The sequence below is a fragment of the Erythranthe guttata genome, chromosome 8, assembly GCF_056151865.1.
Source record: "Erythranthe guttata isolate IM_541 chromosome 8, IM_541, whole genome shotgun sequence".
Taxonomy (NCBI): domain Eukaryota; kingdom Viridiplantae; phylum Streptophyta; class Magnoliopsida; order Lamiales; family Phrymaceae; genus Erythranthe; species Erythranthe guttata.
Genome location: NC_142540.1, coordinates 22,564,319 through 22,620,816, shown reverse-complemented (window position 1 = coordinate 22,620,816; position 56,498 = coordinate 22,564,319). Strand labels below are relative to the sequence as shown.

Sequence of the window (56,498 nt, the reverse complement as noted above, 5' to 3'; positions counted from 1 at the left end):
ACTTTAGCTCAAACTACTTCCAACCAATTATCATCTCCGTTGTCTGATCTTCATCGAGGTACAAAACATCCCCTCTCTCAATCTTTGTCTTATTCACGCATTTCTCCTTCACATTTTTCTTTCCTTGCAAGCATATCTAGCCACCGTGAGCCCACTAACTATTCTCAAGCAATTCTCGATCCAAAATGGAGAGATGCTATGCAGTCTGAACTTGATGCACTCATTCATAATAATACATGGCAGCTTGTTCCTTTACCTCATGGACATCGGCCGATTGGTTGTAGATGGATCTACAAAATCAAATACAATTCGGATGGATCAATCGAACGATACAAGGCTCGTCTTGTTGCTAAGGGTTATACTCAAATTGAAGGGGTAGACTATTTGGAAACATTTTCCCCTACTGCTAAACTCACACTACTATGCGGTGCCTCCTAGTTGTTGCTTCTTCTCGAAATTGGTTCCTCCATCAAATGGATGTCCAAAATGCGTTCCTTCACGGCGATCTCGATGAAGAAGTTTATATGGACGTTCCCCTTGGACTTCGCCGACAGGGGGAGAATATTGTATGTCGGCTCAATAAACCCATCTACCGTTTAAAACAGGCTTTACGTAATTGGTTTGCCAAATTCTCTTATGCCATTCAAAAGGCCGGATTTGATCAATCAGAAGCTGATTATTCCTTATTCACAAAATCAGAAGGGAACTCATTTACCGCAGTTCTTATTTACGTGGACGACATCATTGTCACCGGAAATAATGAGCAAGTCATTAAGTCTCTCAAGGACTTTCTCCATCGACAATTTCGCATCAAAGATCTTGGTGACTTAAAATATTTCCTAGGAATTGAAGTTTCTCGATCTCATAAAGGAATATTCATTTCTCAAAGGAAATACGCATTAGATGTTTTAAAGGATGTTGGTTTACTAGGATCTCGTCCCCATTCATTTCCGATGGAGGAACATTTGAAGTTAAACTCGGACGAGGGTGATTTACTACATGATCCTACAAAATACCGTAGGCTTGTTGGAAAATTGATTTATCTTATGGTGACGAGGCCTGATATATTGTATTCCGTACAAATTCTAAGTCAATTTATGCAAAGCCCTCGAAAGCCACATTGGGAAGCTGCCCTAAGGATATTGAGATTTCTTAAAGGGAATCCTGGTCAAGGGCTACTCTTTTCATCATCCAATGATCTTACATTAAAAGCCTATTGCGATTCGGATTGGGCAGGGTGTACGATGACTTGACGATCTGTTTCGGGGTATTGTATTTTTTTAGGAAACTCTTTGATTTCATGGAAGTCAAAGAAACAGACAAGTGTGGCACGTTCATCCGCAGAAGCAGAATATCGGGCAATGGCAACGACGTGCTTGGAAATTGCATGGATACGATATATCTTGCAAGACCTGAAGATCATACAAAATCAGCCAGCTACCTTATTTTGTGACAATCAAGCAGCTCTCCACATCGCCAGAAATCCTGTCTTCCACGAACGAACTAAACATATAGAAATCGATTGTCACATTGTTCGAGAAAAACTACGAACTGGCGTCATCTCCACATCCTATGTACCATCACGTTCTCAACTCGCAGATATCTTTACTAAGCCTTTAGGAAGTGAGCAATTCCGCTTCTTAAGAGACAAGTTGGGACTTCATGATATTCACTCGCCAACTTGAGGGGGAGTGTTGGAACAAATCCCACGATTTGTGCCGTGATATGCATATATTAATTGCTGTATATATGCCCTGTAATTAACCTTGATTATAGAATAGAATATTGTGGTCAATATCCTTCCTCGAATAGATTCTCGTATGTATCTATATATTGATCTTTGTGATCACAAAATAAATATACAGAAATCCATTCTTATTATTCTTATTATTCTTATCAGGGAATAAGTAAAATCATATTATTTTTTTCTTTAGCCAAATTTATATTTCCACCCTTCAACAATTACGACGTCTCTCTCTCTCTCTCTCTCTCTCTCTCTCTCTCTCTCTCTCTCTCTCTCTCTCTCTCTCTCTCTCTCTCTCTCTCTCTCTCTCTCTCTCTCTCTCTCTCTCTCTCTCGGGAAATGAAAAACAAAATGTATGAAAAAATCGAGTTCTATGAGAGGGTTTTGAGTAATTGAGTTTATGTTCAAGAATTGAGAGGTTAAAGAAAAGAAAGTTCCCAAAATATTATTCAAGAAAATAGGGTTGCGAGAAGAGTTTATTAATGGAGTTTGGTCATTCCGAATGTACCGTAAGAAACTTCGTAAAGTCAGCTGTGTGGTGGCAATTTACAACGGAGGTCGCCGGTGGTAGACAAAAAATGGTGAAAAAGGCAAGTTCCCACCTACAATTCATATTTAAGTTTTTGGCTCTTCAAAGAATTAATTGCACAAAGGTCTTAAACGTGGAGTATCGATGATCTCAAACTACCATTAGAACCTTTAAAAGTTAACCTTATATTTGTGGTGGTGCTCGACAATCGTTTTTAAAATGGCACGTTCATTTCCGCCTTGAAAACATAGCCGCCATAATAAAGCGAACACTTCAATCTTTAATCTTAAGCATTCCTGGCAGTTGATGGAATCCCACAGTTCATTTATGTATTTCATCGTTAGTGTACTTTCGTCGTCTATTTGGCAACAATGGAATTGCCTAAATTGAGCTTGAGTTGAGCACATACTTGAATTTCCATATTAAGTATGTATGCTGAGAAAAGCTTCGTTTGAATCAGGCCAATGGTAAAATTATATTTATTAACCACATTCTATTATTATTAACAAGTATTTTATGCACAACCATTGGTATATTCTGTTATCCCGTTTTAATGGATGTTGAGATCCGACTTGTTATTATAGCATGAATAAGTTGCTTTCCACACAAATTTCTGACTGTTCCTAGTTCCAATCTGCATCTCCTATATAAAGCATGGGCTAAATATACATATTTTAAGGAAAAAATCGTGTGCTAAGTATACAATTTTTTGTGATTTTCGTTGATGATTCAAAAACAAGTGAAACAAATTTAAAATGAATTGTTCTGAACTACTTATGGATAAACATACTCTATACACTCAAATACTATTAGAGTGTTAGTAAATATTGAAGAAATATTTGAACATTTCAACGATTTATAGGAAAAAGCGTGTTAGTATACAGTTCTAATTTATCATTTTGCTTGATGATTCAAAAATTGGTCAAACAATTTCTGGATGAATTATATCATAACTAATGGATAATACATTTGCGTGTAAACATATATTAATTTTTTTTTTAATATTTTAAAGATTTCTAGGTAAAAAACGTGTGCTATATAGTATACAATTCTTTTATGATTTTACTTGACAATCCGAAAACTAGTGAAATAATTTCTAGATAAACTTTTTCTTCACTACTAATAGATAAACATCTTCTATACTTTATATTTGTATGTTAAAAAGTATTAGAAAAAATGTTGGAACATTTCAGCATGTTTTAGAAAACACTTCGCGGATGCCAAATTATATCTAGAATCAAACTTGGAGTACAAAACATTGATTGCCAAGGCCCTGATATATCAGTCTGGTAATGGAAGTTATTTGAAACTTGCATCAACCAAGATTGGTTGCAAAGAGGTGGAGAGAATGGCCACTTCAGCTAAAGCTTCAATAAGCGAAAATGATAGATCTATGGAAAAGTTGAGCTTGCCAGTGTTTCTTGTTACGGTCCCCGATCGCACCGAGAAAGACAAGTTTTGTTCACTGAATGAACCACATTATTGGAGGATAGACAAGAACGAGGATGGACAAGAACGGTCAAAGGAGCAAGAGTCAAACCATTGCAATCTCATGAGGAAAGAGTTGATGATGCTTATTATTGGCTTAAGTCCAGTAGCGCATGAGAAGACACTTTATGTTGTACCTCAACCTCAATGGCTTAGAGAAGCTTGTGATCCAAAATCATATGACCTATTAGCTAAGTTGGTGATCGCGGTATTGAAGTCAATCCTACTAAAATAGATGCTATTCAAAAGATGCCCGCACCCGTAAACTTGAAAGGGTTGAGAAGTTAACAATGAAATCTTGCATTCATAAGGAGGTTTATAACAAATCTCGCTGGAATATGTCAACCATTCAATCACCTTATGAAGAAAGATGCGCCTTTCGAGTGGGATGAAGGACGTCAAAATGCTTTTAAAAGTATACAGAAGTACTTACTGAATTTTCCCATCTTAGGATCTCCTACACCCGAAGAGCCACTTATATTATACATAGCGGCTCAAGATAGGTCCGTTGGTGCTTTCTTCTGCTTAGTCTCCTAGCTTTCTTTCCCATTACGTTCAATTTCTTGAGTAACTCTTTCTTAGTAGGCTGTCTATCCACAAAACTATCATCATCTGATGAGCCTTCAATATCATCCAGTTCCTCATTTCGAGCATTTGACTCCACATCATCCTCAAAAGACTCCTCAGCCTCAATGTAGTCATCATCGGCCGCTATATTTTCTCCAAATTAATCCTCACTCTTTGTATTTTCTTACTCATCATCAGCACTTGTATTTTCTTGCTCACTAGCCCTTGCACTTTCTTGAACTTCATCAGCTTCAATACTTACTTCACCATTCTGCTCATATAGTACTTCAGGATAAATGATATTTCCATCAATTGCAAGCAATGGCGCTATCCCAAATTCTTCAGTGTGCAATGTAAGATAATTCAACCCTTCATGTACATTCACCATAAATGAAATACCAATGTCACTATCATAACGTTTTAGGTACATTCGAGTGTTTCCTCATGGTACAAGAAGTAGAACCTTACATTCAGCTTTCTACCCCCAAAGTAATGCTAAATCTGGTACAACATATCCATGTTCATGTAGTCTAAACGTACTCTATCAACCTCACTGCTTCTTCCTCCAATATATCTCTATATTGGTTCATGTACAAATGTTCGATCTAACCAAACAACAACTTTTCAAAGTTGTCCATCTGCATTTAAAAAACAAACAAAATGAAATATGTTAAACAAATGTTCAAACTCTTCGACAATCAGAAACCCTAACAAACCACACTAAAAATATCCTAAAGAAACCCTAAAGTAATTTTAAATATAACATTACCCACGTGCTCCCTCAATTTACAGACAACATATGCCTTAAAAATAATAAAATTGGAAAAATGGACCACATACACAAGAAATTTATTTTCCCACTTCTCGTTTTTGTTAACTTATGTGGACTTTTTTCGTACTTTATGCATCTTCTTGGAATATTTGAGTTGTAAGGTATATCTTTCAATTTATTTTTTGGGGATTTGCGGGTTGTGGTCTATTTTCTCTATTTTATTCTTTGTAGGGTATGTACGAAAAAAGTCCACATAAGTTAACAAAAACGAGAAGTGGGAAAATAAATTTCAATTTACCTCGTAAAAAATCAGTAATTGCAGAAATTACTTCAACGGGCTTCTAGCTGTCACCCTTTTCCATTCATCTTCTTCGTATATATATATATATATATATATATATATATATATATATATATATATATATATATATATATATATATATATATATATATATATAATTTTTTTCTGTAGGGGCGGAGGCCCCCCAAGGCATACCTTGGGTCCGCTCCTGTATATGCATAAATGGGTACGTACCTATGTGGTGTTTCACGACACAACACTGGTGGTTTTTGTAGGTTTATTTCAGGATTCATACGACAAAATAGGGATTTGCAGACAAAATGGATTTTTAAGGTTTCAGGTTATAAAAATTTGGGGTGGGTCGCGATTTGGGGGGAAGAGCATTTTTGGGAGTTCAATATATCTTCATTTATTGACATCATTTCACGTCAATCAATGGGTTTTATTTCGATAGGGGGCAACGAGCTGAACAAAACCCACCACAGTAGATGTTGGAACCACGGGTGCACTTTGACGAACGATCACGAAATTGACGGATTGAAACTTCTACTCTATTTGCTCTTTCTTTTCATAGTTGATAATTAGCTGCAACAATATACTTACTATACTGCAGATAAAACAAGGTGAGGCGCGGACTAGGTCGCTCTCTTAAGACGAAATTCACGTCCCCTTCTCTAATGAGGTGCATAAAGGTTCCGATCGTGTCGCGTACGGGATACAACAACCCGCTATCTCTCCGCTGTAACTTCAATGAAACTGCACGTTCAAGTAAAGCAGAAGCTTACATCCGATACACAACAAATGCTCAACATATGTGTATAATAAAGAGGATATATAATCTTTAGAAATATAATTTTCTTTCTCTACTCTCATACCTTTACAAAGCTACAAAAGCCCTTTTATATAGTAAATAATATGACCACCATAAAACCTCTATTTAATATAGAATTAAAGGAAAATATGGAGGTTTTATGAGACAAAATAAAGTATTTATAGCTTTCAAAATATTTCTCTAAGTGACCTCATAAATTGGTCAAAAAAAATTTAATAAAATATTATTTTTATAAAAAAATCCCAACAGTAGACATGGCCACGGGCCCCCGCCCTGGACCCAGACCGGGACCCGAGTTTGCATGGATCGGTTTCGAGTCTTGTTTTTGTGGACCCGAAACCCGACGGGTCGACCCGAGGACCCGGACCCGAGACCCGACCGCCCGAATTTAATATGAAATATAACAAAAAATGCATATGGTTTGAGGCTTGAACTTGGATTTCCCGAGTGGTTTAGTAGAGTGTTAACCATTCGTACAAAACAACTCATTATACTAATCCTAACTATAAACATATAAATATAAATAAAACTGTAAAATGATTATAATAATTATAAACTTGTGTTTAATAAATTATTAATTCTCATATTCACTATTATTAATATTAAAAATCTCCACTAATAACAAATGCATATATATTTAACTTTGAAAAATATAAAAAATTACGGTTCTACCCGTGTAATTTAAAATAAAGATTGAATTTTGAATTTTGAAAATTTGAAAAATCTCTCAATTGTTATTTTCATTTATAAATACCCATAATCCAATCTTCACAACCTTCATTTTATTTAGTTTATGTCTCAAGGTCTTATCTATTTAGTTTATGTCTCAAGGTCTTATCGTTTCATTTTTTCTAAAATTGTTTAGTGTTTAAATTTAACTTTTTTTTTTTTTTTTAAATTTTGAATTTAAAGTTAATCTCAAGTTTTTTCAAGTTTCAATTTACTTTTTTTTTTTTGTTCTTTCTTGTAGTTATTTGGAAATAAAAAAAAAACAAAAAAAAAATGAAATGCCTGTTCGGACCCGAACACGAGTTGGACCCGGGTGGACCCGCCCCCGACCCGACCCGACCCATGGCCATATGTCCACACCACAAGGAGGTTTATGCCAAATGTTTCTAACATAGGGGCTTTTACAGAAATTAGACATTTCATGGGGGCGTGTGTGCAATTAACTCAAAACGAATACTAGAAAAACCCCAGTCCGGAGAGACGAAAACACTCAAATCTCCGTTGCTTCATGAGAATCTCCCCTTGACCAAAGGTAAGAAACTTCTCAATTTCAATTTCAATTTCACGCTATGTGACGAAAAATGCTGTGATTTTGTATCAGGCTTGTGCCTTTTTCTTCCGATTCCTCTTATTTCTGTAATTGAATTTCGGTTTTGTCGGAAAATTAATTTTGAGTTTCTTAAATCAGCAATAAGTTGGATTGAATCCTCTATAGCAAAATTAATCAATTTAATTTCGTGAAAAAAGGGTATTTTTCTTCCTAATTTTAGTTGCTGTTAAAGCTTAATTTTTTCAGCAAGCTGAATGATAGGTTGACCTAAACTGTTCCTTTTATGCTTTTATAAGGGAAAATTCTTGAATTTTTGCAAAGTACTATTGGGCTTGTTTATTTATTTATTTAATTATTTTATTTTTCTTTTCTTATTGTCATTGTTTTATGGTTGGTTTATATGGTGAGTGTGACGATAGATGGGCAGTCGAACGACTCGATCGAGGAAAGGTGAAACGGAGCAGCAAGTGGAAAATCAATCACGCGCCAAGTGGACGGTGTCGTTAACTAAGACGCTTGTGGATTTGATGGTTGAAGAGATTCACAAGGGGAATAAATCGAACAAATCTTTTAGCAAGAAAGGGTGGAAATTCATTTGCGACAACTTCCGCATTCAAACGGGTTACTGGTGGGATAGTGAGCAGTTGAAGAGCCGTTACATTGCCTTACGGAAGCAGTACGTTTGTGTCGCTGTGCTGTTAGATAATCCCGATTTCAAGTGGGATGACGCAACTTGTGAAATCTCTGCCGTGGATGAAGCCGCATGGGAAAGATATATCAAGGTATATATATAATATATATATTTGATTAATATCTATTTTCTGATATTGTGGATATGTTACGAGCATGGTAGTCAAAATCGGGATTTTAAGTAAAATCGGAAGGGAAAATGGTCGGGGTTTTTTACTTGGGCTTCGCTTTTCTTGGAGAAGGAAGCAATCGGGTTTTAGCCCAACAAAGGGAATCCTAGCCTAATTTTGATCCAAATGCAAAAAAAAAAATCCTAGTAAAATCGTAGATTTTAAGCAATTATTAAATCCAATGAGTTTTAGGCTTATGATCGGGGTTTTAATATAGTAGAACCTCGATAAATTAATACTAACCTTGATAAATTAATAGTTTCTCTCGGTCCCGACTCGGTGAAAATGTGTTAAAGTATTAACTCGATAATTTAATAATTCGCTAAATTAATAGAAGTTCCCTAGTCTCGACCGTAGTAATTTATAGAGGTTTAACTGTATGTATGTGTGAGTGAATTTTTCAGTAAATTGAACAAAAAAAAAAACCTAATAAAAAAAGATGGTGAACAGGACCATCCGGATGCTGAGACAGTAAGAAGTATGGGGTGCCCGATATACGAGCAGCTAAGAATAATATTTGGTGAAACGAAAATAAAAGACAACGACGAAGGAATTTCTTCTTCGTTTCCTTGTCCAACGGTAAACGACGTTGTAAAACTTGAGGAGTTTTCACCTTCAGAATCGGACAAGTATAATAATGCCGATTTACCCAGCCGCAAAAGGGGCCGTAAAGGAATTGAAGATGCAATTGCGAGGGGTATAATGGAGATTGCATCTTCTATGAAACTGAGGGCAGAAGCTATAAGCAAGTTCAATAGCGAGTTCTCTATAAGTGATTGTGTTGGTGCGTTGGACGAATTGCAAGGTGTTGACGAACATGTTTACAATGCTGCTTTGGATCTATTCGTTGACCGTAGTGCGAGGGAGACTTTCTTAACTCTAAGTGTCGATAAACGGTTCATCTGGTTGCAAAGGAAGTGTTTATTAGCGGATACTCTTATTATGTAGACTTATCGCAGTTTCTTTGTTGATATCGACTTCTAGGTATTGTTACTTTGTACATAAATCAACCACATTTTTATTTTTATTTTTTTTAGAATAACCAATTGTTATTCTTTTTTTGGAATGAAATTTGTATTTTTTAAATCATGAGGAATTCATTTTCTCCCCCATTTAGATGCTAATGTTTTTGCATATATATTGGAGTAGATTTCATGTGTCTATATTCAATAGTCAACTTTATGGCCCGATGTCAAGACAACATAGCCTGTTGGTAAGCAACTTGCATCTAGGACCATTTGGTCATGGGTTCGAGACAACAGAGGGGAATTGGGGAATATCCTCCTTTGTTAAAAAAAAAAACAAAAAACTTATGGCCCGAGGTGAGGCTTGAAATATTGGAATGGATTTCGGATCTACCCTCAAAGTCGGATAGTCTAATTAGTTTCCGAATATTGCGTCGTGACTGAGTAGGGTATGAAATAGTTTGAGATTTGCGTGAAATACGACTAATCATTGTCTAATTTGATACATTCGGACCGATGATATAAGCTTCGTTGATTTCCATTTTCAAAACCCAGAATGGCTCTTGGATTTACTGGGATTTTGATTAGGCTGAAAAAAATGAACATATGCCGTTTAATGGGTTGAGAATTTAACATGTATTGAAAGGGAAAATTACAGTTTGCATCCCTTAAGTTTGCACCGATTTCACATTTGGTCCCCCATATTCACAAAAAACACATTTGGTCCCTCATGTTTCAATAATTTAATAGTTTTGGTCATTTCCGTTAATTTACCGATAGTCCGTCAATTAAGGATGATAGGCAAACGTTTGGTTCCGTTAGTTTTAACTGAAAATTGACATAATGGACTAAAAATGTCGAATTTTTGAAACATGGAGGATCAAATGTGTTTTTTGTGAACATGAGGGACCAAATGTGAAATCAGTGCAAACTTGAGTCATGAAAACTGTATTTTTCCCTGTATTGAAACAAAACAAGGACAACCTAAAATGTAATCAAATTGCTTATTCTAAAATGAAAAAAGCAAGGACATTTCTTTGAACATAAAGATTTGCATTCTGACATTGGCATAAAGAAAAAATCAACTGACTCGTGATTGTATGTGAATAGATTTATGTGCTAAATACCTATAAGTACATATCGGTAAGTTAATTGAAAGGCTAGATACTTCGATGGGTGGTTATATACGCAGATGCCATTTTGGCGTACATGCATTTTTTTACCATTATCTTTTACCTTTTTACTTTAAGTTTTTACCATTTTACATTTTTTTCTTCCAAATCCTATAATACTTTAAAAACCAAATTTGAACATTCAATTCAAAAAACATTAGATATTCAACATTTTCTGAAATGGATCCAACAAATATAGACACCGAGGTAATGTTTTCATTTTTTATCGAATCTTCAAGTACTCGTGTGATATTACGCGAGTACATGTCATGTGCTCGTGTGATATCACACAAGTACTTGAATTTTTATTTTTTTTCTTGTGGTCGTGTGATTTTGCGCGACCACATGTCATGTGTTCGCGTAAAATCACACGAAGAGACGAATAATTTTTTTATTTTTTTTTCTTTTTTGTTCGTGTTATTTTACGCGAGCACCTTCTCAGTGGTTGTGTGAATATACGCGAGACCTGAGTCGGTGCTCGCGTAAAATCACGCGAGCACTATTTTTTTATTTATTTTTAAATAATATATATTTTGCTTACTTTATTTATTTGAAAACAGTAAGTATACATAAATGTTGATGACGATAAGGAAACATCCGAGTTAAGTATTAGACATAGGTAGATTTGGCGTATTTTTTTTTTTCTTTTTTTATGTTTTTGTATGTTGAACTTTGTTATTGTATTTGGATGTTGAACTTATCTATGGTATTTGGATGTAGAACTTTGATATTGTATTTGGATGTTGAACTTTGTTATTCGGTTTTAAATTTAAATTTTATAACATTAAAAAAAGAAAAATAATAATATTGTATTTGGATGTTGAACAGAGACAGTTTGCTCGCGTGGTGTTCAATGAACCTATACAAGTTTGGCACAAGTTAGAAAACAAATATTACGAACGAATGCTCTATCTAAATTACAAACTAACTTACATCTCGTTCTAACATTTCGTCGAGCAGCTTCCGATAATACTGCAATTTCTGCCTACAACTACAGCGAGAGGTCCACTTTCTGCATTGAGGCTCGAACTCTGTATATGTCGGGGAAACCTCTGGTTGAAAGCATGGAAAATACTCAAATATCCACCTCTGGTTGTACTTTGTCATCGCCGGAGGAATATGCTAAAGGAAGAATTCCGCTTGAGTTTATCCCTAGTTTATTATGGACTTGTATATATATATATATATATATATATATATATATATATATATATATATATATATATATATATATATATATATATATATATATATATATATATATATATATAACAGTGTTCTAAAAATCGGCCGAGGCGGCCGATTAATCGGTTTTTGAGGCGGAGGCGGTCAAAAACCTTTACGATTTTAGTGTAAAGGTTTGAAAAATCGGTTTTTTTGCCTGTGAGGCGGTTTTAGGCGGTCTGAGGCGGTTTGAGGTGGTCCGAGGCGGTCAAACCTTTATGGGGGGTCAAAAGTCGGTGGCAAAAATCAGCCGAAAATCGGTCAAAAACGGTTTTTTTTTTTTTAATAATTCATAATAAAAGTTGGGATTTTAATAAACAAAATATGAGCTTATGTTTTATTTTGTTTATGTTAACTGTTACTGTTAAAGAACTAATGATCTATGTTAGGAATGTTCAAGAATAAATGTAAATTCAAAAAAATTGTTTTTTTATTTATATTTTATAAGAATATTTATGTATTATATGATCTTATTATTATTAAACTTTTATTATTTTATTAAGATATATACATGGTGAAGATACGAGACTATGTTTAAATATCTTTTTATATATGTTTTTAGTATTTATAAATAATATCTAGAAATATATTATATTAAATTTTAAAAACCAATTTATTTCCGATTAATCACCGCCGCACCGATTAATCGTGAGTCGGTCCCTGACCGTCTCCGACCCGATTACCGCTTTTTACATCCTTGATATATATATATATATATATATATATATATATATATATATATATATATATATATATATATATATATGTGCAAGAAATGTAAATCACAAAAAATTCCAAAAGATACATATGATGACCATCAAGCTAACGATTACCCTGATTCTCATAGTAAACATAATCAAAGAAGTGTGCTTCTTCTTCAAGGACAAAAATACAAAGGTAACAACAGTCACAAAAAAAAACTAGAGAGTATCTAAAGCAGAAATCTGATGACCAAACCCTAATCCCCTAAATACTACACCAAACCAGGAGGAATACTTACACACACAAAACCATAATGGTACACCGCATTCCTCGCAAATACCCTAATCGAGCAAGTCCAAAATTCTTCTATACAAAAAAAAAAAAAAAAAAAAATGGACACTCGATAAATAAATACCTATTGAAGTTCAAGGTAATATCATTTTCACGTTGTGAAGATCATCGGTACTTTTGGACTGATTGTGCACCGACTCAAAAGCTTGCGCGCACACATTTGCGAAACCGGTCATCGCTTGAAAAACGTGCGGCAATCCCATCTGCAGATTGTTCATAGTCATAGCCCTCGTCACACTAACCGCTTTTTCGTACTTGGCCTTTTCGTCCTCCGCCTTTGCCCTCAAAGCTTCCACCTTAGCCCTTTTATCTCTAACCGGATCCTTCTTAGTTTCTCCGGAACCTTCCGGAACGAAATACGGCCCGTGCTTATTCTCCAACGATCTCAGCTCCCCCGCCTTCTTGTCAAGATCCTTAAATACCGAATCTGCCCTCCTCTTCTGCTTCTGTTCTTCTGCCTGCTGCATTACAATCGCATGAATCACCGTAAGGAAACTCTTGATTCCTTCGGAGGCGACTTTGTCGGGTGAGTTGTTAATCGCGAGCTGCCATTCTTCGCAGAAGGAGTAAATGGCGGAGTCTTGTTTGGTTTTTCTGATGTTGACTGGATTGTGATTGGTGTTGACCGACGCCACCTGGAAGAGGCTGAGGCGGAGCCAGCCCGTGAGTGATTGGATGTAGTCGCGTTGGGATTTGATGAGCGTGCAGAACGAGAGGTGCCATTGTTGTGCTTCGAGCTCGAGCTGGAGAGTTGCTTGTCGGTGGATCTCAGAAGTGGGGTCCGTTGACGGGAAGAAGTTGAGGTACTTGAGCTGTTGGACTATGTGCGTTTGGACTTGGTGGAATTCGTACATGCTTCTCCACATGCTCATTAGCCTGTCGACAAGAAAAAAATGATGCTTTAGTGGACCGAGGGTGAGTGTACAATTGTGGCATCGCAAAATGTTCAACTTCGTGCAAATAATTAAAAAAAAACAGAGAAAAAAAAAACACGGCTTGAAACATGCCAACAAATTCAACTAACAATGTGAATAATAGTTGTGGACCAAAAATTTTGTGTTCACGGGGGCATATACAAACAAAAAAATCTCTAGGTGGACCAAAAACACTGTAAGCAATTTCTTCGGCAATCCAATCAGTCTGCTTTACGCATACATCGGTGAAATCACGAATGATTTGAAATTGTAGAATATATCTACACAAAGGAAAATGGCATGCATCGATTTCCATTTCTAGTGCCAATACAGATTTGTAAACCGCAGCACGTCTATATATTAATGATATATTATCTCTACTAAAAGGTTGCGTCTTTTGACTCTCGATTAACATTTCTAACTCCTATTTTTAAGGGAATTTCACATGCATAATTTTAGAGCCAAGATCACAAGAATTAACACCAAGGAGAGAGAGAGAACTAACCCTTTGACAAGGCGGAAGAGTTGTGGATAAAGCTCGGATTCCCTCAATTTGATAATCTCGGTCGAAGTCGTCTCTATCGCCTGCACAGCAACCGTCATCTGAGATTCCAACTTCTCGACCTCTTTCTTCGCCTTCTCGGTCTTTATATAATCGGCATTCTTCATCTCTAGCTTCCTCAGTATCCCTGCCTTTTTCTCATGCTCTATTTTCATATACTCTGCATTCTACACGCCAAAAAAAGTGTTGCAAACGTAGTAAAAAAATGGTAGTTTTCGCAAAAAAAAAAACGAGCATATATTATAATATGTATAATAACATAGTTAACGAACAATGTCCGTACATTAAATTTAGGCATAATGGGAATACAATTAAACCTCTATAAATTAATGCAGTCGGGACTAGGAAAATTCTATTAATTTAGCGAATTATTAAATTATCGAGTTAATAATTTAACACGTTTTCACCGAGTCGGGGCCAAGAGAAACTATTATTTAATCGAGGTTATTAATTTATCGAGGTTCTACTGTATACCTTAACCTCCTGGTAGAGTTTTTTCTCCCACGCGTATAACCTCTCGACTGTAGAAGAATGAGTAGCGCTGCCATCGGAAGCCAGACAATTATTATTTCCGATTGGATCTTCGCAGAATTTCCCAAATGCGTTCCATTTTGCACTGCTCGAACCCCATGTCCATAACAACGGAGTCGAACTACTCTTCCCATATCCATAATCCTTTGCTGCTATATATATATATATATACATATATTCAGAAATAGTCGAAAGAAAACGAATTTAGAAGTGATTATTTTTTATGAAGGATTATTATTACCTGAGGATGTTTGGCGATTGAAACTACTACAGATGGGAACTTCTAATAGCATCGAGAGTTCGCCGCCGGCGTTGGCGGCTTTCAAGAAGTAGTCGTCGAGTTCTTTGATTATCTCGACCAGATCTTTGCTCTTGGTGGATACTACTACAGCGAGATCGCTGCTGGCGGTGGTGGCGGTGGTTGTGATGGCAGAAGGCGGGGCGGCCATGCTCTGTGCTCTGGTGGCGGTGGTGGTGGTGGTGGTTGGGGCCACCTCGGAGGCGGTGGTGGTCTCCTCCTCCTCCCACTCCTCCTCGTCTACCGACCGACCGGAAGAAGGCATGAAAGGGTCCCAGAAATCCCAGGTGGATGAAGATGGGACAGGCGGCGGAGGCGGCGGAGGGGGTGGCCGGATGGCGGAGGAGGTGGTGGTGGTGGTGGTGGAGGTGGTTGTCCAGGAAATGGGGCTCATTGGGGGGGGTGGGCGGTTGGGCAAGGAAGGGGGTGGAGAGGGGTTGGGTGGTGGGTTGTGGTGGCGGAGGTGGTGGAGGTGGTGGTGGAGGCTGGTCTCAGCGGTGGCAAACTGGAGAAGGGCGGAGCCGGTGTTGCGGAGAGACCTTAAATACATGCTGTGGGCGGCGGAGAAAGAGTGTCTAGATTTAACAAGCTGCTTCATGTATCTCTTTCTAGCCTTGCATCTTGAAACCATCTCTTCTCTATCTAATCTTGAATACCAACAACCCATCTCTCTCTCTCTCTCTCTCTCTCTCTCTAGATTCTTATGTGTGTGTTAGTGTGTGAGAGAGAAACAAATTAAATCAATGGAACTCTACTTTAATGGGGGGCGGCTCTGGTTATATATTATTATTCATTATTTTGTGTTTTTATATAGTCATGTGTATTATTACCAGGGTGGAATCAGACACAAAAAAGAAGCAGCGAAAAAAGAGAAAGAGAAGGCGCTGGGGTGTAATAGGTACTTTCGCCACCAAATTATGTATGTACTTGAATATATATGTAGAGAGAGAAAGAGATGTAGAGAGAGAGTACAGATTCAAGTCAAAGAGATGGTGCAAATATCAGGCTGAATCTTTACCTGCAAAAAAGGCATTGCTTTTTTTTTCTCAGACTCGTTAGATTTAACAAAAACAAAATCCAAATTAATTCTCCCCAAAAACAAAAAGAAAAAGAAGAGAGAGAGAGAGAGAGAGAGAGAGAGAGAGAACAGTAACTAAGAAATTGAAATTAAAGAGTAGAAGAAGAAGACCTGTATGCAGCGCCATTGAGAAAGGAGAATGGTGGAAGAAGAAGACGAAGCAGAATAAAAATAATAATACTTAATTTGGGTAAAAATACAAAGCAAAATGAAGTTGTTGGGCAGAGTGCCATAAATTTTATTTACCACCTACTGTATCTGTATGTATGTATATATCATGTATGTATATGTCATGGATATATACTACAATGGGACTTGCTTTTCGCGGTTGCAAAATTGCTATTCGCGGTTATTAATAAAATATTCCATCTCTCTAGAAAAAGAAGGTTTTGAAGAGAATTTGCTTAAAAATCATTCTTGTTGGTGTGATATACGAAAACAAATGAGCTCGTCGGATGAAGATCGTGATAGCGGACCTAGCGAGGTAAAAAATTCTTCTTCTCGATCGGAAAAAGTCGAAAAAATGGCCAAACGCCCAACTCGGGCGCCCAAAGTAGCGGTACACGCCCAAGTTGGGCGTGCAGTTGGCAGCTCCACGCCCGGTTCGGGCGCCCGGCAGCCAACTGCACGCCCAACTTGGGCGTGTACCGCTACTTTGGGCGCCCGAGTTGGGCGTCCGGTTCAACCCGTTTTTAATTTTTTTTTTTTTTTTTTTTTTTTTTAAATAATTTTTTTATTCAATACCGATTATTTTACAACAACTCAATAAACCGTATTTTCTTTTCAGGTCAATACGTCTAGAGTTGAAGTTGATCATACCGATTATTTTACAACAACTCAATTGTTTGACTCGGGGGACGAGTTAGTGGATTGGGCTCGGTCCGTTGCAAGAGCTCTTTTCGTGAAATTAATTAGAAAAAGTACCCCCAAAATAAATAAAGTGTGTCTGACTTGTTCGGAAAGCCTCGAGGAAGTAACGCAGAGCCGTCCTCGAAAAGGTCTGGTAGCAAAAAAATAGAATGTGGTTTTCAAATGGTCGGACGCCGGCGGTTGGACGATAGATGGGAGCTCAGAACAGTATATGGGAAGCACAATCATCATCCGATATACACGTCTGGGCATGGGCTTAGTGCATTGAATGAAGCGGAGTCGAAGATTATCAAGGATCTTTCACAAAGTCATGTGCCGCCCAAGAAGATTTTGGCTAACCTGAAGAAAAATGGCTTGGGTCTCGATGCTTATTCGAAACAAATATACAATGAAAAGGCGAAGTTGAGAAGATTAGCTAGGGGTGACCGTACAGTGATGCAATATTTGATTGAGTTGCTTGAGGAGCATAACTATTACAAGTGGTTCCGTACAGATGAAACGACACATGCAGTTATCGATTTGATGTGGGCTCACCCTCTATCTGTCGAATTGTTAAGTAAGTTTCCGTACGTTATACTACTTGACAGTACTTACAAAACCAATCAGTACAAATTGCCTTTGTTGGAGATTGTTGGTGTTACTCCGGTCGGAAAAAATTTTACTGTTGGAGTGGTTTTTATGCGCCATGAAAATGAAGAGCATTATACATGGGTGTTGCAAAGGTTGAAGAGACTTTTCCCCCCACATACTCTACCTAGTGCACTCGTGACTGATCGCGAGTTAGGGCTCTTAAAGGCGATAGAGAATGTATTTCCGACTGTGCCTCATCTATTATGTCTTTGGCACATTAACATGAATGTGGGGCGTCGTGCTTCAAAGTGTTTTGGCAATAGTAGGCGTCGAGGATTTGCTTTTGTAGTCGGTCCGTGGCAAACTTTGGTAACATCAGCGTGTGAAGAAGATTTCTACCGGAATTATACAGTTTTAGTGAACGATTACGCGAATCATCCACAGTTGATTGAGTACCTCCAAGACACTTGGCTGATATACAAAGAGAAATTTGTAAAAGCATGGACGGATCTAGTTTTTCATCTCGGCAATACATCGACAAGCAGGTATTTATTTATCAGTGGTTAAATACATATACTTAACTCAATGTGTTGTTGTTTACTGAAACATAACCTACTTTAATCAAATTAGGGTGGAGAGCGCCCATAGAGCATTGAAGAGATGGTTGGCTTCGTCCACAGGTGGCTTTGACACATTTTGGGCACAGTATCACACACATTTCATCCCTCATTTTGCTAAAACCGTCGAATGCCCCGTATATTTTATAAACAAGTTATCGAATTACTAATAACACAAACTGAATGTTCCATATATTAAGAGCATGTTTGGTGTAAAGAGAACAAAGTAGAGATCTTTATCAATCTCCTATAAATCCATCAATGGTAAAATTCTTACGAATAGGTCTTAGACAAAATTCAACTTTACCTAGAAGTCTTGACATAAATCTTTTTTACCTTATTCCCCACAAATGTACATTCTACCCTATCAACACACACAATCCAAATTCACCCATTGGCCACCATGGACCATTGTTGGCCGGTCAGATTTTTTTTCCAGTACTTGAATGTCATTTAATGTTGTTGCTCGGTTAACTTTTTTTTTTTTACTAACCTGAATGCTGGTCGTGAATTTTTTTTTTCTTCTTTTTTTTTTTGTCGACTCGGCTATTCAACAGTCTGATAACAACGGCCAATACAACATATTAAAATAGATGGGGAAAAAAAACTAAATCTTAGTTTTAGCACTAAAAATAATATTTTCGTTACATGTAAATGGGTCAGCTGACAGCGTGGAGCAAATGGGTCTAAAATTGGCAGACTTAATGGAAATTTTGTCCACCTTCAAACACAGGGAACCAAAAATGGAATTCGGAAAAATTCGAAAGATATTTTTTTTGAATTCTCCATATATAATATATATTAGAGTAGACCATGTTCAACAAATTGTTAAACCCAACTCTTGAAACTATATGTAGAAATGTTTTTGTCCAAGACTCCCAATTGAAAGAGGAAGGTAGCTTGCTTACTTCATAAATTAGTTATGATTGTCTTCACAATTTCACCATAAATAACAAATCAAAAGAATATTTGTATATTATACTAATTAGCAAACAAGGTATATTTACAAGATAAAAAATGGTTATGTGCACTTTTTATTCCACCAACTATAATGTATTATAAATTTTGATGGTAACTAAATTTTTATATGGAAAGTTAGATGCTACACTCGATTATTTACACTATGAGAATTTAAACTGTAGATTTAATTAAATAACTATTCGCTAAGCACATATACACATGAACGTAGATATAATTATGTGTAGATATACAGTTCAAATCCACCCAGCGTAAATAACCAGACGTCCCATCCAATTTCCGATTATGTACATAAAAAAATAGGAAAAAAGGTTAAAAAAATGAATGAAGTTGCAAATATAAAAATAGCAAGAAAGTCCAAAGAAGTCTCTCCACTCTTGTCTCAGTCCCCACCACTCCCTTTACCTCATACATAGTAGAAATATCTGTCCTTTTTATTACATCTGAAAAAGAAAAAAAAAACATTATAAATCAAATCATATTCACATCCACGTATTCCAATCCGCCTCCCCCAAATTTTATTTATAATATAAACTTATTAAACCGAAAATCTCCATGCAGATAATTGGATTAATTATTTGAAACATATTTCTAATAACAATAAAAAAAATAAAATAAAAAATATGAGGAATTCCACCATCACCATAGTTCTTTTGAGCTTCTTCTTGATTTTCTGCACACTCTCTTCTTGCTCAGCAGCTACAGTACTACTTCCCAAGAAGCAGCAGCTCCACCCAGATGAAGGTATTTACCATTTTCTCCAATTCTTGATTTTTTATTTTTTAATTTTTTTTTTGGGGAGAGCCCAGATAATCAATTTGTTTGTTTGTTGAACTGATTTAATTAATTAATTAATTAATTAATTTATGTAGTGAGGGCATTGAAGGAAATAGGGAAGAAAATGGGGAAAAAAGACTGGGATTTTAACAAAGATCCATGCAGTGGTGAAGGGAATTGGAGTTTGCCAATTACAAGAAAGGGTTTTGAGAGCTCCGTTACTTGTGATTGCTCCTTTGATCTCAACTCCACTTGCCATATTGTTACTATGTATGTTTATCTTTTCTCTGTGTGTGTGTGTGTGTTTGTGTGTGTGTTTGTGTGTGTGAAACATTTGGATTTCTTTTTTTTTTTTTTTTTATGTGTGCTTGAGAAAACTATATTTAGTATTCTTCTTCCATGGCCGGAGTTGTGGGAGAGCAGGTCGGAGAATGAGATGTTGACCGGAACCAGCCGGTCAACGGCTTGATGATGAGTCGGCGATTTTGACTTTTTCTTACTGTTCATTTAATCATCCAGGCTGTACAATGGCGGGCTGATGGGCCCACCTTTTCTGTCTGAAAGTCCCACACCTCAATTGTTTTTACTTGAATGACTGAAAGCCATGTCTTGTCTTCTTGTCCTCTTGTGTGTGTGTGTGTTTGTGTGTGTGTGTGTGTGTGTGTGTGTGTGTGTGTGTGTGTGTGTGTGTGCGTGTATTTGTGTGTGTGTGTGTGTGTGAATTAACTGCCATAAGTAACTATGATGCCTTGATGGTGGTAATGTTTGATCTTCGATTACGGATAAATCAAGAAAATATTTAAAAACTCGTTTTCGAAATTTAGAAGTTACCCGCGGTTATAAAAATTCGAAGTTTACCGATAAATTAGACCGACCCTTTTGATTATGTAAGGCAACAAACGATTGTATCGAAATGCATTTCAAGATCTGAAGTCGTGCGCGTTTTAATTTTTAATCGAACTCACAGTCGGGCTTTAACTTTCTTGAATTCCCGATTTAGAAAGTTATGTATAATCCAGCTGTCTTTAACTAACATTGCGACGTTAAATGAAATCGGTGCAGAGCTTTGAAAGCACAGAATTTAACGGGAGTCGTTCCACCCGAATTTGCTAAACTCCGCCATCTTCAACATTTGTGAGTCATCGTCACTAGTATACCACTACTGCATTTAGAATATATATAATATTTTTCAAGTCCGGCATTTATTTCTTTTTAATTTTTTTGTCTGCAGGGATCTTAGTCGAAACTACCTTAATGGTTCAATACCTCTTCAATGGGCTAAAATGAGCTTGCTTGACGTGTAATTCCTTTATCCCGCCTCGTGTTCTATTACAATATTGCTTAAATTGCATATCCACCACTCATCGGAATATGCATCCGGAAAACATATCCAATTTGAGTTTTTTTTTTTTTTTTTTTTTTTTTTTGGTGCAGGTCTCTTATGGGAAACAGATTATCGGGTCCGTTTCCGAAAGTTATTACCAGAATTACTACACTTGTGAACCTGTATGCATCAATCTCTATTTAATTTTCTGCCTTCTTATTTTCTACTCGTTTTTCTACCGAATATATAGTCATAGGTTGTTTCATTTAAACTACAATTTACTACTAAATGTCTTTCAAATCGACGTTGAAATTTTCTATATGCAGGAGCCTCGAGGGAAACCAATTTTCGGGACCAATTCCTTCAGATATCGGATTCTTGGTCAACGTACAAAAACTGTAAGTATTTCATCACTCGTTCCAAATTCAGTTTCTTGAAATTTGCTTCAGTGTCGTAATTAACGGTCTACTTCGATCCCACGTTTTTCAGTGTTTTGTCGTCAAATGCATTCACCGGAGATTTACCGGTTGCGTTTTCCAATTTGACCGCGTTAACCGATTTGTGAGTACCACCACATCTCTTCATTCGATCGAACTTTCTTGTTTTAATAAAAACTAAAATTTTATCGTTATTTTTTTCTTCGTGAAATTAGGAGGATAAGCGACAATAACTTCACAGGAAAGATTCCAGATTTCATTAGCAGCTGGAAACAAATCGAAAAACTGTAAGTTGCATTGCATTACAATTGTGCATTCTCTACTTGTTGTATTTCATAATCACATCAAAAATAGAAAAAAAAAACGGGGAATTATTGAAAAGCTCGACTTTTTTTTTTTTTCGTCTCAGGCACATGCAAGGTTGTTCTCTAAAGGGTCCGATACCTTCTTCGATATCTTCTCTGACAAGCTTAACTGACTTGTGAGTGTCTTAAAATCATTTCCCTCAATTAATATAGGCTTATTATGTATGGATTCAGTAATTTGTTTAGCTTCGTTTTTTACGGCTTTTTAGGAGGATCAGCGATTTAACTGATGGAGGATCGACTTTTCCGCCACTAAGTGATATGAAGTCAATTAAAGTGCTGTGAGTTCTTAAAACATTTTCCATCCGACGATAATATATATAGAATGTTTTGGCCACATATATATATATATATATATATATATATATATATATATATATATATATATATATATATATATATATATATATATATATATATTAAACGGGAAGGTTCGGTGTACGTAGGATACTGAGGAGTTGCTTGATAGAAGGAGGCATGCCTGAATATATAGGAAACATGAAAAAATTGAAAAATCTGTAAGTATTATATGCGTTTTTTACTCGAATTATTTTATTGTAATAAGTTGGCAACTGAAACCTTAAAACCGAGCGTTGAAAATGTAGGGACCTTAGCTTTAACAACTTGACTGGAGTGATTCCTGATTCGTATGTCCATCTTGCAAAAGTCGATTTTTTGTAAGTCATAACTTAATTCTTTTCATACATTTTTTTTAATTATACTTCACGAGCATTTATTGACGCTAAACTAACAACAATGGTTTGTGTTTTATAGGTACCTGACGGGAAATAAACTTACCGGACAAATTCCAGGGTGGCTTTTAGAAAGAAACAAGAATGCGTAAGCATATTCGAATATTTATTAACTATATTTATTAGTTTCTTTGTCATGCCATCTTTTTTATGCCGTACTATTCGAATATTCGATATTACGCCACAAAAATAATTTCGATAACGATTTCGGTAGCGTCATATTTTGTCTATTTCGATTACAGAGATATCTCTTATAACAATTTCACGTCAGAAAGCTCATCGGCAAACGAATGCACAATCGGGAGTGTGTAAGTATTTTGATGTTCGCCTTTTTTTTTTTTTTTTTTGTGTGTAATGTGACATCAAAATTTAAGCTTGCTTATTTCGCTTCAGAAACTTGGTGGAGAGCTACTCATCGGCAGCTAATAAACCGTAAGATTGCGTTTTTATTATTGAATTTGATTAATTAAATTTCAAAATATAAGGTCATGCGAATAAAAAAAAAATTTAATTTTTTTTTTGGCGTAGAGGTAAAGAAGTCCACGGATGCATGAAGCAAGACTATCCATGTCAAAATCTGAAAGATAACCGTACGTATATATAGTCGAAGCTTTCGAATTATTCTAATAATAAAAAATAATAATAAATAAAATCTCACTGTTTACCAACAGAGCATTACTCGTTGCACATAAACTGTGGAGGAAAGTCGGTAAACACAACAAATAGTACAACAAAATACGAAGCCGATTTAGAAGCGAGAGGCGCTTCGATGTACTACCAGGGGCAAAACTGGGCATTTAGCAGCACCGGCAATTTCTTGGACAACGACCTCGATTCCGACAACTACATCGTGACAACAAACACTTCCGCACTGTACAACGTCACTGCACCGGAATCCGAACTGTACAGAACCGCGCGCGTTTCTCCACTCTCCCTCACTTATTACGGACTCTGTCTCCTCAACGGAAACTACTCCGTCAAACTCCATTTCGCGGAGATTGTTTTTTCGAACGATCGCACGTTCAGCAGCCTCGGCAGGCGCATATTCGACGTCTACTTGCAGGTAAATCAATTTAATTAATACCGGACAGATATAAATTTAATTTAGTGTTGCATTTCTCACAACATAGTATATATTATAATATGAATATGCGCAGGGAAAGTTGGTTTTGAAGGATTTCAACATCGCTGACGTGGCGGGTGGGCCCGGTAAGCCGATTGTGAAGAGCTTCAACGTGACGGTAACAAGCCATACGTTGAAGATCCATCTTTACTGGGCGGGAAAAGGGACAACTGGCATTCCACTTCGAGGAACTTACGGCCCTCTTATATCGGCGATATCGGTTGATCCTAGTATGTTTCGTTTTTGTTTTGTTTTTTTTTTTTTTTTTTCTATATTAAAAAGAAAATCATTTATTTATTATTTTTGTAATTTTTTTTCGTTGTAACAGATTTTAAACCACCGGTTCTGGTTCATCACAAAAAGATTAGTACATTAATGATGGCTGGGACAATAGCGGGAGCCGTTTGTTTCGTCACTCTGATTCTCGGTATCTTGCGTAAGAAAGGCTGTCTAGGTGGCAAATCTTCCACCGATAAAGGTATTATTATTATTTTTTTATTACAAGAATCATAAGGTGGTTAGACGATGCCTCGTATTAAGAAATTATTACATTATAAAATTTGATAGTCGTCCCATCGTAAATTTCCACAATGCATGCATGCATCTTCGGGTTTTTTTTTCCTCGACATTCGACTAACATATGCATTTTTCGAAATGGGATATTAAAGAAAGTCGTGATTTTTGTGATGAAAATTATTGTTTGCAGAGCTTAGAGGCCTCGATCTACAAACGGGTCTGTTCACATTAAAACAGATCAAATCTGCAACGAAGAACTTCGATCCAGCAAACAAGATTGGCGAGGGTGGTTTCGGTACCGTTTATAAGGTTCGATAGCTTACACAACTGCCATTCTAAATCACACACACACACACACACACACACACACACACACACACACACACATATATATATATATATATATATATATATATATATATATATATATATATATATATATATATATATATATATATATATATATATATATATATATATATATATATATATATATATATAATATTGAAAAGGAAATTTAATATTCTCCTGCATTATACATACAGGGTGTCTTATCCGACGGAACCGTAATAGCAGTGAAGCAGCTTTCGGCAAAGTCTAAACAAGGAACGAGGGAATTCGTTAACGAAATCGGAATGATATCTGCACTACAACACCCGAATTTAGTAAAGCTCTACGGATGTTGCGTCGAAGGAAATCACTTAATGCTAATCTACGAGTACATGGAGAACAATTGTATATCTCGCGCTCTTTTCGGTGAGCATCGTTTATATTTTTCATAATTCCCATTACTCGAATTTTTTTTTTATCTTATTTTTTTTTTTTTTACATTCTTTAATAGGAAAAGATGCGTCACAAAAAGTGAAATTGAACTGGCCCACGAGGAAGAACATTTGCCTCGGCATTGCTAAAGGTTTAGCTTACCTCCACGAAGAGTCGAGGCTTAAAATAGTCCATCGGGATATTAAGACGAGTAATATTTTGCTTGACAAAGATTTGAAAGCTAAAATAGCCGATTTTGGACTCGCGAAGCTTCACGAAGATGGTAAAACCCACATTAGTACTCGGATTGCTGGTACTATGTAAGTTTCGTTTTAATTTTACTTTCGTTTAGAGTTATATATGCACATAGTCAACTAATAGTATTCTAAGGCCTCGTTTGGTTCCTAAGATAAAATTAGTCTAGATAATATTACATTACATAATCCTATGAAAACCCGATTGCATTGTTGGACAATTTGCCAAGTCTACAACCATTTTTTCCATTAATTGCAGGCCAGCCCGAAAAGTTATTTAATTAATCATGGTTAGTCTTGCCAGCCAAACGAGGCCTAATTTTATTAAATATAACTTCCTACTTAAATACAGTAATCATATCTCAAAAGGGTCTAATTCAAAAATAGCCAACTTCTTGCCGGAAGAAAGCCCACGAATTTAGCAGCCATTTTTATTTCAATTTCACAATTTTACTATAAAAAAAAAATTCATTATGTTAATTTTTTGTTTGCAGAGGTTATATGGCACCAGAATATGCGATGCGCGGTTACCTAACTAGCAAAGCAGACGTATACAGCTTCGGCGTGGTCGCACTCGAAATAGTCAGTGGTAAAAGCAACACAAACTATAGGCCAATCGAAGACTTCGTCTACCTTCTTGATCAGGTATTAACTTTTTTTTTATTATTATTGTTTCTTTTTCAAGTATAGCAATATTTGTTGTAATTTTGATTTTTTTTAAATAATCCACTAATGAATTAAAACTATATACAATTAAACCTCTATATATTAATACAGTCGGGACTAGGGAAATTCTATTAATTTAGCGAATTATTAAATTATCGAGAGAAACTATTATTTAATCAAGGTTATTAATTTATCGAGGTTCTACTGTATAGGCTTATGTACTTCAAGAAAGGGGTAGTGTACTGGAGCTAGTGGACCCGGATATGGGGTCCGCATACTCGTCAGACGAGGCGATGGTTGTACTAAACGTTGCCCTATTGTGCACGAATGCGGCCCCCACACTAAGGCCGACGATGAGTCAAGTTGTGAGCATGCTCGAAGGAAAAACGGCAGTTCAAGACTTGCTTTCCGATCCTGGATTTTCGGCTGCCGATTCTAAGTACAAGGCCATAAGGAACCACTTTTGGCAGAATCCTAGCGCAAGTCATAGCGTGTCGACTAATGGTACATACTCGTATTCGTCGCTCTCGAATGCTGACAGGGACGAAAACGAGATAGTAGCTCAAAGAACTGATCAAAACGTATCTATTCAGTGAAAAAACGATAAGTATTATTTTTTATCATTATTAATTTGTTCACCAAGAAAAATGTACATATAGTCTTCTTAGAACAAACTAAGGTTACGTTGTTGAGGTAACATTTGCAGGGGTCTCAAATTAGCAGGAAAAATAATAATAATAATAGTATTTATTTTAGATGGGTTTAAATTTTGTTTTTCTTATATTAACTTGACCGGATCTTAAAATTTAAAAAAATAAGCTGTTGGAGAGCAAATAAGATTTTGTTAACAAGTATGCATAAAAATAGATATTGAAATCATTATTCAAACACTTTAAAAATCGGAAATCATGTTCTTTCCTATTACAATAAATTGAAAATAATATAAAATTTAAAGATTTTAAATCAGCTGGAATTGAGACGACAAATTTGAGCCAGAGTAATCACGTAAAATAAATGCCGACGAAGCGTACGAGGATGCCCTATATCTTACAGTAAGATGAGAACTACATTATATAATACCAAACAACCTAGATTTTTGCTATACAGAAATGTGAACAAGCAGAACGAAAAACAAGTAAACGTACAACACGCAAATCAAGGTTAAAATACAGAAGGGATGGATCTCGATATATATACCATCGTATGTATCTAACTATATATTATCTCACAAGGCTCATTTCTAATGTTATCTCAGTCTCTTCTCTCCGATTGAACCTCCTTCGCCACAGAAGAACAACCAGGAGCCTCCGTCAGAAACTGCTGCCAAAACACATCGTTAGCGCCAGCTGGCAAACTAAGGGCGGCCCCCCCACTTATTTCCCGTTCGTTCGGCATTTCAGCATCAGGAGTTTTAGTCGGGCTCAAATTCACATCGATGCCCAACGTTGGTTTTTGCCTCGAGTCCATATCAATGCAAATGGAAGATATCGCCGGACTGTCGACATCATAATTCGAAGACGACGAATTACATTCCCGCGAATGCGACGCCGACATGTGGCGAACGGGTGAGAAAGGCGGTGGGGCCCTCAAATCGGAATATCCAGAAGACGCCACCATAAATTCTTCTTCGGACGGGGTTTGATCGATCCCATGAAAAAACGTCTCCCAAAACGACAGCGACGAATCTAATTTTTCGACTTGCTCCAAATCTAATAGTGGAAGAGAATCGCTCGGATTACTTACGGTGAAAGTCGTGTTTTTCGGCTCCCCGACGTGTTTGCATTCGCCGTGCAAGAAATGCAAAGCTAATATTCTTCTCTTTTTGTTGTGAGAGTGTTCCGATCGAGGCGTTTGCAATAATTGAGCTAATGTAGACATTAATTGTTGTTGCCGTTGATCTATGCTTTGCAGAGTCTGCTCGAGCGACCTGAGCTGATACTCGTAGCCTCGATTTTCCTGTTTGTGCCGTTCGATTTGTGACTGAAGAGAATTTTTTTCTTGGTTCATTTTTTCGATCTCTTTTTCGTAATCCTCTCTTTCTGAATTTGTGAATGGGGATCCATTTGCTTGGCCCGAATGGCTGTGGATTGGCTTACGCCTGTATATATTCTTTAATAGATGCCGTTGTCCTCGGATGAACTCCTCGTTTGCAAACTCCCATTGATCGGGATCAATCTTTCTGAAACCCTATAAATTTCAAGAAAACCAATAATAATCTTAGGAATTATGATATAAATCAAACGGCCCAAATCGAGTTCCAACTATATATGTTTTATTCATCACTTACTTAATCCTCAAAACATCTCATCGAATACATATTTTCCATTAAAACAAATTCGCTATTGAACATAGAACGAGTAGCTACACATATAGAGATAGCAAACAACGAAACCGAGACAACGAAAACCGAGGAAAGCGAAAAAGAATCTTCATTTAGTTAATCCTCTAAACATCGAGTTCAAGAATACTTAATTTTCCAACCATTCTTGAAATACATTTTCTATGGCAATTCAACAAACTTAAGAGTTAGACAGCTAAGCTATTCAACACAAGAAAAATAGCTTGCAATCGAGATAAAAAAAAATATCGAGAAAAGCGGGACAAAAAAAGAAGGATAAGCTTACATAAGTATTGAGTTAATCCTCAAAACATCTCATGCTAAAGTGGATTACTAGTTCAAGAATACTTAATTTTTCCACCATTCTTGAAATACATTATATGTCAATTCAAAAACTACGGCCTCGTTTGGTTGCCAAGATAAGATTAAATAATCTAATGAAACCCAATTTTGTTAATTGGATTTTGGAAGATCCAACAAGAAACATGCCGGGAAGACGATAAACCAAGATAATATTTGCCGATCGATCCAGCACCAAACAAAGTCCTATTATTTAGGTAATAATGACTAATCTCCCCAACCAAACGAGGCCCAAGAGTTTCAACAGATAAGCTACTCAAAACATCAAACAGTGACTCAAATAGAGATAGCAAACAAGAAAAATAGCTTGAAATCGAGATTAAAAAAAATCGGGAAAAGAAAGCTTACATAAGTATTGAGTTGCCTAATGAAGCTGGAGAAGTTATTGTGTTTGAAGTAATTAGGCAACAAATCTTTGGCAAAATCAGGTGGATTCCAGACAACAAAACTAAGTCCTGTCGGACTCCAAGAAACAACTGAACTTGTCTTAGGATCATCCACCATTTCATATGTCTTCACCAGAAATGGCGCCGCCGAATTATTACCACCATTTGATCCATCCATCACTCTCTCACTCACTACACTAATTCAATTATTTATTTTAATAAATTAATTACAAAATTAAAATTGGGTAAACACTCAATCAGAACAAAACCCACAAAAAAAACAACCCCGCCAAATTAAAGAATCAATCTTTCTTGATCGGCAACAATAATTAATCAATCAACAAAAACTCTAGAAATTGGGAAGAAAAGCAAAAGGAACTAAAACCCTAATAAAATCTTTAACCAAACCCTTGTGATTAAATCGTATGTTTCGTGGATTGCAAGTAAAAAAGAAAAGGAAAAATTCAAAACTGTGTAGTCAACTCTACAAACACGTGGTTCTTGGAGGAAAAGAAAACCCAAAAAAAAAAAAACCCGAACGGCAGAATTATAAATGTAGAGAGAGAAAGAGAGAGAGAGAGAGAGAGGAAAAAACTGATCGTCAAATCTGGGGCGTTTGACGGTGAAGACTTGACTTTCAACAACTCTTTGTTCTTATTCAAGTTCGGCAAAAGGAGTTTTGCTTCCATGGAGTTGAATTTCAAAGATACTTTTTTCCTTTTTCTTTTTCGTATTCCTTTTTTTTTATTTTTTTATTATTTTAATGATTAATATATTAGTTTATATAAAATATATGGGAAAATTGCACTTTGCCCCCTTAAAAAATGTCATTTTTTCACTTCGCCCCCTTGAAAATGTCATTTTTGCACTTTGCCCCTCAAGATAGAAAAATGAGACTCTCCCCATTCGAAATATATTAATCGAAGCACTTTACCCCAATGTGTATTTGCGAGCTAATTCTCGCCGGATTAAGAGTGTACATATCATTCTACTTTTTCCGCTTTAAAATCCAGCTTTCACTACTGAGTTACTTAGGGTTTCTAAAGCCACAATATTCACTTCACAAATTGATGGAGAAGAGTTACCCCAATTCTTCGCGACTCTAATTCACTCAATATTCAGAACAAAAAAGATCAAATGAATGTATAAAATTATGGACAAAATTGTCACGTTTGAGGAATCGTTTGAACGATCGATGGAGAACACCTGGTTGTTGCTCGCCGATTCAATTGATTTTGGGAGAAAAGAAGTACCCTGTGTCTTTTGGGTTATTCGATTTGAGAGAGAAAAGAGAGCCCCACGGTAATATGATGTGAAATATGGTCAAATGATATTTATAGCCTTAAAAGACGAAATTAACCCTCCCAATTACTGAAATCCGGCGAGAATTAGTCCGGAAATACACATTTGGACAAAATACACCGAGTTATATATTTCGAAGGGGGACAATCTCATTTTTTCTATTTTGAGGGGGGAAATTGCAAAAATGGCCTTTCTAACGGGTGAAGTGCAATTTGTCATAAATATATTTAACAAAATAGCGTTGAATTCAGCAGTAACGGTAAAGTAAATTCAGAGATCCAGTCGTCCACAAATAGAAAAATAAATAATTGGTAAGAAAAGAATTGCTAAATCGATTTATGTTTATAGTTGTGAATTGTGATAAAATACTTGGCATTAGTTGTAGATGATGATACAAAAACCAATTTCGAAAATAGTATACAACACAACAGATGTTAGATTTATGTAGCTTTTCAATGCAATTTGAATCATTTCAAGCGAAGTTAGAAGATGATGTAGACGCATAAAATAATTAATTGGTTAATTAAATTGTGTCTAAATTAAATTATAATTTATCTTACAAAATAAGTTATGGAGATAATTATCAATTAATTATTGGCCAATAGGATTATTTCTTCTCTTCCAAGTTATAAGAGATAAATATCAATTTAAATAGAGCCAATCAAATCGCGCCACGTCATCAAGTAGACTTTAAGTAGGACTCTTATTCTACCACTATAAATAGAGACCCTCTCTACACAATTCAAAAGACAACTCAAGAAGAAGAAAAACCGTAGGAGAAAATTCTCTCTACAATATTCAAGTCGCTCTTCATCAAATTCAAGGCGTTCTTCATCAAATCGAGGGCGTTCTTCAACAAATCAAGATCGAAGGAAGATTGAAGGGCCAAATCCATCAAGAACTCCAAGATCTTCAAGTCAAAACCCGTCAAAGTTCAGCGTTTCGATCCGAGATTCAAGTCGCAAGACCCTCGGAAGACGTTATTCAAATCCAAATCAAATCCGGAGAAGATTAAATCAACGACCCGTCTCCGAAATTCAAAGTCAAACACATTGTTCTTGAGAGAAGAATCAGAGGATTAAATTAGAGTTTGTAACCCGCAATATCTTATTTTAATTCAATAAAATTATCTTTGTGCAATTCTTTCTTGTTTGTTTATATAGGAGATAAGAATTTGTTGCTACAGATGCTGTACATAATTTAATTTCAATGAAATAAGTAAAAAAAATTGCTGAAGAAGATAGAAACGGTTAACCATTATGTTAACTACACGATTATGATAGTTTGGATCGGATGTTGCTGTGTTTTCTTACGCAGTACCTCGACGTGGCGAGCGTGAAAATGTTTTAAGAATCATTTTTTTTCCTTTTTACAAGGGCTAAAACAACTTATTTGGACTTTTTTACCCTATATTGTTAGTTTTACTTTAAAAACGAGTTTTATTGTGGAAGAAGAGATAGGGGCAGTAATGGAGGTAGTGTGGTGGTGCAATTGCACACCCTTGGCCTTTTCAAAATTTATTTATTTATAGGATAAATTACAACCATCTTCCTGAGATATGGTCAAATTATGAAAAATTCTCTATTGTTTGGATAATTACATCACCCCTTAAGTATGAATCTTCTTACACCTCCACCCTTATGATGTCAAATTCAACATAATCATCTAGATTCCATGGAATGTGCTCTAGTTTGTACTCATTTTGTGTAAAAATACAGTTTCTGATATCACAAAAAACACATCTTATGATCATCTTGTTTCAAAATGTGGAGATCGAATGGGATAAAACGTGTACAAAAGTGATAATATTTCATATATAATCAAGAAGATTCCACTACATTTGAAACCACAAGGGTGGACGTGTAAGAAAATTTATAATTGAGGGGGTTATTGTAATTACCCAAACATGAGGGGGTTATCATAATTTTACCATACCTCAAGGGTGTTGTAATTTTACCTTATTTATATAACTAGGACATTTTATATTTTAAATTATTGAAACTAAATTAAAATTTATTAAAACCACTATTGTTCTATGTCTTAACAATCTGAATTTTATTAGGAAAAAAAAAACTAATTTTCTCTTTTTCTATTTTAGGAGTTACATAATATATATTTTTTTATAGATTTTCTTAATAAAACTTGTTTAGAAAATATCAAATTAATTATTTGTTAAAAAGTGATTCATGTTTCTTTTTATAAATATTTATGAAGTCTATTTGCTATAGAGATTAAATGTCATGAAGGAAACAAACCATCAAATTTTAAATCTTTATATTTTTTTATTTTATGTTCATACATCTCAAATAATAATTTGAGGGCACTGCCCCGAACCCTATATTATTTTTGTCCTTCATTTTTATCAAATATTATTATATTATATATATGTTCACTAAGACACGTTTGAAGAAGTTGATTGTACGACTGTTAAGTGTATATTTTTACACTTTATCCTATCTTTTTATTTGAGCTTTTGGTGTGTTTTAACGATAATTGGTGCTTAAAAAGTTGATTTATTGTATTTTAGGTATAAATTGAAGAATTGGAAATGTATGGGGTCAAAACTGCAATTTTGGCGAAAATATGGGTCAAAAGTGAAAATATCAAAATTCTGAAGATTTAAAGCTGAGACCCCCGTCCCAGTTTTAGTTCAAATTGTGAGACCCCCGTCCGAGACTCCGAAGTTGCGCAGTATAGGAATTTTAATTGCACAAGGAAACTGCCTTCTTCCCCAAGTTCTTCACCCTATATAAGACAAAGCCAAGCACACAATTAGGGATCTTTTTACGCAATTTCAAGAGCAACAAAGCAATAACGAAGACGAAGAATTCGAAGACTCCAAGCAAAGATTTATCGTCTATGATTTATTTTATTTGCGTTTTTGCTTTAATCATGAGTAGCTAAATTACTTGTTTCTGGGATTTTATTTGGAACCCTATGTGGGATTTATGAACCCAATTATATGATTTTATGCAAGTTTTAATTCCGGATTATTTCTTCTACTTGTTTTATTAAGTTCATGAAACTGGCCACTTTATGCGCTTTTATGTTATTGTTAATCGCATGAATCGGAAGATCGGGTTAATAATTAGAACTGTGGTAGAAGAGCCTTTGTGGTATTAACATAGGAATATAGTTAATCTCTTAGGTAGCCATTATTGAGATTTGTGTTTAATGCTGTGTTCTAGAATTAATTGCATAGGAATATAGTAATTGAATCTAGAGGATTAGAATCGTAATACACGCGGAAGCGGGTTATGATTATTTTAGCATCTCAGGTTAATAATCCGGGTTAATTGCTTGCATAATTGAAGGAATTGGGGGAGTAATAATCACATAGGGGGAAGAATAAAATCCTAGGCTTGCTTATCTTGATTAAATCTTCGTTTTAAATTGCTTTCTTGTTTTTGCCTGTCTTTTAATTTATTTTAATTTAGTTAATTCTCTTTAAAGTCGACTGTGTAGGGTGGGCTTGATAATAATTGGTAGAATTTAGCGTCTAGGATTAAGTAATTAAATATTCCCTGTGGGTTCGATATCCGGACTTAATTGTCCACTATATTACTTGTACGATACGTGCACTTGCGTGTAGGTTTTCGGCCAACAAGTTTTTGGCGCCGTTGCCGGGGAATATTTTAATTATTTATTTTATTGTAGCTCTAGATTTGAACAATTTTCACGATTCACCCATTTAATTTTTGTTTTATTTTTTTTTTTTTTTTAGGTATTGTGTATGCGTAGGAGACTCGATCTTGCTAGAGAACCGTTTGATCCCGAAATCGAACGTACTTTTCGAGCCGCTAGGAGACTTCAACGCGAAAACTATATAATGGAGGACGAAGAACGCAGGGCCGCGGGTAATTTACTCGAGGCCAACGGAAACCAAGTCCAAGACCCTCCCCCTCAACTTCCAGCACAGCCAGCAGTTCGTCCACGGGCACTTCAAGACTACATAATCCCAACTCTAGACGGATTCCGCCCGAGCATCCAATATCCACCCATTGAGGCGCACAATTTTGAGATCAAGCAAGGCCTTTTGACGATGCTCCAAAATAACGGGCTATTTAGTGGGTTGGCAGGTGAAGATCCCCATCTTCACATTGTCAATTTTCTAGATACCTGTAATTCCCACCGTCAAAACGGCGTTTCCCAAGAGGCGCTTCAATTAATTCTCTTCAAGCACTCCCTACAAGGAAGAGCTCGCCAGTGGTTGATGTCCCAAGCCCCCCACTCTATCTCGTCGTGGCCTCAACTCCTCAACCTTTTCATGAAAGTCTATAGCTCACCCGAGAAGGACGAGAGAATCCGACGAGAAATTCACAATTTTGTCCAAGAGCAAGGCGAGCAATTATACGAGGCATGGGAGAGATTTAAAACTCTTTTGCGGCAGTGTCCAACACATGGAGTCGAACAATGGCGGCAAATCCACATCTTTTACCAAGGGATTAACGAGAATGCACGAACCGTCTTAGATGCATCAACCGGAGGTAATTTTATGAGTCAATCAATACCCGATGCGTTTATCATGTTGGATCAAATAGCTCAAAATCGGTTTGCCAAGTCAAGCGAAAGGACGGTGAGTGGAGCCAAGAAAGTTCCCGGAGTGTTGGAGTTAGATGCAATTACGGCCCTTCAAGCTCAAGTGACCCAAATTGCTCAACAAAATCAACTCCTTCTACAACACATCAAAGCAAATCCACCACAACAAGTCCAAGCCGTTGAGTCTCCATGTTGTGAAATTTGCGGGGGAAATCATTACACACTCCAATGCCAACAAGATGTGGAGTCGCTCAACTACGTCAACAACGCGCCTCGCCAATTCCAAAATCAAGGGTGGAGATCACAAGGGCAATATGGAGGAAATCAACAAGGCCAAGGATATCAAAGACCTCAAGGTCAATTCCAAAATCAAGCCCCTCCTCAACAAAGCTATCAAGGCAACAATCCACCGGCCCAAAAATCAAACACGGATGAGATATTGGCCCAATTCATGACCGCTACCCAAGCCTCGTTGCGAAATTTGGAGAATCAACTCGCTCAATTAGCTTTGAATCAAGAGAACCGTCCGCAAGGAGCATTGCCATCGAATACGGAAGATCCTCGAAAGCAAAAGTTCGAGACGTGCCAAGCTATCGATTTCAAAATCGAGAAAAAAAAAGAAATTCAAGTCAAGCCGCAAGTCACTGTAGCCGAATGGGTTGAGCCAATCCCATATCCACCAAGATTGCTAACAAAAAAGATCGAGGTCGAGACGTGCCAAGCAGTCACCTTGAAGAACGGGAAGCAATTGGAGGAAGCCCCACGAAAAGAGAAGAGAAGCACGGTAATCGAGAAGCCGAAAAAGAATGAGGAAAAAGAATCATCTCATGACGAGCCACCATCGACGGTGCCTTCACAAGTCCCTCCAATTCCTTATCCTCAAAAGTTTATAAAGAAGAAGCTCGATGCCGAATATCAAAGATTTTTGGACAAGTTGAAGGAAATTCGAATAAATATTCCTTTCATTGAAGCACTTCAAAAGATGCCAAAGTGGGTGAAGTTCCTCAAGGACCTCGTGAAGAAAAGTAAGAAATTGCAAGGGAACGAGATGATCCAACTCACGGAGCAAATTAGTGCAATTCTTACTCGACCTCTTCCACAAAAACTCGGCGATCCAGGTAAGTTCACTATTCCTTGTACTATAGGAGGTAAAAATTTTAGATCGCTCATTGATTTAGGTGCTAGCATTAATCTTATGCCGTACTCTACTTTTAAAAATCTTGGGTTAGGAGAAATTGAACCGACGGCTATAACTCTTCAATTAGCCGATAGATCTTTAGTTTACCCAAAAGGTATTTTAGAGAATGTGCTAGTGAAAGTTAATAAATTTATCTTCCCTGTTGATTTCGTTATACTTGATATAGATGAGGATAGGGAGATACCTCTTATCGTAGGGAGACCGTTTTTAGCCACGTCGAAAACTCTCATTGATTGTGCTAGTGGTGATCTTACAATGACCGTGCATGATCAAACAATCAAATTCAATGTTTTTAGTGCTAATAAAAATCCATGTGATAATAATGATTGTTTTGCTATTGAGCTTATGGATTTTACAAATAATGAAAAGTTTGATGTTTCGATCTTGGACAATGGGAAAGCATCTTTGAGTGCAGGAGATGAGGGCGGAAACGGGAATCGGACGAAGCAAGTTTATTTCATCGACTCACTTTTAAATCCTCCGAGAGAAAGTCATGCGAGTCGAGGTCTTAACGACGATGAGAATGCAAGGAAGATGTTGCCAACCAAAGGCTCGAGCAAGTCACGAGAGAAGGATGAGTCAAGCTATTGTGGTCGTAAGGAGAAAATCAAAAAGGAATTGCACAAAGGACAATTGGTGTTATTGTGCAAATCCCGTCTTTGGTTATTTCCAAGGAAGCGCAAATCAAAGTGGTCGCGGCCGTTTATTGTCCAAGAAATTCTTCCTCACGAGGTGGTCAAAATAAAGGAGCGCGATTCAAATCGTACGTTCAACGTGAAGCGGAGCCGGCTCAAATCGTATTGGGAAGCGAGTGAAGAATGCCAAGTGACCTCGGTCACTTTTGCTTGAAAATAACGAAGCAATGTCCGGCTGAAGACTTTAAACTTAGCGCTTCTCGGGAGGCAACCCGAGCTTTATTGTTTTTCGTATTTTTCTTTAATTTTTCGTTTTTTTTAATATCATAAGCATGCATTCTAATTTATAATTTTAATTTTACTTTTCAGGGTCGAAAACGTGATCGAGAGTCGAGTCGGCCGTCCGCAAAAAAAAAAAATAAAAAAAAAAAAAGAAAAAAAAAAAAAAAATTTGCACCACTGCCTGTGGGACGGCCGTCCCACAAATAGGTGTAAATGTGGGACCCCCGTCCCACAACCAGTAAGGAGAAAAAAATTTCGGACGGCCGTCCGAAATTTAGCACAAAAACCGGGACGGCCGTCCGAACCTATTTGGGGCGTTTTAAATGTTTAAAAATCATATTTTCTCCCCCATTATTTCCTAAACCCTCCTCATTCCTTCTCTCAAACTCCCACACACAAATGGAGGCAAGAGAATCGAACCAAAATCTTCAAAATCTACTCTTTCAAGACACGCCCACAAGGTGTTCGACAATTTGCTCCAACCAAATTTTGAGTTCGATTGTCAACCAATTCTTAACGAATCTATTCCAACCTCTCTCCCAACTTTCTTGTCCAACAAAAGAAGCCGCACGAGAGAAGCTTCATCTTCTAAATGCAAAGGAAAAGGCAAGAAAAGTGCCACCAAAACGACGATTCCTCTTCCAAAGCCGCTCCTCAAGCCCGAGACGACCCCGAAGCCTCAAGCTCCCGTACCGATCGACGATTCCGAATGAAGATGGAGCGAGAGAGCTTTCCGATGATGAGGAGCATGAGATAGCTAGGGAGGAACACCCCGATCACATCGACTCCGACTAACTCAGGTGTTTTCTATTCTTAAACTTTGTGCTAATTTCGTTGAGGGCAACGAAAATTTTAAGTTTGGGGGTGAAAAACATGTTTTTGTGCTTATTATTTGTTTTAGTTTGCATGCATTAGGTTTTATTCGTTTTTATTGTTTTTCTCGTTTTCCGGAATATAAAAAAAAAAAAAAAAAAAAAATTGCTTGAGTCGAAGGCATCGATGATTTATGATGATGAGAGATGATCAATGTTTGATGATGAAATTGCTTGTTTTATGTGATAAGGATTTGATGTTTGTTTAGCTTTCGATTCAACGGGACTTAGAAGCGAATTATTGCTAGGAATCACATTTTGTGCATTGCTTTTGTTGAATGTTTTGTATTTTAAATTTGGAATTAATTTGTGCTAGATCATGCTATGTTCGGTTTTAAGACTCACCTTAGGAAATTTATGATACGAAGTATTGAGTAGTGAGTGATTTGGGATATGATTTGGGCCTTCTTTGAACCGTTTGAGCCTTTCAAGCCGACCGTTTTATCGAAATTATCCTTAGAACCTTGATTTGAGCTTCGGAGAAAAGGTGTTCTTTCTTTTAGCCAATGTGTGAGGTAGAATTGGTGGAGATTCTCGAAAATTACCCCTTGGAGATCGGTCGGAAAGTTTTATAAGGTCCTTCTTCTTCTTCGAAAAAAAAAAAAAAAAAAAGAAAAAAAAAAAAAAAAAAAAAAAAAAAAAAAAAAAAAAGACAAATATCTATGCTTCTATATATATACATAAAAAAATAAAAAAAATAATAAAAAAAAAAAAAAAAAGAAAAAGAAGAAGAAGAAGAGACTAGAAGGGAGAAATAAGGACTAGTTGTTGAATTAATTTTTGAAAACTCGATCCATTGCCTGATCAATAGCAAAAGTGGAGACTTTTGAACTTTTGAAAATCGAGTTTATTAAAGTCCGTAGAGGTGAATTCATTGTTTCAAACGCCTATCTTTCAAATTTTGGCGTAATCACCTAAATTCAAGAAGAATAGCCACACATACCCATATTTCCTACCTCGAACCAAAGAACCTAACAATTGAAAGCCACAAAGCCCCAATGATCCCAATAGCTTAATATTCGATATTAGTAGAGTAGAATATTTTGGTGAGTATTTGGAGTCAAGCATATGCATGTAAGTATAAAATTTTTCTATCTTTAATTTGTAAATATTGGATGCTTGAAGCAATTGTATGAATTGTGGTTTTTTGTAATGGTGAGTGACTAAGTGTTGTTGAATTTTGAGCTTGCGAATGCCTAAGAATTGTCATTATAATTACAAGTTCTGAAAACGTGAAGTTGGTCATTGATCTATGTGATGAGATGTTATCGTTGAGTTATTTGCTTATTGGTAAATTTTGCTTGAGGACAAGCAAAAGTTCAAGTTTGGGGGTGTGTTAAGTGTATATTTTTACACTTTATCCTATCTTTTTATTTGAGCTTTTGGTGTGTTTTAACGATAATTGGTGCTTAAAAAGTTGATTTATTGTATTTTAGGTATAAATTGAAGAATTGGAAATGTATGGGGTCAAAACTGCAATTTTGGCGAAAATATGGGTCAAAAGTGAAAATATCAAAATTCTGAAGATTTAAAGCTGAGACCCCCGTCCCAGTTTTAGTTCAAATTGTGAGACCCCCGTCCGAGACTCCGAAGTTGCGCAGTAAAGGAATTTTAATTGCACAAGGAAACTGCCTTCTTCCCCAAGTTCTTCACCCTATATAAGACAAAGCCAAGCACACAATTAGGGATCTTTTTACGCAATTTCAAGAGCAACAAAGCAATAACGAAGACGAAGAATTCGAAGACTCCAAGCAAAGATTTATCGTCTATGATTTATTTTATTTGCGTTTTTGCTTTAATCATGAGTAGCTAAATTACTTGTTTCTGGGATTTTATTTGGAACCCTATGTGGGATTTATGAACCCAATTATATGATTTTATGCAAGTTTTAATTCCGGATTATTTTTTCTACTTGTTTTATTAAGTTCATGAAACTGGCCACTTTATGCGCTTTTATGTTATTGTTAATCGCATGAATCGGAAGATCGGGTTAATAATTAGAACTGTGGTAGAAGAGCCTTTGTGGTATTAACATAGGAATATAGTTAATCTCTTAGGTAGCCATTATTGAGATTTGTGTTTAATGCTGTGTTCTAGAATTAATTGCATAGGAATATAGTAATTGAATCTAGAGGATTAGAATCGTAATACACGCGGAAGCGGGTTATGATTATTTTAGCATCTCAGGTTAATAATCCGGGTTAATTGCTTGCATAATTGAAGGAATTGGGGGAGTAATAATCACATAGGGGGAAGAATAAAATCCTAGGCTTGCTTATCTTGATTAAATCTTCGTTTTAAATTGCTTTCTTGTTTTTGCCTGTCTTTTAATTTATTTTAATTTAGTTAATTCTCTTTAAAGTCGACTGTGTAGGGTGGGCTTGATAAGTAATTAAATATTCCCTGTGGGTTCGATATCCGGACTTAATTGTCCACTATATTACTTGTACGATACGTGCACTTGCGTGTAGGTTTTCGACCAACAACGACATATCGTGTAATACATAGTAGAGACGGATTAGAAAAGTGGCGAACTTCTTGGGAAAATAATTGGCTGGTTTAGTTAATTTTTTGAGATATTTACACTGTAACAGTCAAATCATGTCTAAAATTATTGAAAAATAAAGCATTAATGAAGATATGTGTTATATTTTTGAAATAGGATGGGTCTATATATAATTGGATATAACCTCAAAGAAGATAATGTAATTTATTCAACATTTGGTTGATGGTAAAAGTATAATCTCAAAAAAATCAATAAGCAAAAGATATACCGATCTAATAGATTATTTTTACTTGATATTATATTTTTATGTATATGTAATACCAATATTTATACTATAATTGATTGTTTTTATACTAAAAACATATAAAATATTAAATAGTTTAAAATTTAATTATTGTTTTATATATTTTAATAAAAATATGAAGTAATTCAGACCGAACCGTATATTTCGGTTCGATAAACGATATGAAAAATTGGCGTGATGAATTTTCATATACTAAGATTTTGGTACGGTTTACCAAATGAGCACCCCTAATTACACCTAACAGAGAGGTGAAATCCACCTGATGGAGTAGAATCTACACCCTCAAGACCTCTTTCTAAGCCCAACTCCCTTGACCGTTCGAAAACCCACAAACCACCGGTCGGCCGGAGAAGATAAATTCGACGAACGGAAAATATAAATATAAAGAGAGAGAGAGAGAGAGAGAGAGAGAGAGAGAGAGAGAGAGAGAGAGAGAGAGAGAGAGAGAGAGAGAGAGAGTTTGGAAGAGAGTATAAAGTATTCTTTATTGATGTTCAAATCGTGATCCTTATAGGGTCCTTGCATTCATTTATATAGAGGGTTTCTAATTAGATATTTCCTACTTTAGAATCTCTTTATTCGGATTAATCACATTGATTGCTCAATTACTCATCTTAATTTATATTTTTCATTCATAATTTTGACAGTTTTAATCTCCAATTTTGACACTCATCTTAATTCAACGTGGATGCAGCATTTTCAGTGGGTAAAGATTTCTTTGTTATTGCTTCGGTTGCTCGCAGTTGGCTTGGTGAATGTGTATGGTGGTCGGTAGAAACATGCATAAGTCGACCTTCGCCAGTCCATGGTGAAGCAAAAGCGGTGCTTCAAGCGTTAAAGTTAGCTCGAAGTAAAGAATGGGAATCAATCATTATCGAAGGCGATAACTTACTGGTAATGGAAGCACTTCCAGAGCAGGATCACAGTTAGGGGTGAAAGTCGGATGGATCGGATCGGAATTAGCCTTTTCGGAACATTTCCAAAAAAAATCGGAAGTACAAAATCAATTCCAACTCCAATTCCAAAATTTTCGGAATCTAAAAATTCATTCCAATTCCAAAAGTCCCGGAATTTTCGGAATTTCGGAAAAAAATCGGAAATCACATGAGCTTAAAAATTTCAAAACTTAGCGGATTTTTTTTAAAATGGTCATAATTTTCCAAAAATAAGAACATCCACGTCGATAAAAGTAAAACTAATAACTACTAAATTTCAGTTCAAAAAATAAATAAACATAAACACAACATAATATCTAATAAAACTTCTAACAACAATTCATTATGTCAAAATCCTAAAACAAAACTTAAAGGTGTATTTTTCGGAAAGATAAGTATTATATAATATTTATTATTTATAGGTGTATTTTTCGGAAAAACATCGGAATTTTTCGGAATTAATTTTGGAATCAAATCGGATCGGAAATCGGAAATTCCAAATTTATTTTATATAATTCCAATTCAAATCCAAAAAAATCGGAAAAATTCGGAAATCGGAATTTCGGAAGTCGGAATGGAAAAAGTTGTTCCAAAATCGGAACTTTTCGGATCGGAACCGGCGGAAATTGGAATTTCCGTTCCAACTTGCACCCCTAAATTCACAGTCATGTATCATTTGGTGCTTTGATAGAAGAGACTTTGAGCCTGGCTAATGGTTTTCGTCATGTTTCGTTTCAATTCATTAAACAAGCTGGAAATAGTCTAGCTCATGCTTTAACTAAGTTGTATGATAACTCCTGCTTGGAAGGGACTGATCTTCCCCTAAAGTTGGCACAGTTTGTCTAATAATATGGTTATTTCATTTTTAAAAAAAAAAAATTCCAATTTTTTTAAAACTCAATTGGAATACATATTAGCTTTGAACTTTCAATCTTTTAACTTACAAATTGTTTTTCAAATATTCGTTGTCCTCAAAATTACACTTATAACATCAATAGTTTTATTTATTTATATTATTTCCAATGTTTTTTAACTCAATTGGAATGCATATTAGATTTCAATTTTCTATCCAATTTTAATTTACGAAAATATTTCCAAAAATTCGTTATTTGTCCTGAAAATTACACTTATAACACAATATTATTATTTATTTTATATTAAATCTCTTATGATTTTGTAACAAATTTTCCATAACAATTCCAATTTCTATTTTTTCCAAACTTCCTTTGGAATAAAATTGAAATTAATGTTTCATTTCCGAAAATACCAATTATGAATTGAAATAGAATAACAAATTAATTGTAACCAGAAGAGGCGCAATATTATAACTAACGACAACGAATTCACCCATGACCCACTAACCAAACATTCCCCTACACAACAAAATCTAGAACAAAGAAATATTCAACCGATTATGCAAACACATTAATTTTCACTGATCACTTTCGATCTCCGCCTTCGAATTTAATTAATTCTTTTTGTCACAATTCTGATTAGGTATTTGATTTCTCTCTGCATTTTCATCTGTGTTTTGTAATAATACTGTTTTTGTTTGATCCCTCGTTTTCATTTTATGATTATTTTTTGGCAAATTCATTTCACCGCAGTAAATCTGAACTTTTGTGTGTTTATGTGATTATATATAGTTTAGTGTTGTCATCAGCCGCAAATTCGTCGTAAACGAACTACTTTTTCCGATTCCGATTCCGATTCCGATTCTGATTCAGGCTCAGGGCTTTGTTTGCATTGTCTTCTAATTTAAATGGCTGAATATTGAATTTAGTGAAGGCAATGTTAGAGACTAATTTGAGTGGGAAGTGATGCATTTGAATTTGGGAATACGGGTTGGAAAAATGGAATCATAGACGGTGAAAGATTCCGTTTTCGATTAACTTTGTGTTAAAAGGATGGAGGTTGTTAGTGATGTGGAAGATGCGCCGCCGGCCACCGGTGTGAGGAATCATAACGGAAGTTACGTGCCGTTGGATATCGAAAACGATCTCATAATCGATCAAATATTTACACGTCGAACGAATGGCCTAAGTTTTACGGATTACCAGAGCTTGTCTAAGAGCGACGCAGAGAGCCCTATTTCCGTCGCTGTAGTGCTGAAAACATTTTTCTTGATAATAATTTGGTACACGATCAGTACATTTCTGACGCTGTGAGTAACTCTCGTTTCTCAGCATTGATTCGATTTAGATTGGTTTTGATTATTTGTAGACTCCCTAATTGTTATTTTTTATTTTCGAGGATAGGTATAATAAAACTTTATTAGGGGACGATATGGGGAAATTTCCTGCTCCGCTTTTGATGAACACGGTCCACTTTTCCATGCAAGCTGCTTTATCGAAGGCTATTACGTGGTTTTGGTCCGAAAGATTTTATTCCCCTGTTATGTCTTGGAAGGACTATTTTGCAAGAGGTAAGAGGTTTTTTACGCCTCGTTTTTTTATCACGACTTCCTAGTGCTATCATAAAACGTACATTCATATTGTGTAACATGATCATCTTTCAAAATGTAATAAAGTACTTGATCGTTTTCCTTATTCGAGATTTTGCCGTTAGTCAGTGAAAAAACACATAGGATACTTCTTTACACACAGTTTATGTAAATCTCGTATTAATACGAAGGTATGCCCTCGTACTGCATTTTTTTTTTTTTTTTTCAGTAATTCGTATTTGTATGCTAAAGACCACTTTTCATTAATGCAAATAACCGTTTTTCAAATGAAATCCAAGGCATAGAAATCAAACAGAGAGGAGACTTTCGATTTGTCGATCTTTACAAGTTTTCGAGGGTTCAATATTATCTAATTAGAAGTATTGATATTACTTGATTCTCGTTTTTCGTATTGCGAAAATTTGCTAGTATCATTAACTTATTTGACAACTAATGGTCTACAGGCGTTTGCCTTTCACAGTTGTACCAACTGCTCTCAGCACCGCAATGGATGTTAATCTGAGCAACGCTTCCCTCGTTTTCATCTCCGTTACATTTGCCACTATGGTTAGTTATTCATTCTTCGATCGTATCGCTTAAATATTTTACTTCAAGTGTTGGTTGTGTTGCATCTCTAGAGAACTAAGTTCGGTTATCTTTCATTTGCAGTGTAAATCAGCATCGCCAATATTTCTGCTTCTCTTTGCCTTCGCTTTCAGGTATCGATTCCAAGGCACTTACTTATTGTTTAATTTTTTACATCTACGTTTTTTCTCGTAAATTATTTAACCTGATTTCCAAACCAAATAATGTTTTGCGAAGATTGGAATCTCCAAGTGTTAAGCTGTTCGGCATTATCTTTGTCATCTCTGTTGGAATACTATTAACAGGTAAATGTGAACAAGTGGCAGAATCAAAATTTAAATCAGATTAAACACCCGAAACGAGTTTCGTAATTTTGTTTTACATCTCCACGTACTTGGTCGATAATGCAGTTGCAAAGGAGACAGAGTTCGAGTTTTGGGGTTTCCTATTTGTTATGCTCGCTGCAGTCATGTCGGGATTTCGTTGGACGATGACACAGATTCTTCTCCAGGTACAAGCACCTTTATATTGCAACCCATACATACTATTAAGCTCCTTCTCACTTGTTATTTTTTTTTTCTTTTTGTCTTTTTTAATGTTTTTATTATGGGTAAATTACGAAAAAAATCCCTAAACTTAGGCTAAATTACGATAAACACCCCCACCTATCCGTAATTACCGAGATCCATCAACGTTTGGTTCCCTCTTACACCGACCCCCTTAGAGTGTAAATTTTCACCAAATCTTTTAAATTCCAGTTATTATTTCCCGAAAATGTCAATTTTACCCCTGCAAACATGGCATTTCTTTATGTTACTTTTTAAAAGACAAAAATTACCCTCAGTTTGGTAATAGTGCACTAGAAATTTGTGAAGGCGTTATTTAAGAAGAAGTAAAGATTTCGTGTAAAGTTCTCTGAGGGAATATTTTGCCTTTAAGAAGTAGCATAAAGAAATGCCACGTCTGTAGGGGTAGAATCGGCGTTTTTCGAGAAATATTACTTGGAATAAAAAGGATTCCATGAAAAAACACACCGTAAGGGGGTCGGTGTAAGATGAAAACAAGCGTAGGGGAGATTTTGGTAATTATGGATAGGTAGGGGTGTTTCCAGTAATTTAGCCTAAGTTCAGGGAGGTTTCGTAATTTACCCTTTTAATATTGGTAATATGCTAACATTTTTCTTGACTTCTGTTTTATTGACTGGTATGTGCTGATATCTAAACCATCATGAAGAAAGAAGTCTATGGTAAGTGTTACCACCCTTCATTAGATTAATAAAAATACTATAAAATTTTATCAAGTACACTTTTTAATCGATTTCGAGACGGCTAGCTGGAATTATAGTTAGAAAATTTAGTCGGGTCAAATTCCGTATTACATGCATAGTTGAACTGAAATGTCTGCTTCGTTTGAAGTCGTTAATGGTGAAATGTTTCTAGTTTATTTTCGAGCCTCATAATTGTTAACATCGGACCTTGAAAAATGTCGGAACTGTAATTAATGATTTTTCCGTTCTCTCCGTTTCAAGGTCTAAAAAATCCTCTTACTTTGATGAGCTACGTGACCCCGATTATGGCGATTGCAACTGCTCTGCTTTCTCTGGTGCTCGATCCATGGCCCGATTTCACAAGGACCGATTACTTTAACAGCTCCTGGAATATTGCCAGAAGTTTTTCACTCATGTTTTTTGGTGGAACTCTTGCTTTCTTCATGGTAAATAAATTCATGGATTTGATGCATTTTCCATCCTTTGTTTATCATTTAATTTATGGTAAATTACGACCACCTCTGAGGTAAGGTCAAATTACAAAACAAACCCTCAACTATGAATCTTCTTACATGTCCACCGTTATGGTGTCAAATTCAACGGAATCTTCTGGATTCCGTGAAATGTTCTCTATCTGTACTCTTTTTGTGCAAAAATACAGTTTTAAAATGTTCACAAGCCAAGAGACACATCTTATGACCATCTTGTTTTAAAATGTGGAGCTCGAATGAGATAAAACGAGTGCAAACTGGAGAATATTTCACATAATTTAGAAGATTCCACTAATTTTGACACCGCAAGGGTGGACGTGTAAGAAGATTCATAGTTGAGGGGTGGTTGTAATTATTCAAACATAAGGGGTTTTTTCGTACTTTGATCTTACCTCAGGGGTGGCCGTAATTTACCTTTTAATTTTTTTAAAAAAAATGGGACGAACTACTCCTATCAATCAGTATTTTTCTGAAATACCGAACAAAGAGATAAGTGGAAACCAATTCTTGAATTCAGCTTGCATATGTTGTTCACTTCTCTCAGCTTTAAACTTCTCTCTCCTTATTTCAGGTACTAACCGAATATATTCTCGTGTCGGTGACTAGTGCGATGACAATAACAATAGCCGGCGTTGTGAAGGAAGCTGTCACAATTTTGGTATGACTATAACTATATTTCGTTGCAGTTCCATTATATTTATCAACATGTTGCATTCTGTAGTAACTGTATCAAAACCGAATTTATTTCGGGACTTGTGAAAATTCATGTGTTTCATAATTTATGCTAGTCGTCTATCTCATGTAACACAAGTTCTCCGAGCATTATAATTTTGTCAAGGACTGACTACTGAACATTTTAATATTTCTTTCAGGTCGCTGTATTTTATTTCCATGACGAGTTCACATGGCTGAAAGGCGCTGGCCTTGCAACAATTATGCTTGGTGTCAGCTTATTTAATTGGTACAAGTAAGTCATCAAACTGCTCATATGGTCACCAATAATTGACGTTTTCATTAAGTAATACTTAACTGTTAGTAAACTTGTCGATTATTCATGCATGATTTTCCGTCAAAATTATTAAACTATTATAATCGGCCAGTCGTAACTTGATATGCGCATCGGGAAATAGGAATACGAGCATAACGATTTGTACTCTTTTTAACATTTATCAGGTACCAGAAATTGCAAAAGAGCAAGACAGTTGTTGTGTCGCCGACAAAGTATCTTATCCAAGACGAGTTTGACGATGAAGAAGAAAACAGCCCTATAAGAGTGCAGTGAACTTGTAAGCTTTCTTTATACTCAGTGCTCAACCCATTATTTTTTTCACGTCATACGTTCAACGTTACTCTATTTTCCTTCATTTTGGCATAATCTAATGTTTCAAGTGTATCTTTCGTTGTATGTTACCGTAAACAATACAGATAGTCGATTCGAATTTTGTGTTCTTTTATAATGATTCTTTGTGTTGTTCCAAAAGCTTGGGTTAAAGGGTAAATGATTTTGTGGTTATTAGTTGTACCTTGTGAAGGACTAGTAGTGTTTACTCTTTGGTCTACAAAATAACCGAACATGATATAATACGTATTTATTTTGCAAGCCTTTCTTCAACTTGCTGGGCTTACATCATGTCGATTGTGTATGTTTTTTGGTTTTTTTTTTTTAATTAGTTAATTTATTTGTTATCTTGATGCAATTTCAGACAAAACTTTGTTTACCTTTGTGTAGGTAACACCGTTTCTCCTTACGGTGTCTGAGAGGGTAGTACAAAAGATGCCCTAATATAGTCGTAATACTTTCCTTGTGTGGGCTTCATTCAACATGTTGAAGGGGATGCAAGTAAGAATATTACATTCTTTAAAGAATGCAGGAGTTTATAACGACTTCCCACATCACTTACGGGTGAAATTATCGAGCATTTTGATGCACTAGTTGGTGTTGCAAGATAGGGATCGATCGATCCTTCACAGAGTTGTAAAGGAAAACATATTTTTTTGGCGTCCAATTTCATTCTCACCATTAGTAGAGAGTCGTTCATCCGAATTTTTTTCCCTAAACCTTTTATTATGTCGAGTGTACGCATTTCTACTAAAGCGTAACATTGAGCGCTCGTGTTATTTCGATTTTGGTATTTGATAAAATTACTCTTCTTGAATGCCATTACCGCTTAATTTTTCAAACCAGAACTGTACCAAAACTATTTAAAAAGTTAACCAGAATATCATAACCTTACCACCAATGTTAGCTTATTCAAGAATATCCATTTGCCATTTAAATTATGTTATATTTCAAACTTGGTCCGCCCACTTGTTCCAACTGAAGTGACCAACTGATTTCTCAAGTGTGAATTAATTGAGGGCAATTTGCTATAGGTTCCTCTATTTTATAATTTATATTTATAAATTTAAGTCAAAATACGCATATTTTAATAAATTAATTATATTCATTGTGGTAAAAATACACTTAATCAAATCAAAATTAAATCCCAAAAAATCTCTCTATCAAAACAAATTCCCCCAAACATATCTCTTCCTAATTTAACTAACAAACAAAACTATTCGTGAAAAAAAAAATTATACTTTATTGTACAAACTCATACTCTAAAAAAACTACTGTCGCCGACTCCCTGAACTGCAAAATAGCAAATTGAAAATTAGAATTTGTATTATTGAAGTGCAAAAAACAAAATACCTATGCTTTCGGCAAATGTAAACAGTAAACTGAAAAAAAAATCCAAAATTTGCATATTAAATTGCAAACAACAAACTACCTAGATTTCGCCAAAAATGCAAACAACAATTTAAAAAGAAATTCACATGTATATGTTCATAGTTAATCGACTATGCTCGGGCAGTCGATTAAGGTTGATCGACTCCAAGTTTTTTCTTTTTGAATTTTTTGTTTATTGATTCCAATTGTATAAATCATTTATAATGTTTGTGTATTTTTTGCTTTTGTAAATTTTGCATTTTTTCGTAGTTGACATTTGTTATTTTTAGTAGCAAATTCTTAATCGACAATGCTTCACATCATAGTCGATTAATATGCTTCATTGACTCCAATTTTTAATTTTTTTTAGATTTTTTTTTTATTGATTCCAATTATATAAATCAATTATAATGTTTGTTTATTGTTTGTTTTTGTAAAATAAAGTTGAGTTTGTATTTTTGTAGTTGTGATTTGTTATTTTTAGTAGTTGGTTCCTTAATCGACTATAGTTCATCATAGTCGAGTTCATATGCTTCATAGATATGTTTCATAGTCGATTAACATACCTAATAGAGAAAAAAAAGGCTCAAAAACGATAAATAAGAAAAAAGAATAATTTAAAAAAAAAATTAAAAAAGTTAATAATAATAAAAAATTAATAATAATAATAATAAAATAATATATATATATATATATATATATATATATATATATATATATATATATATATATATATATATATATATATATATATATATATATATATATATATGTATATATAAAAGAGAATAAAAGAAGAAGAAAGAAAGAGAGAAAGACACAGCTGATGGGTCGTGGGGATAGTGTGTAAGGTGGAGCGACATAAATGGAAAAATGGGTGACTGAAATTAGAAGTGAGTTTTTCTCAATTGGAAAACAGTTTGAGCCTTTTCGTATTAAAAGAAGTATTGAGGGGTTATAGCTCAACTGGTTCTGGAGGTGGTAACTTGGTGCAATGTCCTAGGATCGAATCCTGCAGCCGCAGTGTGAGAATTTCACTCCAATGAGAGTTGGTTCCTTTCGACTTTTTTTGTGATGACAACTTATTGTTGAGAAACAAGAAATTTGCGGGCGTAGAAAAATCCTCCATTTGTCAGAAACAAGAAATTTCCCGGCATAGAAAAAAATCCTCCTATTGTTAGAAACACCCCGGTGGGGCCCGTTTTTTCTGGTTTTTTCTGTATGAAGTTATCAAGTCAAACTACAAGTCTAAGAAAATTGTCCATTTTCAAACATATTATATTGTCTTATCCATTTCATCTTTACGAAAAAAACAAATAAGCAAAATACAACAACCAGGATACATATATTTTGATTATATTCGGTCGTTCTTATTACCATCATCTCTGATAAATTAATTAAGTAAATAATTAATGGAGATATTTCAAAGTTCAGTGATGCTGCTGGTAGTCTCTCTTGTTGTTGTTGTGGGATTAATATTATCAATAGTATATGCATGGAAAGTGTTGAATTGGGTGTGGTTTAGGCCAAGAAACCTTGAAAAATGGCTCAGACAATTGGGTTTCGAAGGGAATTCTTACAGGGTTTTGTTTGGTGATTCTAAAGAAATGAGCAACATGATTAAAGAAGCCAAATCCAAACCCATCTCTGCTTTCTCCAATGATATTGTTGCTAGAGTTATTCCTGCAATCCATCATGCTGTCAGCATGTACGGTATGTGTTTGTGTATTTGCTTCAATGAAAATTAACATATGTATGCTCTTTTATATTCAAAAGTTGAGCTTTTAGCACTGATCACCCCTGTATACTCTCTAATTGCCGCAAAAGTCCCTATGTTTTATAAAGTCAGTCAAAGTCAATAAGGCCCCTGCGAGTCGATCGAGTGATACACTCGCCATATACGCCACTTGGGGTTGGTTTTATGACATGAAAAGATTGTTTGAAGATTGGATTTTGTCAAAACCAAAAAGTTTTTTGCAGCCATTTTAATTTGTGTCAGTGAGGAAGATGAACTTTTTGTTTTTTTATTAATGGTTTATTTTTTATATGTTGTATTTAATTAGGGTAGTATTGTCATTTCCTTAAAGTCAACATTTTTATTTCTGCTAGGCGGAAGTGAACTAAATAAAATGCAACATATGGTTTTATTTTAACACGAGGACTTTTTAAGTAATTAGACATTACACAGGGGGTCTGTGCTAATAACTCTTCAAAAGTTAAAGAGTATGTCTTAAAAAAAAATTACTATGGTTTTATTATTTTCGTGAGGCTAATTATTTGAACTTGCAGGTGAGAAGTGCATCCTATGGTTTGGTCCAAAACCAGCAGTACTTGTAACAGACACAGAACTTATAAGGGAGATTCTGTCGAAAAGCTACGTTTTTCAGAAGAATTCAAACCCGTTAGGCCGACAGCTGGCACGAGGAGTAGCAACCTACGAAACCGATAAATGGGCCAAGCACAGAAGACTCATAAATCCTGCTTTTCAACCAGACAAAATCAAGGTGACTTTATACTGCGTGGAATATGTTAACTGTATTCGAAATGATTTAGATTAATTGAATCTGTTAAGAAAAATGCAGCGAATGCTTCCGTCGTTTTACTTGAGTTGTTGCGATATGTTGAGCAAATGGGAAGAGAAATTGGCCAAGGAAGGATCTTCGGAAGTGGATGTGTGGCCTTATCTTCAGACACTGACGAGCGATGCAATTTCGAGAACTGCGTTTGGAAGTAGCTATGAAGAAGGAAGAAAGATATTCGAACTTCAAAAGGAACAAGCCGAGCTTATCATGCAGGCCGTTCAGTCTATTAATTTTCAAATCCCCGGATGGAGGTACGTTACATAATTGGAAAAAAAATATAGTTGTCCCTTAGTTTTATTTTTTTTGTGCAATTTGCTAAACACCGATGAAAACTAATAGCATTTATTCATGTAGTGATAATACTCGGCCGAAGATCTTGCTGATTAATGTAACTAAGCTCTACAAATAAGTTTTCTAATCGTTCTGTCTATTCATGTATTGGTACGTCCTCAATCTAAGTTGCATATATTATTGTCATGAAGGGTAAAATTGTCTTTTCAGTGCCCATATGGACCTATTAGAGGGCTCCAGGAAATTTGAACGGTACCAAAATCCAATTAGAGGACTTTAAGCAAAATGAAAAATATTTCTTGTCCTTTAAGCGGTACCAAATGTTTTTTCCGAGATTTTTAGCGAATATTGCCTATTTTCTTATATTGTTATATGCATTCAGGTTTTTACCTACAAAGATGAACATAAGGATGAAGCAAATTGTGAAGGAAGTGGAGTCCTCGATTCGTGGCATTATCGATAAGAGAATGAAGGAAATGGAAGCAAGGGAAGGTAGCTATAGTAGTGATGACTTATTGGGTATTTTATTGGATTCCAATTTTAGGGAAATCAAACAAAATGGCAACAAATTCGGAATGAGTCTAGACGAGGTTATTGAGGAGTGCAAACTTTTCTACTTTGCTGGACAAGAGACGACATCGTCCTTGCTTGTGTGGACGATGATTTTATTGAGTAAGCATTCGGATTGGCAGTCTCGTGCCAGAGAGGACGTTCTACAAACTTTTGGGACAAGAAAACCCGATTTTCAAGAGTTAAATCACCTCAAAATAGTAAGTCTTGTTTTTACACTTCTGTACAAGTTCTTGCATGCAGCATCACTTCCCATGTGTCAAAAAAATCGAATTGAATTGAGCCAAACATGATTGTTTTAAATTTGTTTGTCTTTTTCTTGAGCTTTTAACCAGTTGGCATTTTAACTTGGTTCGACAGTCAGACAAATTCAGCTCAAACTGGCTTAAATCAAACCAAACACAAACTAAAATTGATTTTTTATACATATATATGCTCGAGCCGAATTTCATATCTAATTGTTTGAAAATATGTCTTCGGAGTTGGTTAATTAGGCTAACAAAATCAAATTATAGTGATCTTTTACCAATCTGATCGAGTATAGAACAACTTGATTTTATTTTCGAACCCAGTTACGGGTGGAAGTTGGAACATAATATCCGATTCCTGCTGGTTTTTACGCTTTTGGAACAATAAGTTTCGTCCCGAATTCCGAAATTCCTATTTTCTGATTTTTTTTATCGAATTTGGAATATAGCTGAGAATTCGATTTCCGATCTAAGTTTAATTTCCAAAAAAATCCAATTTATTCCTCGAATGTTTGACTTATAATATTAACATTATTATGTACTTTATATTTTAGGTGATTAAAAATCGGAAATTTCCAAATTCCACTGATTTCGATCCGAAAACTTCCGATTTTGGGAAAATTGTTTTCATTCAATTTACGAAATTTTGATTTTCTTTGGAACATAATTTGAATTAGTTTTTTACTTCCGGAAAAAAACAAGAATTTTTTCGAAAAGTGCTAATTCCGATCCGCTCGGTTTTTACCCCTAGTCCTAGCTAATCAAACATCAACATGGATTGATAGAATTGGTTTCCGGCAATTTCATAAAGTGAAATCTTTATGTAATATCCTAGCTTGTCTTGGAAATATCTACGGTTCCCATTCACAGGATAATAATTATCAATATTATAATGCAGGTAACCATGATTCTACACGAGGTATTAAGGTTGTATCCAGCGGGGGTCAATCTTGGCCGTACAACTCGCAAGGAGACTCCATTAGGAAAGTCAACCCTACCGGCCGGAGTCCAACTCATCCTGCCAGTTCTCCTACTTCACCACGACAGCAAAATGTGGGGCGACGATGCAAAGGAATTCGATCCCAACAGATTCAGTGAAGGCGTTTCGAAGGCAACGAATGGGAAGCTCTCGTATTTCCCGTTTGGTTGGGGTCCGAGAATATGCTTAGGCCAGAGCTTTGCAATTTTGGAGGCTAAAATGGCGCTTGCTATGATATTACAGCGTTATTCTTTCCAGCTTTCTCCGTCGTATTCGCATGCTCCGTATACTGTTATTACGCTGCAGCCTCAACACGGTGCACACTTAATTCTAACCAAGCTATTGTAGGGTTAAGACTTAAGAGAGTCGATATATGTTTGGATGTCGAACGGCTAATAACTTACTATTGGAAATGTTGCTTAGCTTGGCTTTGTGTGTTTTTATTGATGTGTGTAAATTACTTGATGAACAAAATATGTCAGTTTGCTGCAACATTTTTGGTGTATAAATGTTGGGCTTGAAAGAGAAATGGCAAATTGAACTTTTGGGATTTTTGGATTTAGGTGGGATGCTGATTATTTAATGGAAAATTAGCTAATAGCTTCTGAGCATGGACAACTAGTAGCAATTAGGGCAGACATATTTTATGTTTTAATTGAAGTCCCATCAATTCAAATTTGCATGTGCTTAAAAGTTTTTTGAAGGGATATGAACAAGTTGAGCTCGAGCAGAGCTCACCTATTAATTTATGTTGTCGAGCCCCAGCTCGTCGAGTATTTTTTTTTTTGGCGTCGAGCCTAAATTCATTTTGGGTTTTTTTTTTTCTTTTTAACTTTTTTATTATTATCTAGAATATAATAAAAAAATTACAAAATAAGCAATAATATGTTATTTCTATAATATTTTATATTATTATACATTATTTAAATAAAAATATAATATATAAAATAATAAGAAAATAGGACTTGTGAGCCGGCTCGTGAACTCACGAACAACTAAATAAAAGCCCGAGCTGGACTTGTTAGAAAGCTCGAGCTTGCTAGCTCGAAAAACTCGAGTTCCAGTTCTGAGTTTTTTTTTTAGCCAGCTCACGAGTCGGCTTAGCTCGTTTACCACCCCTAATCTCTTCACTAGGTTTGTTGTGAAGCACGTTGGATTTTCACGATTCGAGTTATTAAGGGCTCGGAAAAGGTATTTTGTTTTTCGATTTCTGATAATATTTGAAAAATAATCTTAGTAGAATACCCCCTTTGTCCTTTATTTAAATGACATTTTAGAGAGAATTTTTTGCCCCAAATTTTATGACGTTTCTCCTTCTAATGGAGTATTAATTACTTATTTTCCCTAGTTACTCTTAATAAGGTCTCCAACACTAATTAAATACTCCTATAAATTTGTTACAGAGAGAGAGTGCAAAAGGTTGTTTTAGTCCACCTGTCATAATTTATAGCTAGATTTATTGACTCCTTAGTTTGTATGAAAAACTTTGAAACGTCGAGTAAGTAGGGAATGAGGGAGTATTTAAATTTAAATTTAAATTTTGTAAATTGGAATTTTATTAAAATTTTAAGTTTTAGTAGAATTAGGCTCTATATTTTTTTTCATTTATGGTAAATTTCATATTTTACTAATTAAATTTTCAGTTTTAACAGGATTTTACAGTTTATTTTATTATTGAATATGTGCGCGAACACACACATATGGCTGACTGTTAAGATGACTTAGGATGCTATGATTTTAGCGGATGTTTTTGAGATATCTTTCAAACCTTACTAAATTAGATGAAAACTCAAGTTAAATTAATCCTTACACATAGTCCTGGGTAGGGGTGGTAAACGAGCCGAGCCGACTCGTGAGCTCGACGAGCCGGCTCGTAAAAAGCTCGAACTTGAACTCGAGATTTTCGAGCTCGAGCTCGAGCTTTCTGACGAGCCGAGCTCGAGCCGGATTTTAGTTGTTCATAAGCTCGCGAGCCGGCTCGCGAGCCGGGTTTATTATTTTTTTTTTATTTTTTATATGTTATTTTTATTTAAATAATGTATAATAATATAAAATATTATAAAAATTCAAATAAATACAAATATTTAAAAAAAAATATATAATTACAATTTAGTTTTTATTTTGTATTTTTTTAAATAATTTTTAATATTAAAATAATAATTAAAAAACATTTAAAAAAAAAAAAAAGATTGGGCTCGAGCTCGAGCCAAAAAAAGAAGAACTCGACGAGCTCGAGCTCGAGCTCGAGCTCGACAAAATAGACTCGAGCTCGAGCTCGAGCCAGCCAAAAGAGGCGAGCTCGGCTCGAGCTCGGCTCGTTCACACCCCTAGTCCTGGGGACGTGAAAGTACAATACTACCATCAACTAAATGAAACCGGCGAATAGGAAATAAAAATCTCAATTATGGCGCACGCAGTTCCCTAAAAATTAGAGGAACTCGGACACGCATCATATTAAGTTTTCAAACATTCCTCTTGTTGCAACTATCTCAAAA

At 35.6% G+C, this 56,498-nt stretch overlaps 7 protein-coding genes across 8 annotated transcripts; 5 read left to right on the top strand and 2 right to left on the bottom strand.

The window, feature by feature from the left end:
- The first annotated feature begins 7,399 nt into the window (after nucleotides 1-7,399).
- On the top strand, nucleotides 7,400-9,458 carry LOC105965085 (L10-interacting MYB domain-containing protein). The gene is made up of 3 exons (XM_012989599.2): nucleotides 7,400-7,494; nucleotides 7,932-8,294; nucleotides 8,823-9,458. The coding sequence occupies exons 2-3, from the start codon at nucleotides 7,932-7,934 to the stop codon at nucleotides 9,318-9,320; spliced, it is 861 nt and encodes a 286-aa protein (XP_012845053.2). The 5' UTR covers nucleotides 7,400-7,494; the 3' UTR covers nucleotides 9,321-9,458.
- A 3,086-nt stretch (nucleotides 9,459-12,544) lies between these two features.
- Nucleotides 12,545-16,386, bottom strand: LOC105965084 (pyridoxal-phosphate-dependent serine hydroxymethyltransferase, putative (DUF632)). Of its 2 annotated transcripts, none has more exons than XM_012989597.2 (5): nucleotides 16,281-16,386; nucleotides 15,035-16,109; nucleotides 14,737-14,945; nucleotides 14,206-14,429; nucleotides 12,545-13,662 (listed from the first exon to the last, which is right to left on the bottom strand). In XM_012989597.2, exons 2-5 carry the CDS (start codon nucleotides 15,756-15,758, stop codon nucleotides 12,861-12,863), a joined length of 1,959 nt encoding a protein of 652 aa, XP_012845051.2. In that variant the 5' UTR covers nucleotides 15,759-16,109; nucleotides 16,281-16,386; the 3' UTR covers nucleotides 12,545-12,860. The 2 variants fall into 2 exon arrangements, with proteins under 2 accessions (XP_012845051.2, XP_012845052.2); XM_012989598.2 differs by having other exon boundaries at nucleotides 14,737-14,942.
- A 737-nt stretch (nucleotides 16,387-17,123) lies between these two features.
- LOC148768846 (protein FAR-RED ELONGATED HYPOCOTYL 3-like) lies at nucleotides 17,124-18,396 on the top strand. The gene is made up of 2 exons (XM_088821362.1): nucleotides 17,124-18,154; nucleotides 18,240-18,396. The coding sequence occupies exons 1-2, from the start codon at nucleotides 17,202-17,204 to the stop codon at nucleotides 18,394-18,396; spliced, it is 1,110 nt and encodes a 369-aa protein (XP_088677488.1). The 5' UTR covers nucleotides 17,124-17,201.
- A 1,181-nt stretch (nucleotides 18,397-19,577) lies between these two features.
- On the top strand, nucleotides 19,578-26,947 carry LOC105965062 (Leucine-rich repeat transmembrane protein kinase). The gene is made up of 24 exons (XM_088822402.1): nucleotides 19,578-19,948; nucleotides 20,077-20,251; nucleotides 21,044-21,115; nucleotides 21,213-21,281; nucleotides 21,416-21,487; nucleotides 21,632-21,703; nucleotides 21,795-21,866; nucleotides 21,958-22,029; nucleotides 22,152-22,223; nucleotides 22,317-22,388; nucleotides 22,554-22,625; nucleotides 22,713-22,784; nucleotides 22,882-22,947; nucleotides 23,102-23,167; nucleotides 23,253-23,291; nucleotides 23,388-23,449; nucleotides 23,531-23,922; nucleotides 24,017-24,212; nucleotides 24,311-24,460; nucleotides 24,689-24,807; nucleotides 25,044-25,254; nucleotides 25,340-25,580; nucleotides 26,009-26,159; nucleotides 26,393-26,947. Exons 1-24 carry the CDS (start codon nucleotides 19,828-19,830, stop codon nucleotides 26,774-26,776), a joined length of 3,090 nt encoding a protein of 1,029 aa, XP_088678528.1. The 5' UTR covers nucleotides 19,578-19,827; the 3' UTR covers nucleotides 26,777-26,947.
- Nucleotides 26,948-27,166: 219 nt separating this feature from the next.
- Nucleotides 27,167-29,924, bottom strand: LOC105965066 (heat stress transcription factor A-4b). Its single transcript, XM_012989573.2, has 2 exons — nucleotides 29,227-29,924; nucleotides 27,167-28,367 (listed from the first exon to the last, which is right to left on the bottom strand). Exons 1-2 carry the CDS (start codon nucleotides 29,440-29,442, stop codon nucleotides 27,432-27,434), a joined length of 1,152 nt encoding a protein of 383 aa, XP_012845027.2. The 5' UTR covers nucleotides 29,443-29,924; the 3' UTR covers nucleotides 27,167-27,431.
- Nucleotides 29,925-43,221: 13,297 nt separating this feature from the next.
- On the top strand, nucleotides 43,222-48,804 carry LOC105964888 (putative sugar phosphate/phosphate translocator At1g06470). The gene is made up of 13 exons (XM_088822401.1): nucleotides 43,222-43,334; nucleotides 43,484-44,001; nucleotides 44,096-44,262; nucleotides 44,762-44,847; nucleotides 44,950-44,999; nucleotides 45,103-45,170; nucleotides 45,276-45,376; nucleotides 46,099-46,111; nucleotides 46,394-46,578; nucleotides 47,195-47,281; nucleotides 47,496-47,590; nucleotides 47,797-47,909; nucleotides 48,353-48,804. Exons 2-12 carry the CDS (start codon nucleotides 43,745-43,747, stop codon nucleotides 47,903-47,905), a joined length of 1,218 nt encoding a protein of 405 aa, XP_088678527.1. The 5' UTR covers nucleotides 43,222-43,334; nucleotides 43,484-43,744; the 3' UTR covers nucleotides 47,906-47,909; nucleotides 48,353-48,804.
- A 1,348-nt stretch (nucleotides 48,805-50,152) lies between these two features.
- LOC105965065 (cytochrome P450 CYP72A219) lies at nucleotides 50,153-54,553 on the top strand. The gene is made up of 5 exons (XM_012989572.2): nucleotides 50,153-51,046; nucleotides 51,623-51,837; nucleotides 51,916-52,166; nucleotides 52,589-52,976; nucleotides 53,923-54,553. The coding sequence occupies exons 1-5, from the start codon at nucleotides 50,746-50,748 to the stop codon at nucleotides 54,349-54,351; spliced, it is 1,584 nt and encodes a 527-aa protein (XP_012845026.2). The 5' UTR covers nucleotides 50,153-50,745; the 3' UTR covers nucleotides 54,352-54,553.
- The last annotated feature ends 1,945 nt before the right edge of the window (nucleotides 54,554-56,498 follow it).

What these genes read in the sequence shown, in the direction of transcription:
- LOC105964888 (XM_088822401.1), top strand. Translation starts at nt 43,745, where the DNA reads ATGGAGGTTGTTAGTGATGTGGAAGATGCGCCGCCGGCCACCGGTGTG. An exon ending in TGTTGGAATACTATTAACAG is followed by an intron (nt 45,171 to 45,275) that starts GTAAATGTGAAC and finishes TCGATAATGCAG; the next exon opens with TTGCAAAGGAGACAGAGTTC. An exon ending in AGCTTATTTAATTGGTACAA is followed by an intron (nt 47,591 to 47,796) that starts GTAAGTCATCAA and finishes AACATTTATCAG; the next exon opens with GTACCAGAAATTGCAAAAGA.
- LOC105965066 (XM_012989573.2), bottom strand. Translation starts at nt 29,442, where the DNA reads ATGGATGGATCAAATGGTGGTAATAATTCGGCGGCGCCATTTCTGGTG. An exon ending in TTAGGCAACTCAATACTTAT is followed by an intron (nt 28,368 to 29,226) that starts GTAAGCTTTCTT and finishes TGAAATTTATAG; the next exon opens with GGTTTCAGAAAGATTGATCC.
- LOC148768846 (XM_088821362.1), top strand. Translation starts at nt 17,202, where the DNA reads ATGGTCGGACGCCGGCGGTTGGACGATAGATGGGAGCTCAGAACAGTA. An exon ending in GGCAATACATCGACAAGCAG is followed by an intron (nt 18,155 to 18,239) that starts GTATTTATTTAT and finishes TAATCAAATTAG; the next exon opens with GGTGGAGAGCGCCCATAGAG.
- LOC105965065 (XM_012989572.2), top strand. Translation starts at nt 50,746, where the DNA reads ATGGAGATATTTCAAAGTTCAGTGATGCTGCTGGTAGTCTCTCTTGTT. An exon ending in TTCAACCAGACAAAATCAAG is followed by an intron (nt 51,838 to 51,915) that starts GTGACTTTATAC and finishes AGAAAAATGCAG; the next exon opens with CGAATGCTTCCGTCGTTTTA. An exon ending in AGTTAAATCACCTCAAAATA is followed by an intron (nt 52,977 to 53,922) that starts GTAAGTCTTGTT and finishes ATTATAATGCAG; the next exon opens with GTAACCATGATTCTACACGA.
- LOC105965085 (XM_012989599.2), top strand. Translation starts at nt 7,932, where the DNA reads ATGGGCAGTCGAACGACTCGATCGAGGAAAGGTGAAACGGAGCAGCAA. An exon ending in CATGGGAAAGATATATCAAG is followed by an intron (nt 8,295 to 8,822) that starts GTATATATATAA and finishes GATGGTGAACAG; the next exon opens with GACCATCCGGATGCTGAGAC.
- LOC105965062 (XM_088822402.1), top strand. Translation starts at nt 19,828, where the DNA reads ATGAGGAATTCCACCATCACCATAGTTCTTTTGAGCTTCTTCTTGATT. An exon ending in TCAAAATCTGAAAGATAACC is followed by an intron (nt 23,450 to 23,530) that starts GTACGTATATAT and finishes GTTTACCAACAG; the next exon opens with AGCATTACTCGTTGCACATA. An exon ending in TCGTCTACCTTCTTGATCAG is followed by an intron (nt 26,160 to 26,392) that starts GTATTAACTTTT and finishes TCTACTGTATAG; the next exon opens with GCTTATGTACTTCAAGAAAG.
- LOC105965084 (XM_012989597.2), bottom strand. Translation starts at nt 15,758, where the DNA reads ATGGGTTGTTGGTATTCAAGATTAGATAGAGAAGAGATGGTTTCAAGA. An exon ending in CAATCGCCAAACATCCTCAG is followed by an intron (nt 14,946 to 15,034) that starts GTAATAATAATC and finishes ATATATATATAG; the next exon opens with CAGCAAAGGATTATGGATAT. An exon ending in CTCTTCCGCCTTGTCAAAGG is followed by an intron (nt 13,663 to 14,205) that starts GTTAGTTCTCTC and finishes TCTTGTCGACAG; the next exon opens with GCTAATGAGCATGTGGAGAA.